At 38.7% G+C, this 72,089-nt stretch overlaps 2 protein-coding genes across 4 annotated transcripts in view; both read right to left on the bottom strand.

Annotated features, from left to right (window-relative positions):
• LOC138164917 (cytochrome P450 2J2-like) overlaps positions 1–5,833 on the bottom strand; it is a 40,718-nt gene extending 34,885 nt beyond the window's left edge. The window contains exons 1-2 of one of the 2 annotated variants that reach the window (XM_069092881.1): positions 5,193–5,833; positions 4,251–4,413 (exon numbers count right to left, since the gene is read on the bottom strand). In XM_069092881.1, coding sequence (XP_068948982.1) covers positions 4,251–4,413; positions 5,193–5,405 — 376 coding nt within the window. In that variant the 5' untranslated portion in view covers positions 5,406–5,833. The remainder of the gene's footprint in view (positions 1–4,250; positions 4,414–5,192) is intronic. The other variant, XM_069092882.1, reaches the window with a different exon arrangement.
• An 18,159-nt stretch (positions 5,834–23,992) lies between these two features.
• Positions 23,993–58,564, bottom strand: LOC138164918 (cytochrome P450 2J2-like). 2 transcript variants are annotated; one of them, XM_069092883.1, is made up of 9 exons: positions 57,993–58,564; positions 56,140–56,302; positions 50,320–50,469; positions 48,153–48,313; positions 45,148–45,324; positions 37,914–38,049; positions 33,311–33,498; positions 29,825–29,963; positions 23,993–25,429 (listed from the first exon to the last, which is right to left on the bottom strand). In XM_069092883.1, exons 1-9 carry the CDS (start codon positions 58,203–58,205, stop codon positions 25,248–25,250), a joined length of 1,509 nt encoding a protein of 502 aa, XP_068948984.1. In that variant the 5' UTR covers positions 58,206–58,564; the 3' UTR covers positions 23,993–25,247. The 2 variants fall into 2 exon arrangements, with proteins under 2 accessions (XP_068948984.1, XP_068948985.1); XM_069092884.1 differs by lacking the exon at positions 56,140–56,302 and having other exon boundaries at positions 57,993–58,124.
• Positions 58,565–72,089: the final 13,525 nt, after the last annotated feature.

Genomic DNA, 72,089 nt, shown 5'->3' with positions numbered 1-72,089 from the left:
TTCTCTCTCTCTCTCTCTCTCTCTCTCTCTCTCTCTCTCTCTCTCTCTCTCTCTCTCTCTCTTTCTCTCTTTCTGTCTCTCTGTTTCTCTCTCTGTCTCTCTCACTCTCTCTCTCTCTCTCATTTTTTTCTTTCTTGTGTTCCATGCTATTGGTTCTAATTATTTACAATATGACTAATGTTAAAAGGTTTAATATGAATGTATCTGTAGAGCCTATATCAGATTGCATGCCATCTTGGGGATGGGGGAGGAGAGGGAGTCAGAGAAAAATTCAAAAATCAAAAGCTTGTGGAACTGATTTTTTAAAACTAAAAATAAATAAATTAATTAAAAAAACCAAGAAAATTAAAAGAAAACAAACATATATTAAAAAGAACCTAGCCATCATATTTCAAGATATTACCAAGGGAAACTGCCCTGACATTCTAGAATGAGAGGGTAAAATAGAAATGGAAAGGATCAACTCACCACCTCTTGAAAGAGATCCCAAAAGGAAAACTACCAAGAATTTTATAGCCAATTCCAGAGTACTCAGGTCAAGGAGAAAAATATTACAAGCAGCCAGGAAGAAACAATTTATATATGGTGAAGCTGCAGTCAGGATAACACAAGATTAACAATTTCTACATTAAAAATTTGAAGGACCTAGGATACACTACTCCAGAGAGCAAAGGAGCTAGGATTACAATCAAGAATCACCTACCCAGAAAAACTGTGTATAATTCTTCAGAGGAAATATGAATAGTCAATGAGATAGAGGACTTTTCAGCATTCTAGATGAAAAGACCAGAGCTGAATAGAAAATTTGACTTCCCAATGCAAGACTCAAAAGAAGCACAAAAAGGTGAACAGAAAAGGGAAATCATGAAGGACTTAATAAAAATAAACTTTTTACATTCCTACATGGGAAGACGATACTTGAAACTCATAAGAACTTTCTTATTACCGAAGAAGTTAGAAGGAATACACACACACACAAACACACATATATAAATTGTCTATAAACACATTGTCTATGGCAATAAGAAAAAAATACTGTAACTCACTACTGATTGTAGAAATGCAAATTAAAACATTACTGATTATACATTGCAAATGCAAATTGAAATAATTAGATTGGCTAATGGGACAGAAAAAGTAAAGGACCAGTGTTGGAGGGAATTTAGGGAAAACAAGACATTAAGGTTGGTGTAGTTGTGAATAAATTCAATCATTCTGCAGAGTAATTTGGAACTATGCTCAAAGGGCTATGAAACTATGCATACCCGTTGACCTAGCAATGCTACTACTAAATCTGTATCCCCAAAAGCTAAAGAACAAAAAGGAAAAGAGCCTATATGTACAAAAATATTTATAGAAGCTCTTTCCGTGGGGCAAAGAATTAGAAATTGTGGGGAGGCTCCTCAATTGGGGAAAGGTTAACAAATTGTGGTATGTGATTATGATGCAAGGCTATTATCCTATAAGAAATGATGAGCAGGATGCTCTCAGAAAACCTGTCAAGACTTCCACGAGCTGATGCAAAGTCAAGTGTACCATGCACAAAGTAACAGCAAGATCGTAAAATGATCAGCTGTAAGTGCCTTACTATTCTCAGCAATACAATAATCTAAGACAACCCTGAAAGACTTCTGGTGAAAAATGCTTTGCATCTGTAATGTAATACCAAAAGAAGGCAACTTCCCAGGTTCAAAATACCAGCATAGGTGCTCTCTATTTTATTCAGTGACAAACCAAGAACAGAGAAGATCAAAACATGACATCATTCAAAATACAGCATTTACTAAGTGTGATTAAATAATCTCCAAGTACTACCCCACCCCAGGATCTTCCAATCATTCAATCAATTACAAAGTCCCTGTTCTAAATACTACTCCATCCCTAGGCTATACCTTAATTAAGTCCACCACAAAACCCCTCTTCTCAAATGGAGATTAGTTTCCAAACATAGGTAAAGTACCTTCATTTGTCAATCACAGAGCACAATAAGGTCAAAAGTTCCCCACCCCCAGGATCACAATTGAATCTACCCCAGAGTTACATCAAGTTTAAACACAGCACTTAATACCCAAATGGAGGTCTTTTCTTCATCTTGACAAGAGGCAAGTTCTCAGCAATCTTAGTTCCTGGAGAGACAAGGCTTAGCAAGGCCATAAGATACATTGCCAGTCCCTTCATGTATTTATCCTCTGTCTGTAGAACAGCCCTAGAACCCCTGAACACATTAGCAAAGCCCTCTCCCAGGATTTCTGTAAACATACAACAAGAAAATCCTTCTTCAGGGCTTCTGAACCAACAGAAAGGCTCCCAGACCCCTGCAACAACAGTACTGTCCCTCACCAGTGGACAGTATTCACTCTGTCTGCAGGACAGTCTCCAGACCCCTGCAACAACAGTACTGTCCCTCACCAGTGGACAGTATTCACTCTCTGTCTGCAGGACAGTCTCAGGCCTTCTTAGCGAACAGCCAGGCTCCAGGACTTCTTCAACAAAAGGACAGTCTTTCACCAGTGGACAAATCTGGCAAAATAACATCAAAACAGACAGACAAAGTACCAGCAAAACAGCCATGTCTCCTCAGTCCTTGGCAGCTCAGGGGGGCAGGTCTCAAAAGTCCAGGGCAATTCAAAGCGGCCACCAGCAATTCTCTTAGTCTCTCTCTCTCCACGAGGTGCTGCTACCAAAAAAAAAAATCTTCCGCCTCTCTCCAGTGTCTCTCCAAATCTACGTCACCAGCTCCTCCCAGTTCAGGACTTTCTTTTCACATCAACAAGCCCATCCCACAGGTGGGATTAACAAACTCTGGGTTTTAATACAATCAATTTGAAAACCAAGCCAATACAGGGGAATCTTTAATTGCCATTACTATCACAGCATCTCTGGAAGAAGACCTGGTGGAATCTAAATGTAGATTGAAGCATACTTTATTTTTACTTTATTTATCTTGAATTTTTCCCCCTATGTTTTCTTGCACAACATGACTATTGTGGAATTTTTTTTTTCGTGACTATACAGGTACAACATATGTCAAATTGTCTTCTCAATCAGGGGCTTTGGAGAGGGATGAAGGGAGAGAATTAGAAACTCAAAGTTTTAAAAATGAATGTTAAAAATTGTTTTTAAATGTAACTGGGAAATATAAAACGATAAATTTTTAAAGTATGCATAGAATAATTATATACATACACATATATATGCATATTCATATACATGCATATACACATGTACCTAAACATGTTCCTGCACATATACCTATATTTATACCTATGTATATTCCTATACTTATACCTATAGCTATACCTATATATACACAAGTATGTGGGTCTGTGTGTGTGTGTGTGCCTACCTGTGCCTTATGGTAACTATGTCTATGGAGGAAAAGGTAGAAAAAAGGGGAAAATTTGGCCATAGTAGATTTGCAGTTTTGTTTGTAATCATCTTTTTTATGGTACTGTGCCTTAGAAATGTTTGTTACATTCCATATATTAAAAATAAAATGAAATAGGAAGATTTAAAAACAAAACAGAAACTTGGAGCTGGCACTTTATTGAATTCCTTCAGATGCAGGTGGCTTTGCTGGAACCTGCACCATCATGATAGTCAAAGGGCCTAAAGGCAGAATCAAATAACCCATAGAGCTTCAGAGCCAGAAGACATCTCAGAGCTCATCCAGTCCAACTTATAAGAAGCAAATAACACCAATAAAATATACTGAACAGCTTTTGCTGGAAGGCCTCCTCTCAGGGGGAATCTGCCACCTCTCAAGTAAACCAGTTCACTTTTGGACAGCTCCCCTGGTTAGGAGGTTTTCCAGCATCAAGCCAAATCACACCCCTCTGCAACCTCCCTCTTTGCTGCTGGTTCTGTGGCCAAGAAGAACAAATTAGTGCTTTTTCTATTAATAGGCCTTGATACTCTTGAAAACAGTCATCATGCCTCTCTTTTCCCTCCAGCTTACTCTGCTTGTCTTTTAAGTTAAACATTCCAAGCTCCTTTAACTGATTCTCCCATGTGATGAATTTGAGTCCCTTCTCCATCCTCATTGCCCTCTTCCCCAACCCTATTCCTCTCTTTCTACTTTCAAACATGAAATAAGAAAATTTTGAAGGCCTATTTTTCTATCATGTTTTACTAGCCACAAGATCTCTAAAAAGAATCGGAACCTTCAGGAATGATGAAGAACAGAAGTCGAAGATATCTTTCAGAGTATACTGAAGATGAAAATATGTATCATAATTCAAAGAACTCACCAAATGTTTTAAAGACATGGAAGTGGACAGGAACTTTGGGGCGATCAATAAACACATGGCCTTGGTTGACCAGGACCTCCTTAATCAGGGGTAATCCAGTAACCATCATAAAAGTAAGATTGCCCACATGAGTACAGTAAATATTTCCATATTTCTTGGTAAACTGAAAAAGAATTAGTTTTGAGTTGCAAACTTCCATGGTCTATATTTGTCTGTACTGTCATTAGATGACATTCTAGTAATGTGTGAAGCACCAATTCCAGTGAAGTCCACCCAATTCAGTCTGATCCAATTCCACTGAATTCAATCCAGCTCAGCCCAGCAAACACTGAATGCTCAAACAATATCCCACGCCCTGTGGTAGGAGCTGAGAAGACAGTTCCAAAAACCAAACAGATCCTCCTTTTGAGGAATTACTATTGGAAGGAAATGATCTGTGCATATATGTGTAAATGCAGACTACATACAAAGGAAATTCTAAGTGATTGGAGGGGAGACCGGAACCTGGGAGGAATTTGGAAGGCTTCCTGTAGGAGACAGCCCCCTGAAGCTGAGCTTTGATGGAAATTGGGAATTCCAATAGCTTCAGGGGAAGAGACAGTATATCCCAGGCTCTGAGGTGGCTGCTACATTCAAGGCAGCATTTTGGGCTAGGAATATATGACAAAGAACAACTCACAATTTAATATGGGGGAAAGATCTAAAGGTTAAACTAACACTTGACCTCCCCAGGTCCCACAGGTCAAAAGGGAATGTGAACCCAGGCCCTCTAAGCCCCAAACTAGATGTTCTTTCCATTGCAAGAAGCTACTTCCCAAATAGGGCCAGAGCAGGAATGGACCCCAGAGGTGTGGCTACCCCATCCAGCACATTCCCCAGAGCCCCTGGGCCCATGCCCCGCTGACAGCCAGGGGATTCTCACCCTCCCATCTTACTCCTTACCTTTTGGGTGGTGTTTTGGGGATTTTTAAAGTCCATCTGGAAAAAGTTGCCCACTATGGGCAACCCAGGAGGGCCAGGGGGATAGTTGAGTTTCCTCTTCTTCCTATACAGATACTGTGCCAGGATCAGAAAGACAGCAGAGAAAAGAAACAGGGTCTGCAGGGGGGCTCTTTCCCGTAGAGAATGGAGCAATGTCCCCAGAGGGAACCACATCTTTCCCCCACTCTTGCAGCAAGACCAAACAAATCAAGTTCCTCTTCCCTCTTCTTTTTCCTGTTTCTGAAGCAACAGCAGCAGCTGTGGAGCTGCTGGGAGGAGGGTTAATGTGAGGGGCAAAGCTCAAGCTCTGTTTGTCCCCTTGGAGCTGCTGCCTTGGCTGGCTTTATAGGGCAGACAATGAGAGCTCCAGGGAGAGCCAGCCTCCGCTCTGTGCCCCAGCCCTCTGCCCTCTGCCAGGGTCTGCCTCCTGGGAGCAAACACGCCCCACCCCTACAATCTTCTGCCCAAAAAGGAGATTGGGCTTGAATCCTGGGAACCAGGGAGACAACTTGGGCAGAGCAATCTAGGAAGGCTCCCCACACTGACACACCCATCCCGTGGGGCCCAAACCACAGGGCTAGATTTGTGAGGCAGGTGGTGAGTCAGAACTTCATCACATGGTTTAGGAGAGCAGAAGGCTGAGGTCCAGAGAGGCCAAGAAGGTGGTAAGGTCCCACAGCTCTATGTAAGTTTCAGAGCCTTCACTGGAGTCCAACTCAACTGTCTTCAAGTCCACACTCTTCCCTGTATTAGAAACTTCCTCTTAATGGACTTGAGAGCTAATGCAGAGGGCTTCTAAATCTAGGTCTCAGGGACCCCTCGGGGTATGTAGATAGATATCAGTGGGTCTGTGGTCTTGCATGGGAGAAAAGAAATTTCACTTTTATTAGAATAATTAGAATAACATCTCCAAAGGAATTGAAATAAAATTCCAATATAATTGGAATAAAATTAACAAAATGCCAATGTAATCAGAAAACTATGTTTCTCAAAGATTTTAATCACCACAGACCCCCAGTCCAGGGCTTGAAACAGCCAAGGTTATACAGCTGGTCATTTGCAGGGTGGAATTCAAGGCCAGATCCTCTGACTGTATATTCTGTCACCACATTACCCTGCCTCCCTGTAAGTGATAAATATATTAGAAATAGTGAATAGGATGATAAAGTCTCTAAACAGTTCTCAGTCCAGCTGCATTTTTGCTGATTCCAGGCCACAGCTCAGAAGAATTGATTTGTAGACACACACATGTGTATGTATGTATGTATGCATGTATGTACATATGTATGTGTGTATATATCCATGCATACATATATATGTCTGGTGGTTAAATATATTGCATGAATTTAATTTAATTTAAAAATTTAATGTAGTTCAAGTAAGCCTACAGTTTTCATTTGGGTCCAAAAACTCAATTTCACCAATATAACATAGACAAGGTATGACTGGAGAGAGTTTGTTTGAAAAAAGAGCTGGGGATTAAGTTGATAGCAAGGTCAGTAAGCCTTTTGCTACAGCAGCCAAGAAGTCTGTGGCAGACCTAGGCTTTTAAAGAGAGTCACAGGGTACAGGACTAGTTAGGTGATGCTGTGCTATCTTCTAATATGCTCTGACCTCCTCTGGGGCATTGTCTTCAGGTCTAGGCACCATGTACTTAGAAAGGATGCTAGTAATCTATACAGGAGGTAAGGAAGGCCCATATACTTATAGCTTTAGAACTAGAAGGCGTTTTAGTGATTATCCAGTCGATACTTCTCATTTTACAGATGAAGAACAGAGGTCCAGAGAGAGGAATGAGTGGCCCAGGGTCATATGAGTCATGTCAGAGCAGATATTTGAACCCAGAGCCTCTGATTCCAAATCCATTGATCTTTTCTTTTCTTTTTTTAAGCAATAGGGGTTAAGTAACTTGCTCAAGGTTACACAGCCAGTTATTTCTGGGTGTGGTGCTAAGTATCTGAGCCGGGATTTGATCCCCAGGTCATCCTGACACTGGAGCCGGTGCTTTTACTCGCTGAGCCACCTGGCTGCCCCTCCATTGATCTTTTCACTGCACCACTGCACGTCCAGATAAAAACAACCTTTGAGATCATGCTGTAGGAGAAACAACTGAAAGACTTGCAGATGCCTAACCTGCAGGAGAGTATGTGTATTTATGAGGAGAGGAGTTGTCTTCAATTCTTTAAGGGTTGCTGGATCAACAATGCTGTATTCACAATGTCTGCAGTAACTATAAATATACTGATATGGGTATCAATCACAAAATGTAATAGGTTCTCTACATTGGGGACATAGCTAGAACAATTATTCAAATACCAGAAAACTGAGTCCCCACACCAGAAAGTCAAAGCCAAACAGTAGCTATGGAGTTGGCACATGTAGTTAATGCAGTAAACACCCACATTCTCAAACCTTCCAAACAGAATAGGGTTCCTCAGGGAAGGATCCTCCTCTCCTTACTCACAGTAACTGCTCAGCCTCCACGCAGCTCACTCCTAGTAGCTCAGGCCCCCTGCTGTTCCTGTGCCCGGAAGTCCTCAGCAGGAGTCCTTAGAAGAAATTCTGGCTGGCTTGGAAAAAAAAGGAGTTCACACCATTGCTGCCACTTCCAGGCACCAAGCTGGCTCCAGCCTGGCTACTATTCAGCTCCAGCTCCTTCCTGCCCCACCCCTTGCTGCTACATCAGCAAGTTCAAGGGCCATGGAAGATCTTCAAATCCCATTACCATTATATTGGCTCACTTTTGGAAGAGTTGTGTGATTAGGCCAGATGAGACTCTGGGCAGCCATTGAGGCCCCCAGCTTTGAATACCCAGATGTTGGTGCTTCCCTCTCTGGTAACTAACTAGGTATGGATGTAATGATCACACAGCTGTCTGCTGATCTGTTCCTCTCTCTGTATTTTTTTGTCTGCTTGTAACTTCTGTTTGTATTCTCTTAGATTCAGGGTGCTGACTTTCCCCCCTGAACTAGGTAAATTATACATGTTTGATTAAATTAATATTGTTAACCCATTTTGAAATGCTTTCCTTTAGAAAAGCCAATATAAGAAGCTGTGCTAGCAGCCATCCTGGGTATGCTAGGGTGCTTGCTGCTACAGTTGCCAAACGGAAGAAGGATTAGCTTTTTCCTCCTCAGCACCAAAGGTAGTATTAGAAAAAAAATAAGGAATTTAGGCTTGACACAATGTGGGGATACCCAAATTTACAGCTATAACTGTCAAAAAATGAAAGGGATTACTGATCTGAAATTCACACTTGCTCAGTAACCTTATCCTGGGGGTCCTCCTTCCTCTGATTGGAGAAAGTGGAGGGGAGATGGTTAGGAACTCCTCCTACATCCCCCATTTAAAGAGAGGACTCAGCCCAACCACCTCATCATTTCCCCCCTGACTTCAGGACTTCATCTTTACCCCTGTACCTTCTTTCTCATCCCCCCATTCAGCTCTTTTTAATGGGCTTTCTTTTCCTGTTAGGTAGTGAGTGTTTCTTGGTATCTGTATTTGTCGTACCTGGCACATAGTAGGCACTTAACAAAAGTTTATTCATTGAATGCTTTTGAAAGTAATGGGTTCCTGCTGATCTGAGTCCTTCAAGTAGATATGGGATTACCATTGGACAGGTATATTTTAGGGGGAATTTGTCAATCAATTACTAAACATTTATCATGTGACTTCTATGTGCCAAGTACTGTGTTAAGTGCTGGGGATAGAAAAAAAAATCCCAGCCCTCAGACAGCTTACAATACAATAGGGGAGAAAGCATGTGTGTGCGTTTGTGTGTGTGTGTGTGTGTGTGTTTGAGAGAGACAGACAGAGAGAGAGAGAGAGAGAGAGAGAGAGAGAGAGAGAGAGAGAGAGAGAGAGAATATATAATGAATAGAAAATCATTAACAGAGGGAAGGCACTAGAATTGGGAAGGGTTTAGAGAAGCTTTCCATAGAAGATGGGATTAAGTAAGGCCAACTACATCCCCTGAGGTCCCTTCCAACTTGGAGATTTTAGCATCCTGTGTCTCCATTTGCTTCATCAGTCCATCTGTTAATCTATCAATCCATGTACATCTATCAATTGCTAATGTTTGTCTGGTACTTTAATGTTTACAAAGCGCTTAAAATATATTTTCTCATTTCACCGTCACAGAGATCAATGAGGTAGGTGCTGTTAATTTTCTTACTTAACCAGTCAGGAGACTATGCTCTTACCCTGTCTCACCTGATGATGTGGCCTTACACCTTACCAAGGTTGACATCATCTACTTGTTCATGTGACCCTATTCCATCCCATCTCCTCCAGCAGGTTGCTGCCCACCCCATATTTCCACTTTCTCTCTCTTTATTTGCTCTTTTTTTTTTTTTTACTGTTTACAAGCATGCCATATCCTCCATCCTCAAACATCTTTTGTGATCCTTCAATGCCACTATGATCCCATATCTTTTCTTCCCTGAGTAGCTAAACCCCCCAAAACAGTATACAGTAGGAGCCACCAACTTGCCTCCTCTCACTCTCTTCATAATCCTTTATAATCCAGCTTCCAACTTCATCTTTTGCCCCAAATTGCTCTCTCCAAATTACTAATGATTTCCTAGTTGCAAAACCTGATTGCCTTTCTTTAATCGTCCTTCTCATTGACCTCTCGATCGCCCTCTCCTGGGTGATTCTCTCTTCTCTCTAGATTTCCAGAATATTCCCCTCTCCTGTATCTCCTCCAGCATCTCTGACCCCTCTTCTGTCTCCTTTTCTGGACGCTCTTCCAGATCACACTGCCTAACCACAGGTGTCCCTCAGGGTGGGGTCCTGGGCTCTCTTCTCCTTTTATCCTACTTCACTTGATCTCATCTGTTACCAAGAATTTAATGGCCATTCCTCAGCGAACAATTCTCAGAACTGGCTATCTTGCTCTGATCTCTCTGCTGACCTCCATCTCTAATCTTGCATCTCCAATCACTTTCAGAAATCTCAACCTGGATTTCCAGCAGACATTTTAAACTGAAATAATTATCTTTCTCCTTAAACCCTTCCCCACCTCCTGATTTCTCTATTACTGTCAAGGGTCATCACCTTGGAGCCATTCTGGCTTCCTCTCAATTTCTCACTCTCTACAACCAAAACAGTGCCAAGGATTGCTGATTTCATCCTTGTAACATCTCTCAAATGTGCCCTATTTTCTTTTCTGACCCTGCTACCACCCTGGTGTAGGCCTCTGTCATATCACATCTGGATTATTTCAATAACCCACTGGTGAGTCCGGCTGTCCCCAATATCCACATTACAATCTATCCTCACATTTAATGTGAATAGACAACAGTCTGAAACAGTAGGAACCACTCGTGAAGGTTATTGGGTATTTTGATTTTCCTTTTCTGAAAAGTGGATATCCTGCTTGGGAAGCAGGGGCAGTTAGCTACTGGTGTCTCTGTCTCTCCTCTAATATCCTACCGCAAAAGAAAGTCTCTAGGACCCATCAAGCTATTTAAACAGCCAGTGATAAACCATGGATGTTCTCTCACAGAATCATGAAGACAAAAGGCTTCCATAGAGGAGTTAGAAAGACTGCCGACATATGACACAGACTCTCTTGAAATATTCTTTTTTTTTTTACTTGGAATGTGTTGCTTTTTACTTTCCTGAAAAACCCACTTGTCATCTGCCTATCAATTAGAACATTCTTGCAAAGGAAAATTTTTACTAGAAAATTACTTATTTACAAAGCTATTGATGGGATCACACATGGAGAGTCAGAGGGGATCTTCATACCATTCAGTTCCACCACCTCTTTCCACAATTGAGGAAACTGATGCACAGAAATGTTGAATATCTAATTTTGAAGCGATACTTAAATCCAAATTTTCTTTTAAATTTAGCCTCTAACATTTAATAATACTTCTGCCTAGGTGGCACAGTGGCTAAAGTCCCAGGTCTGCAGTCAGGAAGAGTCATCTTCATGAGTTCAAATCTGGCCTCAGACACTCACCAGTTGTGTGACCCTGGGCAAATCACTTAACCCTGTTTACTTCAGTTTCCTCATATCTAAAAACAAGACCATATGTAGATGGCCTCTGAGTTGCCTTTAGTTCTAAATTTATGCTTTTCTGATTTATTATTGTTGACAAGGACACTTTAGTAGGCCTCATAGTTTCATGTATGTGACTTGCCCATTGACTCATGCCAAGCAATGTAACCTATTTTTACCTCCATATCTTCATCTATAAAGAGAAGGAGTTGGAAGAAATATCTTCAAGACATATTCCAGGTCAATGATCAATAATTCCATCAATCAAAGATTTATAAATCATTAGGGCTAGAAAACTAACTTCCAAAATCCACAAAGCAATATACAATGTACAACAAAATCTTGGCTACCTACCATCTAGTCTTCCAGAACTCTCTGGCTTCCAGAACCTAAAAGTAATTCTCCAAAAGTATTTGGCAGTGAAATAGCCCAACAATTCAGGAATAATGAATGTAGCTGAGAACTTACCAACCAAGGCTCATACCCAGCAATCTGCAGTTGGTTATAGTATGTATGGTATTGTAAACCTATGCCCACTTATCCTGGTCTCTATTGTTTCAGGCTATTTTGAGAATCCATCCCCTAGATTTTCCCATTTAAACACAGACTCAAAATTGAACCATTCAGATAGGACTCATTTGTCAAGGCTCTTTCCTCATTATACCCAAATTTTGGAATCACCTGGAAAGAGGGCACTAAAACATGATCAGCGTACAATCTCACAAAGAACTCCATGTTTGCCCCAACCTAATAATCTGCCCTCTCCATATATTCTACCTCAAAGTTCACTCTAGGGGTAAACAAACCAATCCTCTGGGGAGCAAAGTCTAGAGTCACCAATTTTCTGCCCACAAAATACTTGCAAACCTACTGCCCGAACTCAGCATCCACTCAATCACATTCACTATTACTGTCTTGTTCTCATATCAAAACTCCAGTTTTTCTACTACCACTCAGTAATGTATGCATACAAGTCCAGGGAATGTCCTGACTCTTTCTTAGTGGACTTGGGAGTAAAGTGGGGTGGGGATACAGAATTAAAACCTCCATTTCTAAACATAAAGGTCCTAAAGAATCTTCCACATGGTTGTAGACTTTTTAGACTGGATCTGTGATATCATTGCTGTAGGAAACACTGTATGTACCGCTTTTTTGGACATGATCAGCAGATTATAACCATAGAGAGCCAACAGAGACACTGAATGCTTATATGACCTGCCCAGGGATAAGCAGCCCCTCCTGTCCTGAGGCTTCTCTTTACTTCCCAGACTTCATTACTGCCTGCACTTCATCAAAATGAGATAGCCATAAACAGTTTAGCACATTGCCTGGCACTATATAAAAGTTAGCTGCTATTAACTTCCTAATGGGTTGGTCTGATCATATGTCCCCCTACTTAATGATCTTCAGTGGCTCCCTATTGCCTTGTCATGCGATTCCCTTCTTAACCTTAGCACCTCTTACCTTTGCTGTGTTCTTGTCATTCCTCTCCCATATATTATTTGATCCAGGGACACTGGTTCCCTGATGGTTTCACGAGGAAGACTCTCCACTGATGGGCTCTAGGTGATAAGGTATGGGCTGTGGGAACCCCCTTGAACTCTCCTTGAATATTTGGGTAAAGGCTCTGGGAACCCCCTTGAACTCTGATTTAATCGTCCTATTTGATGAGGTATTTGTATGAGGCCATAAGACTTACCTTGTGGCTGGGCCCAAACCTCTGTTACTAGACTTCCCACCCTTGAGCCTGTCAAAATATCAACCCACCCTTGAACTGGCCTAGCCTCCTGCAACTTCCCATCTTTAATCTAACTCACTGACCCTCCCCCAAACCGTCCTCTAGACCATCCCTAAATTTCTCCCACAACCTTCAGTATATAAGATCACACCTTCCCTCCGTGTGTGAGAACTCCATAGAATTGACCCAGCACATGCTTACTCTGTGTCCAATACAAACAAACTTTTAATAAACTTTACTTTTCTTTGGCTGAGAAGACTTGAGTGGAATTCATTTAGCAGGACCCCACGTGTTGGCATTTTGGGGTCTCCAGATCACCCTAACCCTCTTCATTTTTATGGTTTCCTGACAAGCAGGTTTCCCCACTGGTCCAAGGAGCTCTCCTCCAAAGTGCCCCCTGGAGGAAGCCCAGAGACTTGAGCAGTGTGAAAACCTGCTTTCCATGCCACAGGAAGGGTCACTGGTCCAAGGAGTACCCCTCCAGGGCACCCCCCCCAGAGGGAGCCCCAGAAACTAACATCTCTAGAACTGTGCCCATTTGACTAGGAGGGACATTGGAGGAAAGATTGTACCCAAGTTTGGTAAAGCCAAAAGTGGTAGAGCCACCTCTCACTACCCTGTCCTCCAGTCTTCTCAAGACTTGGGATTGAAGGGGAAGCATGGGGCTTGGCACTGCTCCCACTTTCTCCATCTCTCACTGTACTCTGGGCAAGCATCGAGGCTGAAGGTAAGGTTACCCACTATATTATGGCTAAATTCTCTGTTCTAATCAATTGGTTCTACCCTCTCCTTGACCAGTCAGGTCAGGGGCATGGAAGGGGAAACTAAGGGATGTCTCCGGAAATACCCAGTCCCTGGCCTGCTTGAGGATCTATTGTTTAAAAACTCCTTCTCTATGTTCTCCTCTTATCCTGTCCCCTTGTTGGGAAGGGACCTGCTGATGAAATTGGGAAGCCATTTTTCTCTAGCTAAGCCTGCTAGATCTCCCCATGTTCCCTCAGGATTGTGGGAGATAGTTGAGTCAATTGTTTGGGATCAGGAAATTCCTGGGTGAGCTACTTTTGCCACAACAGCATTTGTTTGACTCCTAGATCCTAAAGTGTCTCCCAGAGAGGTTTATATCCAATTAAAACCAATTCCTGGAAGGGACTGCAACCATTAATTGCTACTCCAGGCCCTGACTCATTCTGTCTAGAGTGGGGCTAAGACCACCAGGTGAAACCTTTTGGGACTTTGAAAACTAAATTGACCACCATTCCAACTTTGCCAAATCTAGGAAAAAAACCTTTTACTCACTATGATGATGGAAGGAGAGACCAGGCTTTGGGATTTATTGCCTGTTTTTGAAAACTATTAGATTCTGTGCTTGCTATTGCTTTCCATGTGCTAAATGTCCATGGAGCAATTTGGAAAGGAAAGGGATATATGACAGAGTTTTGGCCTTGCCACAGTCATCTTTAATTCCTACCGGGGAAATTGTCCTTTCTCTATACTTTTTTTTGTGCCTGTTTGGTTTTCGTTTGCTTAACCTCCTTGCTAGGTTTGTCTACTCCAGGGTTCAAGCTATCAACCTCTGGATGACCACTAAGGGTATGCAAATCTCCAACTGAATCCAAGTTATCCAGCCCACTGGACCTGGCATCATCCACATTCCAGAGTCTGACACTTTGAATGTGAAGTTTGACCCCCTTGAACAGGACCCAGAGAGGCAAGGATAGCTCTATCCTCCTTGCCAGCAGGAAATACTTTCAGAAGCTGAGACCTTCACTCTTTACCCCAAAAGAATTTGGGTCTCATTTGTTTGAGGGGTAATGATGAGGTTTGGACACTGGGAGCTCCATTGAGCTCTCCTTGAATCTTTGAGGTACAGGCTATGGGAACCCCCTTGAACTCTGATTAAATCGTCTCATGTGATGAGGCATTTGTATGAGGCCATAAGCCTTACGTTGTGGCCGGGCCTATATCTTGGCCATCTAGTAACTGTACTAGGGTCATTTAATTGCTAGAAGGTTAACTAAAAGATATTTAGGATTTTGTCACCAAAGGGTGAAGAATAATATAAAAAGATAATTCTACTTAATTTACTTATTCTGGGCTCAATGTAGAATCTGCATCCGGTGTTATCCTGATTGTGCTTCTACAATATTCTAATTGTTTTTTCTTGGTTGCTTGTAATATTTTCTCCTTGATCTGGGAACTCCAGAACCTGGCTAAAGTATTCCTAGGAGTTTTCTTTTTGGTATCTTTTTCAGGAGGTGATTGGTGGATTCTTTCCACCTCTATTTTGCCCTCTGGTTCTAAAACATCAGGGCATTTTTCCTTGAGAATTACTTGAAGGATGATGTCTAGGTTCTTTTTTTGATCATGGCTTTCAGGTAGTCCAATAATTTTTAAATTATATCTCTTGTATCTCTTTTCCAGGTTAGCAGTTTTTTCCAACAAGACATTTCACATTGCCTTCTATTTTTTCATTTGTTTGGATTGTTTAATATCTTGATTTCTCATAAAGTCATTAGCTTATATTTGCTCGAATCTAATTCTGAAGGAATTATTCTCTTCAGTGAGATTTTGAGATTCTTTTTCCATCTGGCAAATTTGTCTTTTTAAGGCATTCACCTTCTCATTGGATTTTTGAGCCTCTTTTGCTATTTAAGTTAGTGTATTTTTAAGGTGTTATTTTCTTCAGTCAGGTTGTTGACTTGCTTTTCACAATTTACTTGCATCATTCTCATTTCTCTTCCCAATTTTTTCTCTACTTATCTTATTTGTTTTTAAAAATCCTTTTAAAGCTCCTCTATAGCCTTTATCCAATATTTCCATATTTCATGGAAGCTTTTGGGGCAGGAGTTCCAAATTCATGTCTTTCTTCTCTTCCATGCTTTGATCTTTTTGTCCCCCAAAAAGGAATCCAAAGTCGGATTACAGTGCTTGCTTTTTTTCCTTTGCTTGCTCACGTTGCCACTCAATTATTTGACTTATGAACCATATATATATATATATATGTATACACATACATATATATATATATATATATATACTCTTTATTAATTTGTTTGTTTATTTTTGAGTACATAAGATTCAGTTCACCCGTTCTTTGAGTTTGGAATTTTCTTCACCCACCTCCCCTCCTCTCCCCCATAGTGGCATTACAATCAGGTATAGGATCTGCAGATACTTTGGTCAGGTTATAAAGAAGGATTGTATCAGATGGAATGAACAATGGGAAAGAGGAAACCAAGCTAAACAAGAAAAAGAAAGAGATCAGGTAATTTGCTTCAATCTGCATTCAAACTCTGTTCTTTCTAGTTCTTTCTCTGAATGTAGACCTCTCTTTCCATCATGAGTCTTTTGTAGTTCACTTATAACCCTGCATTTCTGAGAAGAGTCTGGTCTATCAAAGTTGGTCATCACATATACATTGTATCTTTAATTGTGTACTAATTTTTCCTGGATCTGCTCTTCTCACTTAGCATCAGTTCATATAAGCCTCTCCAGGTAGATATGAAGTCCATCTGCTCTTTGTTTCTTATGGAACAATAGTATTCCATTACATTCATATATCTTAACTAGTTTAGCCATTCCCCAACTGATGGGCATTCCCTTAATTTCCAATACTTTATCAACACAAAAAGAGCTGCTATAAATATTTCTGTACATATGGGTCTTCCTCCTATTTCTATGATCTCTTTGGGATACAACCCTAGAAGAGGTATTGCTGGGTCAAAGGATATGAAATTACTTGTAGCCCTTTGGGAATAGTTCTCTCCAGAATGGTTGGATCAGTTCACAACTACACCAGCAATGCAATTTTTCCACATCCTCTCCAGAATTTATCATTTTCCTGTTTTGTCATATTAGTCAAGGGTGAGATGTGGTACCTCAGAGTTGTTTTGATTTGTATTTCTCTAATCAATAGTGATTTGGAGCATTTTTTCACATACTTATAGATATCTTTAGTTTCTTCCTCTGAGAACTTCCTGTTCATATCCTTTGACCATTTATCAATTGGGAAGTGACTTATATTCTTATAGATTTGACTCAATTCCCTGTGTATTTTAGAAATGAGGCCTTTATCAAAGACATTGGTTGTAAAAATTCTTTCCCAATTTCCCATTTCCATCTTAATCTTGGTTACACTGGCTTTGTTTGTACAGAAGTTTTTCTAATAAATCTATCAGGTAAACTTTTCCTTGCTTTCCCAGATTGCTTACAGTCTCATCCTTTATACCTAGATCATGCACCCATTTAGATTTAATTTTGGTATATGGATTTAGATAATGATCTATGCCAAGTTTCTGCCATACTATATTCCAGTTTCCAAGCAGTTTTTGTCAAATGGTGAGTTCTTATCCCAAAACTAGGATCTTTGGGTTTATCAAAGTGTAGATTATTATAGACATTGACTGCTGAGTCTTGTGTACCCAATCTATTCCATTGATCCACTGCTCTATTCCTCAGCCAGTACCAAGTAGTTTTGATGACTGCTGCTTTATAATACAGATTAAAATCTGATATAGTTAGGCCACCTTATCTAGCATTTCTATTCTTTAATTCCCTTGATATTCTGGATCTTTTATTCTTCCAAATGAATTTTGTTACTATTTTTTCTAGTTCTATAAAGGAATTTTTTGGTAAATTGATTGGTATGTCACTAAATATGTAATTTAATTAAGGTAAAATTGTCATTTTTATTATATTAGTTTGACTCAGCCATGAGCAATTGATGTTTTTCCAATTAGTTAAATCTGGTTTTATTTGTGTGAAAAGTGTTTTGTAGTTTTGTTCATATAGGTTCTGGGTTTATTTGGGCAGGTAGATTCCCAAATATTTTATAAAGTGTATAATAACTTTAAGTGGGATTTATCTTTCTATCTCATGCTGTTGGATTTCATTAGAAATATATGGAATGCTGAGGATTTATGTGAGTTAATTTCATATCCTTCAATTTGCCAAATTTGTTGTCTAGAGTAGTTTTTTACTTTATTCTTTAGGATTCTCTATCATCACAACATTTGCAAAGAGTGATAACTTGATCTCTTCTTTGCCTAATTTGATTCCTTTGATTTCTTTTTCTTCTCTAATTGCTACTGCTGACATTTCTAGTACCAGATTGAATAAGAGGGGTGATAGTGGACACCCTTGTACACCCCTGATCTTATTGGAAATACTTCTAGCTTATACCCATTACATATAATACTTGCTGATGGGTTTAAATAGGTGCTACCTATTATTTTAAAGAAGGCTCCATTTATCCCTATACTTACTAGTGTTTTTCTTAGGAATTGATGTTGTACTTTGTCAAAAACTTTTTATGCATCTATTGAAATAATCATGTGGTTTCTGCTAGTTTTATTGTTGATATTACCAATTATACTGATGGTTTTCCTAATATTAAACCATCCTTGCATTCCTGGAATAAATCCTACCTGATCAAAGTGTATTATTCTTATGATAAGTTGCTGTAATCATTTTTGCCAATATTTTATTTAAAAATTTTGCATCTATATTCATGAAGGAATTTGGTCTTTAATTTTCTTTTTTTCCATTTTATCTCTCCCTTATTTCATTATCAATACCATGTTTGTGTCATAAAAAAATTGGTAGGACTCCTTCACTAATTTCTCCATATAATTTGTAGAGTATTGGAATCAATCATTCTTTAAATGTTTAATGAAATTGGCTAGTAAATCCATGTGGAGCTGGAGATTTTTCCTAGGGAGTTAACTGATAGCTTGCTCAATTGCTTTTTCTGAGATGGGATTATTTAAGTAGTTTATTCCTCTTCAGTTAATCTGGGCTGCTTATATTTTTTGTAAATATTCATCCATTTCACTAAGATTGTCAAATTTGTGTGCATATAATTTGGCAAAATAATTCCTAATTATTGTTTTAATTTCCTCTTCATTGGAGGTAGATAACCCTTTTCATTTTTTTATACTCATAATTTGGTTTTCTTCTTTCTTTTTTCATCATATTGGCTAATGGTCTATCAATTTTATTGGCTTTTTCATAAAACCAGCTCTTAGTTTTATTTGTTAATTCAATATTTTCTTAATTTCAATTTTCTTAATTTCTCCTTTGGTTTTTATTATTTCTAATTTACTATTTAATTTCAGATTTTCAATTTGTTCTTTTTCTAGATTTTTCAATTTCATACCCAATTCATTGACCTTCCTTTTCTCTAATTTATTCATGTATGCACTCAGGGATATAAAACTTCCCCTAAGAACTGCCTTTGCTGCATCCCACAAATTTGGGTATGTTGTCTCATTATTGTAATTTTCTCTAATGAAGCTATTGATAGTTTCTATAATGTTTTGTTTGACCCATTCATTCTTTAGGATTAAATTGTTTAGTTTCTAATTAGTTTTTAGTTTATCTTTCCGTGGACCTTTATTGCATATGATTTTTTATTGCATAATGATCTGAGAATAATGCATTTAATATTTCTGCCTTTCTGCACTGAATTGTGAGGTTTTTATATCCTAGTACATGGTCTATTTTTGTGTATGTGCCATGTACTACTGAGAAGAAGGTATATTCCTTTTTATCCTCATTCAGTTTTCTCCAGAGGTCTATCATACCTACCCTTTCTAAATGTCTCTTCACCTCCTTAACTTCTTTCTTGTTTACTTTGAGGTTGGATTTATCAAGTTCAAAGAGGGGAAGATTAAGGTTCCCCACTAGTATAGTTTTCCTATCTACTTCTTCCCCTAATTCCCTTCCCTTCTTCTCTAGGAATTTGGATGCTATACCACTTGATGCATATATGTTAAGTAATCATATTGCTTCATTCCTGATGGTGACTTTTAGCAGGATATAGTTTCTTTCCTTATCTCTTTTAACTAGATCAATGTTTGCTTTTGCATTATCTGAGATAAGGAGTGTTACCCCTTCTTTTTTTTTTTTACTTTAGCTGAAGCAAGATGTATTTTACTCCAGCCTTTTACATTTACCCTGTGTGTATCCCTCTGTTTCAGATGTGTTTCTTGTAAACAGCATATTGTAGGATTTGGGTTTTTAATCCATTCTGCTATCCACTTCCATTTTATGGGAGAGTTCATCCCATTCATGTTCTCAGTTATGATTGCTATCCGTCTCTTTCCCTCCATCCTATTCCCTCCCCTGTTTATGCTTTTTTTCCTCCCCTTCTTCCTTCTCCTCCTTAAAAGTTTTCCTTTTGACCACCTCCTGCCTCAATATTCCCTTCTTATCAGCCCCCCTCCATTTTCTTCCACTTCCCCCTTAATTTTTCCCTCCCTTCTAACCATCCCCCTTGTACCCCTTCCTCCCTCCTACTGCCTGTAGAATATGATAAATTTTTATACTTAATGTAGTATTTTATTTCTTCTTCTTCAATCCAAGCTTGACAGGAATAGACCCTATGCAAATCCTCTCCCTTACCTCTTTCCCTCTATTATGATATGTTTTGTTTCTCTTCTCGATAGAGTCATATGCTTAACTGTTTGTGTTATTCTCTCCTTGCACCAGAACCAATGAGGAAAATCTCATATAATGCTCATCTCCCTCCTTTCTTTCCCTCTTCTATATTGTTTTTATGGCCCTCTGTGTGGCATAATTTACCCTTTTCTGCTTCATTCTTTCCTCTTCTTCCATTGCAGTCCCTTTGTTTCCCTTAATAATGTTTTTTTTTTAAATCAGCATTTTGTGTAATTTATACCCATACCCTCTATTTGTCTATAAACAGTTTGCTCTCATTAAATAACAGTGTGTGTGTGTGTGTGTGTGTGTGTGTTTGTTTTCCTTGTTTACCTTTCTATGTCTCTCTTGTGTCTTTTAATTGGAGGTTGAATTTTCCATTGAGCTCTGGCTTTTTCATCAGGAAGGTGTGGAAATCCATTATATCATTGAATGCCCATCTCTTTGCTTGGAAGAATATGTTAAGTGTAGCTGGGTAGGGGATCCTTTATTGTAACCTGAGTTCTTTTTGGCTTGTGAAAAACTGTATTCCACTTCCTCCCAACTTTCAGTGTAGAGGCTGCCAGATCCTGTGTGATCTTCATTCAGGTTCCTTGATATTTGAATTGTTTCTTTCTGGACTCTTGTAGTGTTTTCTCCTTTACTTTGTAGTTCTGGAGTTTGGTCACAACATTTTATGGATTTTTCAATTTGGGATCTTTTTCAGGAGATGATTGGTGGATTCTCTCGATTTCTATTTTACCCTCTGGTTCTAGTATCTCAGGGCAGTTTTCCTTGATGAGCCCTTGGAAGATGTCTCATTTTTTCATCATGATTTTTCAGCATGCCTATGATTCTCAGATTATCTCTCCTGGATCTGTTTTCTAGGTCAGTTATTTTTTTCATTGAGATATTTTGCCTCTTTTTCGAATTTTTCATTCTTGATGTTTTGTTTGACTAATTCTTGGTTCTTCATAGAGTTATTCACTTCAATTTGGTTGATTCTAGTTATTAGTGAATTATTTTCCTTGGTTATTTTTTGGAGCTCCTTTTCCATACACATATTTTTCTTTTTAAGGAGCTGTTTTCTTCATTGTAATGTTTTCCTAATTTTGCAATTTTGATTTTAAAAGAATTATTCATTTAATCTTCTCTCTCTCTAATTTGGTTTTCAAAGTTCCTTTTTAGCTTATCTAAGAATACTTTCTGTGCTTGAGATCAGTTCCCTGTTGAAGCTTTAGCTGTGGGTGTGAAGTCAACACAGTCTCCCTCTTTATTTGGTTTCTCCCTCTCATGATAGTAGGACTCCAGAATCTTTGCCTTTGCAGTCTGCTTTTCACCCATTTTGAGTCAGGGTCCTAGCCACATCCTTCCTCTATGGGGTCCCAAGCCTTTACTGTTTAAGGTTTTGCCCTGGGGAAATAGTTACTATGTTTTCAGAGTCAGAGGAGGGGATTGGAGCAGCCAGGGTTCAGTCTGCCATCCTGGTCCCTGGAGGTCCAGATAGGAGCTTTTTAAATTTCTAGGCTATGGATTGGTAGTCCCAGGAGTAGCTGCTGCCCCTGGCAGGGGCCCGGAATTTGACTCTTACCCTGTTCTGCCCAGTCCCAGGCCTGCAATGATAGGCCTGGCAGTGACCCTTGTGGTTGGTGTGTCATCTTGCCATCATGTTGATCAGGCCTGTGTGAGCCAATATGTCCGGGCCTCTTCGTGCTGCAGCATCATCTTCTGGGCCTCTCTGAGCTTTTTGGCACAGTAGAACTCTGCTTCCAGAGAGGAGAGCTTGGTCCCAAATCGCTGGTGTTTTCTAGGCTGCAGGAGCTATTAATTGGGTTCCCTCTCAGAAGCTTCCACAGGCTCTGGCACACTGGTCATGCGCCACAGGACCTCCAGCCTAGACAGCAATCCAGATCCAAGCAAGTTAAAGTGAGAGCAATGCCCCTCAGACTGGTCACTTGGTCCCCCTACAATCCACAGGCCAGGAACTCTGAAGAAGCCACAAAGGGCAGCTGCCATGCCTCAGCTGCTTCTCCTTCTGGGAGCAGAGGCCAGACCACAATCCTGGACTCCCTATTACCAAAGTCAATACTGACCTCTCACTTTGTCTTTGGCATTTATGGGTTGATAATTCTGGTAATCACCACAGCTGCTGGTGATCTACTCTCCTGATGTCCCTCTAGCCACTACTGTTTTTGCTGTCCTGAGGCTAAAACTGTGGGCCCACATGGGGCTGGGCTCTGCTCCCAGTGCAAACTTTCTGGGCCTGCCGGGCTGTCTTCAGCAGGAGATTTGTTTTTCTCTGCCTCTTTGTGGGTTCTGTAAGTTGAGTCTATTTTAAGGTATTATTTTCTTCAGTATTTTGGGGTGACATCCTTTAGCAGATTGTTGACTCACTTTTTATTATTTTCTTGCATCATTCTCATTTCTCTTCCCAATTTTTCCTCCACTTTTCTTACTTGATTTTCAGAATCCTTCTTGAGCCCCTCCATGTCCTATAACCCATTCATATTTTTCTTCGAAACTTTTGATGCAGGTGTTCTGACTTTGTTGACTTCTTCTGGTTCCACGTTTTGATCCTGTTTGTCCCCAAAAAAGGATTCTATGATCTGACTGTGCTTCCTATGCTTCACATCTTGCTATCCAATTACTTAACTTTTGAGCTCTTTGGTAAGGTAGAACTCTGCTTCCAGAGTGGAGTGAGTTTTGTCCCAAATTGGTGGGGTTTTTGCAAATGTTGTCAGAGGTCTGAAGAGAGAGACCTCTCTACAGGCACCACAAGCTCTGGCACACTGGTGTTTCTCACCCCAGGACCACCTCCCAAGAATGGGACCCAGATTCAAACAGGTCAAAGGAAGAACAATTACCCTCTGAATAGTTGCTTGGTCCCCCTTTGATCTGCAGGCCGAGAGCTCCTGAGGCAACCATGTTGGCAGGAGCTGTAGCAGCTGGGCCTCTGCCTCCTATTGCCCTGGAGGCAGAGACCAGAACATGCTCTCCTGTCACCCTTTTGCAACAGGACACTGACATTTTACTCTATCTCTGGTGTTTATGTATAGAGAAGTCTGGAAACCACCATAGCTGCTGGTGATTCACTCACCTGAAGTCTATTCTGGTCAGCCTGGGCTGCTGGTTAGGGTTACCCTGAGTCTGGGACCATGCAGCTCACTTGGGACCATGCTCAGCTCCCAGTCTGGTGCCATAGACCCTTACTGTAGGCCTGCTGGGCTGCATTCAGCCAGAGATTTGTTTCTTTCTGTTACTTTGTGGGTTCTGTAGCTCTAAAATTTGTTTAGAGTCATATTTTAAAAGTATTGGAGGTATTTGGTGTGGGAGCTCATACAGGTTCCTGCTTCTACTCAGCCATTTTGACTTGGCCCCCCGTTGTCAATTTCTTTGATGAAAATATTGATTGTTTCTATAATTTGCTATTTTACCCACTTATTTTTTCTTATTAAATAATTTCATTTGCTATAACTTTTAATCTATTTTTCCATTGGCCATTACCAAATGTAAACTGAGTCTTCCTCTACTAACTGTAGAGGGTTGATGTGTTCATGATTAAAATCTGCATATAAAAAAAGCTGAAGGAAAATAGTTTCAAGTGTGATTACTTTATTAGCAATGGCTAGCAATTTGCTGGTCAACTGGGACCATGGCCACCTCATTTGGCATAAGGACCTCATTGTGAACTCACAGAGCACTTTTATGGGAATAATTGAGGAACATTAAAAATGAAAGGAAAAGCTAAAACATAAATGAGACATATTGATCACATTGATTCACATTGGCACTTACATTTTTTGATTCCCTGGGGTATTCCAAGAGTTTCCATTATCAGCATGGTAATGTATCTAGTATAAGCATTTCTGAAAAGCACAAGGAACCTTTGCAGGATTTACTTCTCTCCTTTTCCCCTTTGTAGGGATAGGAAACCTGATCAGATAAGAAGTTCTCAAGATCTGGCTATTCCTAGTCCCATGACACTGTAATTCATAGTGAACTGATTACGAACTATCATCTCTAACAAGTTTTTTAATAGGAATGAGAAACCCAGCTCATCAGCTGTTGGATTAATAGTCAAACTGAGAAAGTCAAGGGAAGTAATGAACGTGAAAGTGAGTGATTTAAAGATGCAAGTATAGATTGAGCTCCTTCTCCATTCTGGGCACTTGGATGGATGCTGTAGATCCAAAGACAAAAATAAAGCAGTCTCTTCCCACAAGGACTTTCCAATCTCCAAGGATCTCTAAAATTCTCATGAACCTTGGATGCCTTCTGTAACTCATACAACCTCTCTCAAGCCTCCCCTAAAATCATATGCAGTGTATGAGTTATAAGAGCAGGGGACCAAAAAGAAAACAAACAACAAAGACACCAAAACCCACCATCATCTGGCTAGAGTGTTTGAGGTAGGGGAGGAAAAGCACTGGTGCTCTGCTTATAGAATCACAAAATTTTAGATTTAAAGTTGTAGGGGACCTTAGAGATCCTCCTCCTCCTATAAGATAAGGAAACTGAGGCAGAGGTTTATCTTGTCCAAGGTTATGCAGCTTCTAAGTGGCAGGGTTGGGATTTGAGCCCAGGTCCTTGGAATCTAAGTCCAGTAAAGACTCTCTGTACTTCCCTTTTTGGTGGTGCTAATGCCTATCTTTTTTACTAGGTGGGAAGGTTTAAATTGGGTGACAGATGTCCTGTGTTTGTCTCTTTCTCCTCTTCTCCCTCACCTTGATTTCTCTCCCTTTCCCCAGCAAAACTCCAAAAGACAGTGTGGGTGACCCTTGGAGGATAAAGATGGTTCAAGGTCCTTCCTCTCCCCCCAGAGCAGTCCACCTTACAGGCCTAGCTTGGCCTACATTGCTCGAGGAAGGGCGCAGATTTTGTAGGAGACAGGAGAGGTGGTCACTCGAACATCAGAATCTAAGCTCAGCTGGGTGTTTGGGGGAGCTTGGAATGAGAATTTCTGGAGCAGGCAAGTGAAGAAAAGGAAGAGCTCAGCCCGAGCCAGCTGTTCCCCCAGGCAGACCCTCTTCCCTGAAAGGCAAAGAGATAAAAAAAAGCAGTGAATCCACTACTCATGGGCCCAGGCTGTGGTTTGGGATAAGATGTCCCCAAGGCCTGGGGCTGCATCATAGCATTGGGATAAACCTTAAGGCTATTCAGTGGCTTGTCTACAGTCACAACCCTGATAACAGTAGAGGTGGAATTTGAACTCAAGTCTTCCTTGTTCCGTGTCTGGCATCCTGTCTATCATGCTATGCTGCTGGTGACCCCAGGGAATTAGTATAGTTGAAATACTGTGTCTCTTAATGAAGGACCTGTTTTCAGCTATGTCAAGATATTAAGAGACCCCCTGTTTTCCAGAGCTAAGGCCCAGAAAGCACACTGTGCCCTGAGCTTGACATAACAGCAATCCTTTATGCTCTAGGTGATCTCACCCTCTGGCTCTATGTATTGCTTTGACAGGCACAAGTGTTCTCTGAGGCATTTATGATTTTCTTATTAATCAATAATTGTTTGGATTTGTTGGGGCTCCCCTTATTTCCCGAGATCCTGAAACCCAATGTGTTGCAGCCTAAAGTTATCTGTCCCATCTTTTGACATGCTCACAATCCCTGTTCTTCCAAGTGAACTGAACCAGGTACTGCCCTCTTATTACCACCACATTAACACTGGTTCTGAACCCCCACTAAACAATCACAAAGCTCAATGACCATTAAGATTTGAGACAATCGATTTAAAAACTGTTCGCACAGGAATGCCTCCATTGTCCACTCATGAGCCTGCTGTGTGATCTGCCGCTCAAGACCTAAGAGTGATTGTGCTGTGGTTCTGCCCATTTTTTATAACATATATAAGACCTGTTTTGTCCCAGAAATGTTAAGCCCTCCTTCTCAGGAAGGGGAATTCTACTTGCAACTATCTTCTTCACTTTGAAATTAATTAAGCTATTTGTGTCCTGACACTCTTGTTTCTAGCCACTCACAGGTTAGAGGCTGGCTCTGGTGCAGTTGACAGATCCCACCTTGGATGCTGCTCATCCATGTGGCATTAACAGTCATTTAACCTGAGCAGGCCAAAGTTTACTTATCTGGGAAACAATGGATTTGGACAATGTGGCTCCCAAGAGCCTTTCTGTCTCCAGAAATAAGATCCTACTTTTGTTAAGCAGTAGGAAAGACATGTGATTTTTCTGAATTCAAGCCAGTTGGGATTAGTGGAGAGAGTGTTAGAGTTGGAGTTAAAACTCTGATACTTAGAAGCTGTGTGACCCTGGTCAATTCACCTAACTTTTCAACTTCAGTCTCTTCATGTTTAAGACAGGGATAAGGACCTAGCTCACAGGGAAAGACGTAAAAGACTTTACAAGCCTTTATTAACCTTAAAGGACCATATGAATACTAGTTTTCATCTTCATCTTCATCATCATCATCATCACTACTATTACTATTGCTATTGTAGAAGTTGGCTATTACTATAACAATTAAAATTTTTATTTTCAATCAAGTGCAAACAACATGCCTCACTTGGGTGTTGTGAAGGCTGAATGGAATAAAGAATGTCAGGTCTTTGTTAGACTTAACATCAGCAGTATGCTCTCACCTGAATCAAGGGAAAAAAAACTGATCCTGGATGCAGAAAACCTAGCTTCCATGTTTCCTCTGACACTCATTAGCTTTGTGATATTTAGGAAGCCTCTTAGAGTTCGAAGTACCTCTCTAACATTTGAGGACACAGAGAAAGTGTTGACTGGCAGTTCTTCCTGAGAGGAAAGATTGTAATGGGCAGCAGATGTATTACTTCAGAGCAAACTTTACTTGAAACTATAGACCCTCCTGAAGGAGGAGGTTTAAGAAGGAGACAGAACTGAACAGACCCCATTAGCTGTGTAACCAGCCTTGATCATGTCTGGATGTTAAGTGCACCCCTGATCACCAGTTCCAAAGGCATAAAGGAGCTGTCCTCACTCCTTTGTCCTAGGACTTGCTCTCAGGAATCTTACATTATTTCTGATGAGATAAGGTGCCACTCCAGTTATCTAGAGACTAATACTGGGTGCCAAAACCTTCAGTGCCATGACAAGAGTTGGCCAAACCTGGTATTTGCTCTCAGGGATCAAGTGATGGTTTAACTTAATGATTCCATGATATCCATGGTGCCAACATTTATTCTGTTATTCTTTTTTATGAGAAATGTCAGGTAAGCAGCTCCCCTCCTTCTAACTTCCTTTTGACATATCAAAGAAAAGAGATGATGTAGACTTATATACAAATGGACAGAAGGCATGTCTTGGAGTAAGGAAGATCAGAGTTCAGGGACTGGGAGCTTAAGTAAAATTAGAAAACATTCTAGTTCAGCTTTCTTATTTTACAGGTTTGGAAACTGAGCTTCAGGGAAGTTAAGGGATATGATCATGTACTCACCTCACCCTTTTAATAACAGATACAAGACCTTTCAGAATAAGAAGAGATGAATTATCTCTAGTGATTTAAGGTTTGCAAAGTACTCTAGAACAAGCTTTATCACACCCAGGTGAGGCATTAATTCATTGAACAAACCCTTAATAATAGTAATAGCTAATATTTATAAAGCATGTTAAAAGCTCACTGGCCTTGTCGACATGCTTCATTGGAGACTTGAGCAAACAGGTGTCCTCCGAGAGCAAGAACACAATGTCCTTTAGTGTAGCTCCATGGAAATGCAAAACACCCCACTGGCCCCAGCTCCTGCCACACACCAGAAGTAGAACCCCAGCCCAGAACCAAGGTAAGGTAATAGATCCTGATGGCCTCCAGCAGTGCCAAACACTCCCACCCAAACTCCTCAGCACAGAACCAGAAATGAGTGTTCCCTGTGGGCTTTATGGCAACATCAGTGCAGTACCTGGTACATAGCTAGGAACTGCAGCTCCTGGCCTAAGAATCTTGAGAGAGTGCCCCTTACACCCTGGGAGCAGAGTTTAAAATTGAAAGAAAGGAAAAAGCCCAAAAAAGATCAGCAAAAACCAAAAACACAGAATATGACTACAGAAAGTTATTATGGTGACAGGGAAGACCAAGACACAAAAACAGAAGAGTACAACAATGTCAAAACACCTATGGGCAAAAGCCCACAAAAAATGGAGAGTGGTCTCAAGTGCAGAAGGCACTCATGGAAGAGTTCAAGAGGGAGCTTAGAAACAATGAAAGAGAAGTAAAATAATGCAAAAAATAAATGAGAGTGATGCAGGAAAATTATGAAAAAAAGTTAGTAAACAACATGGGAAAATATAATTGCTTAAAGGTGCAATTGGCCAAATGGAAAAGGTGATACAATAATCCTGTCAAGAAAACAAGACCCTAAAAGGGATGGAAAGTTCAAAAGGAAGTACAAAACCTAAACGACTCTTTAAAAGATAGAATTTGGGCATCTGGAAGCTAATGATTCTATGAGACATTATATATGTATTATATATTAGATTAGATATATTATATATGCATAATGATATATCATTATATATGTATTTTATATGTATTATATGTAATTAAATGTACATATTATTCATATACATGTATATGAATCCATCAAACAAATTCTAAAAAGCTATATAAAGTGCTGCTATTTTAAATTTTCTTTTGAAGGACTTTCCCAATCAATGAACGGGACTAGTATGTGGACTATGACTATCCTGTGATTATGGGTTGGAGGACTGTAATCTTAATAGAATCTGATGATCTTCCATGTCCCTTTGTATTGGGAAGTAATCAGGTCTTTAGCCCCTTGTTTCAAGATAACACCTTGTTTAAGCTCTTTAATTGATACAGAAGTAGTTAACGCCTTGGGAGGAAGTTGCTGATGTAATAGGAAGGGGCAGGACAGGGAGGAGATAATACATATATATATATAAGGAAAGCTGGACAGACAGATATTCCTGGGGTAAGCATCTTGGAGGCAGAGCAGCTGCTGCCAGAGACACAGAGAGATAATTTTTCTTTCTGAGCATCTGAAGGTTGGAGCTTCTGATGAGACCTTTCTTCTGGTGAGACCTTTCCTCTGGAAATTTCTGCTGAGAACTTCCAGGAACCAGGCTGAGGAGCTACTGTGAATGAGAGAGGAGGATCCCTGCTTGACGGACCCTGAAGGCTTAGGAATGTGGGTGTTTGTTGCATTGACCATGTACACCAAATCTGTGGTTACTGTAATGATTTTGACTTTCTGGTTCTGGGACTTGGTTTTCTGATATTTGAATAAAGGCTTTGGTACTATCCTCCATGTAGAGAGCCTGTTACATGTTGTGATTCACAATTATACCATCATATTCATAAACACTGTGGGTTCTGTGAGTATTTCATTATTGTTACAAGGAAGTAGACTCTGCAAAGTTTCTTAATGTTAACAATTTTGGGGGCCCTTGGGCTATGGATTTCCCTCCTGCAAAGTGTAGCTCACCTATTGAGAAAGGCAGAAAGGAATCTTTCTTCTTAAACTGTCCATTCTCCAGAAAATGTTCTGGGTTGAAAGTTTCTGGAGTAGCCCACTCCTTGGGATCCCTATGCAAGGCAGTCAAGTTGGTCATCACTACAGTCCCCTGGAAACAAGTGAAGAGAATAGAATCCAAGCAATTTTGATGTGGAAGAGACCCTGGTCCACCCTCTCATTTTACAGAAGAGGAAATTGAGGGCCTCGTATAATGGGGAAGAATTAGCTAAGACCACAGAGTTTTTTAGTAGCCAAGCCTGATATAGAGATCAAAACATCTTATAGCAAGGGCTCCCAACCTGTTTGGGGTCACAGAATCTTTGGAAGGCTGGAAAAGTCTTTACACCCCTTCTCAGAATTGTTTTAAAATGAATCAGATAAAACACATACAATTATAACAGAAACCAATTACATGGAAATGCGATGATCACAACCTCAATAAAACAAAATTAAAAATCAAGTTCATGTGTCCTAGTTAAGAACTCTGCCTTACAGAGTCATAAATTTAGGATTAGACGGGATTGTAGAGGTCACCTGGTTCATCCCTCTCATGTTACAGATGAGTAAGCTAAGAACTGGAAATGAGGACTCGCTGAAGGTCCCCCAGGGGGGCAGATGAACCCAAGGTGCCTCCTTCCAAACTGTAATGTTTGGGCAAGGTTGATGTTCAGCAGCACTGGGTGATCTGTCTTCCAAATGGCATCTGTCCCCTTTGGGACTACATTCTACCTAATACCTACTTATCAATCAGGCTATAAAATATCAAGCTTAGTAAATTACTTCATAATTCCTATAAGAAATGTGAGATACTGTGAGAGATTGTTGGGACTGGAGATAAGGGAGTCCAGTGCAAATCTTTGATACAAGATGATTAAAATAGAAGACAATAGATTTAGGGCTAGAAGCTTTCTCATTTTTACACATGGGGAAAATGAGGCTGACAAGTGAAGTGACTTGTCCAGGGTTACACAGTAACCATCTGAGAGTGGATTGGAACCCAGATCTTCCTGACTCCAGTTCCAGGTCAGCATCCATTGGGCCTTGTTGGGTTGGAACCTCCAGCTTCCAGTCTAACTATAAAGACACACCTGGGTATGTTTAGAAGGAGCTGTCCTCATGGGAGAAGCTCAGAGGATTATGCAAAGATTGGGGCAGAGAAGAAGGAGGTGAAGTATGTGTGCCCAGGCCCTCTTGTGTCCTGTTTGTGTAAGTGAGTAGGAGTGGCCCTGTCTCTGGCCTTAGAGATCCTGGAACAAACATAACCTTCAAACTATGTCTTGGGAGCGATCTCTGCTTCCCCAAATGGATGAAACCATGCAGTTAGACCTGGGGGGGACCCAGAGGCCTCCCCATCACTTTACACCACAAAGAGGTCACGTGACTTGCCCAGGTCACACAGCTCAGCATTTGAACCCAGGTTTTCCAGCTCCAAGTTCAATACTCTCCCCACTACTCCAGTTTGTGTCTCTGCCCCCAGATTTAAACTGAGTCTTCCTTAACACTTAAGTTAAGGAATTCCTGCTCCTTCTCTAAAATATTCCCTTTCTTCTCCTCTGGACTTCCTAGTTCCCACCCATCCTTCCTTCCAAGCCCACCTTGCTCACCTCCTCTTCTATAAAGTATCCTCATTGCCTTGTCCCATCATGGGCTTGTCCTCCTCCTGATTCCTTCCTGACTCACCAACTGGCTGTGTGACCCTGGGCAAGGCACTTCCCCTCTGCCTGCCTCAGTTTTCTTATCTGTAAAATGGCAGTGATAGCAGGGTTGTGAGCATCGACTGAGATGTTTCTAAAGTTTTTGTAAACCTTAAAAGGCAACGTGAATGGCACTTGTTTCTCAGTTCACTCTTGGACTCTGTATTCCTCACAGGGTCGTCCACAAGGTGATCAAACCAGTCGGGCAAAAAGCAATGAAACTTAGGCCATAAAACCTAAGTCTAGAGCTCAGCAGTGCTCAGCACAGTGCCTGACACATAGCAGGTACTTAGGGAATGTTTATTGATGTGAGGGAATCCTTTGGCGGTGATGGAGCCCTAGGAAACTGGGAGCTGTTAAAATGATTTGTTTCTCATGATTTCCCTTTAATCTTCAGGTCCTAAAGTAACTTCTTGGAAAGGTGCAGCTGGATTGGAGCCTGGACCTAGGAAAGGGAGTTGGGTGATCTGCCCTGGCCAGGTCCCCAAAGAGAAATCAGGGGGATGGGATATGGAAATAAATCCTTCAGAATTCTGTACTCAGTGTCTGTCTGGGACTATTTACCCCCAATGACTGAGAAACCGTTGCTCTTTGGGTTAATATGTTTTGTTTTGGCCATAAGAATTAGGGGAAAGTTCAGTCTAGATCCATCATGTTTAAATGACTACGGAGTCCAGAACACTTGGAAGGATATTGAATGATCATCTAGTCAGACCCACGGGGGTGTCACACATAGGGAGCCTAAGTGCACAAAAGTAATTTAAACACAGGAGTAAAATTAGGCTTTTAAACCCTTTCCCTCTGCCTCCAAATCCACTGCTTTTTTTCTTATCCAACTGTAAGAATCAATGATTTTAGCATTCTAGTCCAATGTTTCTTCCTCTTTTAATCATGGAGTACTTTGACAGTCACATGGTGAAGCTTATCCTCCTCTTTTCAGAATAATATTTTTTTAAAATGTAAAATAACCTACATAGGCTTACAAAAAACCCTCACTTATATGGAAAGAAATCATACATTTATACATACACACACACATATATATATACATATGTGCATATATATTTTAAAAACCAAATTCATGCACCTTAGACCAAGAACCTTTGTTCTGTAGTATATTTCTTTCACCTTTTTTAATATATTAATTTATTTTTAGATCTCAACATTCCCTTTTACAAGATTTTAAGTTCTAAATTTTTCTCCCTCTCTCTCCTTCCCCCATCTCACGATGGCATAAAATCTTGACATAGTTATATATATTAGTTACATATATATACATATATATATATATTCTTTCACCTTTTTTAGTATATTAATTTATTTTAGTTTTCAACATTCCCTTTTACAAGATTTTGAGTTCTAAATTTTTCTCTCTCACCTCCCCCCATCCCAGGATGGCATGCAATCTTGACATAGGTTATAAACATACCATTATATTAAACAAATTTCCACATTAAATATGTTGTGAAAGAAGAATAACAACAGAAGGGAAAACCCATGGGAAAGGAAAAAAAGATAAAATAATATACATTGCTCTGCATTCAGACTCCATAATTTTTTCTCTGGATGTGCATAGTATTTTCCATCATGAGTCTTTTGGAATTGTTTTAGATCATTGCCTTGCTGAGAAGAGCTCATTCTATAATTGGTAATTGCACAATGTTGCTATTACTGTGCACAATTAATTCACATTCTTCTAACCCTTCCTGAATAGATGGAAACCAGAGAGTCCCTTCAGGGTCATGGGAAAATAATAACTTACCTTTGGCACATGGTATCCAGCCACTGTGGTATCAACCGTGGCCACCCTGGGAACGTTGAAAGGAATAATATTACCCATTCTCTGAACTTCATGAATGGCTGCATTAGTGTAGGGCATATTCTCCTTATCATCCATGGTGGGCTGCCTCGATTGGCCAACCACCCTGTCAATCTCAGCTTGTATTCTTCCTGGAAAGAAAAGGTATAATTTTTTAGGACCCAAATAAAAGCTCCCTTATATAAAGGACTTTAAAGTTTCGAAAATATTTTACAAATATCATCTCATTTGATCCTCATAGCAATGCCAGGAGAACAGTGAGATATCATCCTAGTGTTTCAGATTAACATGAGGCAGACAGAATATAAGTGACTTGCTCATAGTCGAAAATCTAAGTCGATTTGAATTCAGGGATTTCCCCATTCATCCAGGTTTCTGTAATCATGTGGGAGAACAATAGTCACTCCTGGTGCAGGATGGAAGTTTGGATTGGCACCTCACCAAGGGTGCCAAGTCCCTGTAAACCAGGAGGGGGAGACTTGACTGATTATGATCAAACAAGGATGTTTGTGTTGTTGGGAAGACATCCAGGAATGTGGTACCAAGGAAAGCAAACTGGAGTTAGAGACAGAAGACCTGGATTCTAATTTAAGCTTTATCTCTCATTTTTGGAGGGTCCTTGCGCAGCTCATTGAAACCTATGGGACTTGCTTTCCCCATCTCTAAAATGATCAGTTCAGAATAGACTGTCTCTAAAGTCTTTAAATTTATTTATGTATATTGTGTTTGTTTATGTAGCTTTATATTTAGTGTCCAATGATCCCTGGTTCCAAGTCAACCAGATGTAGAAAGCAATTTCTGAAGAACAAGATGGTAATTTTAAAAGAAAGATAAGGTGGCTCCCCATGTGAGCTTATCCCTGACAAAGCATTTGTCATGAGCCATGTAGAGAGCAACATAGTTCGTTAGCATTTGCTAAGCAACTACTGTTTGCTTGGAACCAAACTAAATAGAGACAGATAAAGGCAAAAGACAGTCCCTGCCCTCAAAGTGCTCCCAACCTAATGATGGAGACACCACGCCAGTGAGACACCTGCAGGAAATTGAAGATAATCACAGAGGGAAGGCATTGAGCTTGATGGGGACTGGGAAAACCTTTCACAGAAGGTGGACTTTCATCTAGGAATTAAAAGATACCAGGAACATCAGGAGGCAAAGAAAAACTTCCAGGAGTAAGGGGGCAGGCAGAGAAAATGACCAGAGCTGAGGGAAAGAGGGTATTGTTTGTGGGACAGCCAAGAGGCCAGTGGTACTGAATCAAAAATAGGTTTCAGGGACTAAAGTATAAAGAGTTTAGGAATATAGGAAGGGGACAGCTCATCAATGATGTTGAATGAGAAACTGAGCATTTTGTATTTAATGGAGGAGGGGATAGAATAACTGTGGAGTTTATTGAGTGGGGGTAATTACTCAATGGTCATTGATGAAAGATGGATTGGAGTGGAGAGAGACTTGAGGCAGACAGACCCACCAGAGTCTGTAGCAACCATCCAGGTGTGAGGGAGTTGGGCCTGGACCAGTGTGGGAAGAGTGTCTGAGGAGAGGAGAAATTGAAAGATGTTTCAAAGAGGAAAGAAGCAGGTCTATTAAATGGGTGTGTGTGAGACGTCATGAGGAATTGAGGAGGCCTCTTAAATTTTGAGACTGAGGGACTGAGAATATTGTGTATAGTAATAGGAAAGGTAGGAGGGGAGGGGGGTCTAGGAGGAAAAGAATGAGCTTCACTTTGTACCCATTGAGATTAACATGTCTCTAGAACATGCATTTTAATGCAATAGGAAGTTAGAGATGAGAGACTGCAGGTCAGCAGAGAGCTTAGGGCTGGATAAAGAGACTTGAGAATTATTAGCATAGATAATTAAATCCACAGGGAGTGGATGAAATCTCCAAAAGAAATGGTATAGAGGGAGAAGAGAAGAAGGCCCAGGAAAAGAGCCCTATGTAATACCTGTGTGTGTGATCTGGATGCACATGTGATATGGACTGAGACCCAGCAAAAGAAGAACTGAGGAGTGGAAGACTCAGAAAGTGTATCATGAAAATCTTGAGAGAAAAGAATATCAAAGAGATGAAGGTGATTGGCCATGGGAAAGCAGTCAAAGTGGATGAAAACTGAGAAAAGATCACTCTATTTGGCAGTTAAGGGGTCAATAGTTAACTTTGAAAAGATTGGTTTCAATTCCATGATAAAATTGGAAGCCATACTAGAGGACTAAGAAGACTGAGATGACAGGAAGTCAATGCTCTCTTGTAGATGGCTTCATCAAGGAGTTTAGTCACAAAAGGACAACTAATATTGGATAATAGTTAGTGGGGATGGATCAAGTAAGTTTTTTTTTTCTTTTTCTTATGGATAGGGGAGAAATGGATATGTCGGTAGGCAGTAAGGAAGCAACCAGCTGACAGCTTGTGATTGGAAATAAATGAGAGAATAGAATAATAGAGATTAGTCTACTAAAGAAAATGGAATGGAATGGGATCATTCGTGCATCTAGCAGAGTTGTCCTTGACAAGGGTATGAGTCACTTCTTCATGTGAGATAGGATTGAAGGAGACATTAATGGTAAAAGACATCAGGGTGATGTGAGATGAGGAGGAGGCGAGAAGAGGAAGCTCAAGGTCAATGGCCTCAGCATTTGCCTTAAAATTAACTGATACAAATTGAAGTGACTCAAACCAGGAGAATGTTGTAGACAGTAACAGCAATATTGTATGATGAAGAACTGTGAATGACAGCTATCCTCAGCAATACAATCCCAAATGACTAATGATGAAATATACTACCTGCCTGCAGAGAAAGAACTGATATTGTCTGAATACAGATGGAAGCAGAATATTTTTCACTTCCTTCAATTCTTTCAATTTTTTACGTCTTCTTGCACAAAATGACTAATATGGAAATGGTTTACATGAGTCCACATGTCTAACCTGTGTCTGATTTCTTACCAACTCAGGAAGGAAGGAATAAAAGAAGGGATGGAATTTACAACTGAAAGCTTTAAAAATGTTAAATATTGTTTTACATGTGATTGAAGAAAAATAAAATATCATATATCTGTAGATATAAATTTACAGCAAAATATCAGGGAAGTTCCAAGGCTGAAATCATTTAGGGAGAGGGAGTCTCGTATGTGAAGGGATGAGAAGATTTGCAATATCTGCTGCAGTGAATAGGAAACTTCGTTAATTAGGGAAATGTAAAAGGCTTGCCTTGCAGCTATAATTATGAGATTATTTAATATAAATTTGTAGTGGACACAGTATGGTTTTCTTGTTTTCCTTGCACTCATTTAAGGCATGTGAGTGGAACTGAAGGTCAGTGACAGTGAAAGTGAAGTAAACCAGAAGCTTGACCAGGCAAGAGAGATGATACCATAGTCAGGGAAGTGTAGATTGAATTGGTTAATCAGGGGGTCAAAAGGGAAACAGGAGGAGTCAGTGGCTAATGAAATGGTGACGACCTGAGAGGGAACTTAGGAGTCTAGAGATTGGCACTCAAGGTACGCAGGGGGAGAATTTGATTATCAGTAGGTTGAGATCAAACAAGGTGATTTTAGAATTCATGAATTCATAAAGTTGTATATTTGTTGCCAATGGAAAAATCACTCTTTTACAGTAGCCTGTAACTTAGCTTAGGACCATGATATAGGTTAATACACATAATATACAATATAAGATATAGTAAAAATATGCAATATAAATATAGTATAGTTTATCTTATAATTAAATTACTGCTTGTTGATACTGTGATTCTTAGCACCAATGTAGTTCTTAGTCCATTTCCCATCATTCTAGTGTTTTTATTGAAGTAGCAGGGGGTTGAGGGTCATTTTGAATCATTCTTTGCCTTAAGAGATAGAGTGGACTTTATTGCCTCTAAAATACCTTTCAAATCTAAATCTAAAGACATTATATCTTTCTGTAGATTCAATTTTTAATGCATCTTTCACTGAAGTATTTCTGTTTTGAAATCTGTGGAGATTTATCATATGTAAGAGGATACAAATACATTTTTAAAAATTTTACTCTTTATTATCATATACCTTTTCAATCAAAAAGTTATAGTGCACAATAATAATAATAAAATAAAAATATCTGGTATTTATATGAAACTTTAAGGCTTGCAAAGCACTTCATGTTTGTTACCTTGTTTGATCCTCATTAAAACCTTTTGCAGTAACAGCTATCATTATCCCCATTTTACAGGTAAGGACACAAAGTTTGAAAGAAATTGTGTAATTTACTAAGTGTCACATGGTTAGTGAGTTCCTGAGGCAGAATTCAAACATACATCTTCCTTCCTCCAAATACTATACTTGCTCTACTGCCCAAATCTACAACCTCCATCACCTGGGGACCTAAATGAAATGTTGATGTTAAAAAAGGTTCTGCATGATTGTGAAAAATGATAATCACTGTTTTATTCCAATGAGAATTGAAAGAAGATGATGTATGCAAAGTACTTGGCAAACATTCAAGTTTTCTAAATAGGAACTCTTCTGGGCAGACTTCTACAGGGGTTCATAGACTGGCATCATTACTGTACCTTGGATCTCTGGATAAACGGCCATATACAGCAGTGCCCACCTCAGAGTGGTTGAAGTTGTTTCTGTTCCAGCAAAGAAGAGGTCCAGGGTGCAGAAGACTAGATTTTTTTCTTCAAAACTAGAATGGATGTTATCCTTAAATTGAAAGGGTAAGCATCAGTTGGTTAATAAAAAAATAATAATGACTGCCTCTAATTATGAGGTCCTACACCCTCAGTGGGGCCTTAGGAGGATCCAGGTCCAGATCCTAGGTTTCACATTAACACCCAAGGATGCAGTAACTGTTCCTTAGAATGAGAGCTTCTATTTCTTTTTTTATCTTTGAAAAAATATTTTTCCAACTACATGAAAAAGACAATTTTAGCATTCTTTTTAATAAATGTTGAGTTCCAAATTTTCTCCCTCCTTCTCAACACCCCCCCAAAGATGGTAAGCATTTTGATATAGGTTATATATGTGCTTTTTTCCTAAATTTACCCCATCCTCTACGGTCTTCATCCTTAGCCTTTTATTTCATATTAGCAAATCTATAGGTACCCTGAAGGTTTTTTTTTAATATGCATTACTCTAATAAATAGTGATTTAGAGAATTTTGGTACAATTACAGATAGATTTGTTTTCTTCATATGAAAATGCTTGTTCATGTCCTTTAACCATTTGTCAATTGGAAAATAATGTGTATTCTTGCCAATTTTTCAATAATGATTTAGATCATCTTTCATATTGCTATAAGTTGTTTTGATTTCTTCTCTGGAAAAGGTATCTTTTAAGTGCTTTGACAATATATTAACAGGAGAATGACCCATATTCTTTTAGTTTTGATAATGTTCTTTATATATTTATATGAGACCCATATCTAATAAATTGTCTATAGAATTCTCCCCACCCCCACTTTCTCCTTTTCTTCTGATCTTGGCTGCATTTGTTTTATTTGTAGAAACCCTTCTTAATTTAATGTAATTGAAATTATTCATTTTATACCTAACTTTGCTCTTCAATTCTTGTTTATTCATAAGTTTTTCTCCTATCCATAAGACTCATAAATTAAATGTTCAGTTTTCTTTCAATTTTCTTGCAAAATCTCTATTTTTATCTAGGTCATGAATCCATTTTGACTTTACCTTGGTAAATGATGTAAGATATTGGTCTATGACCAGTTTCTGCCATACTGCTTCCAGTTTTCCAGACAATTTTTATCAAATAATGGAGTCTTATCCCAGAATTTTAAGACTTTAAACTTCTCAAATATAAAATTATTTTATTTGTTGCTGTAAATTACAGGTTTACTATGCCATTCATCTGTCTTTCGATTGGTCAGCTACTATCAGATAGTTTTGATAATTAGTGTCTTAAATACATTTGAGGTCTGGTATTGCTAAAATTCCTTCCTGTATACTTTTAAAAAATGATTTCCTTTAATATTCTTGACATTTTGTTATTCCAAATGTATTGTGTTATTATTTTTACTAATTTACATTTTACTTTATAATAACTATTTGTCAATTTCCATCTTATTTTTACTTCCTATTTTCCTTCTCAGTCTCTTTACATCCTATCCCTGTTACTTATCTTCTCCTTTTACCCCCCTATTCTTATTTTAGCCAACCCTCTAAAAGCCCCTTATTTATCTACTCACCTGACCCTCCTAACCTTAATTTATATAATCTGCTAATGGCCTCTCCCTCTTCTCCATCACTTCTCAAGAAGTTCGTAAGGCTTTTAAACCTCTCTAGATGAATATGGTCTTTCCTCTTCAATCCAGACGAGATTAAAGGTTCAATATTAGCAGCCCTTTACCCCCACCTGCTTGCTCTGTATTAATTCTTCCTTTCATGCTCCATATTTATGAAACACTTTATCCTTTTATGGTTTTCCTATACAATTTTATTTTATAATTGCTTCATCATACTCAATTCAGCCCAAACCTTTCTTTCAAACTATTTCTGTAATGGTAACAGTTTAAAAAAATACTATTACTACTAAAAATTACTAATGTTAAGAACATTTTCATATATCATAAGCAAAGTTTGACTTTAATCATAGCATTATAATTACTCTTTAATGATTTCCTTATATTTCTTCCAGCTCTTTTGTATTGAATTTTCCTTTGAGGTCTGGTATTTTGGTTACAAACACTTGAAAGTTTTTCAGTCCATCAAATATCTATTTTTTCATTCAGGATTATACCCAACTTTACTGAATAAGTTATTCTTGGATGCAGTCCCAATTTGCTATTTGAAATATAATTTCCCAAGAACTAAGATCTTTTAGTACGGAAACTTCTAGGTCTTGTGAAATCCTGGTTGTTGTTTTTTTCTGCAGTATATAAATTGTTATTTTTTCCTTGTTTTATTTTTTTAATAATATTTCCTCTTGGGGTGGCCAGGTAGCACAGCGAGTAAGAGCACCAGCTCCAGTGTCGGGATGACCTGGGGATCAAATCCGGGCTCAGTTACTTAGCACCACACCCAGAAATGACTGGCCGTGTAACCTTGAGCAAGTTACTTAAACCCGATTGCTTAAAATAATAATAATAATAATAATAATAAATATTTCCTCTTTAACCTGGGATTTATGAAACTTGGCTATAACATTCCTGTAATTTTTCTTCTTGGAATTTCTTTCAGGTAGTAATCATTGAATTCTTTTTTAATTTTTACTTTACCTTCTTGTTCTAGAACTTCAGGGCAATTTTTAATTTAATAATTTTTAAAATAATTACTTATAATTTTTTATCCAATTTTATCTCCTTAATATTTTCTCTGAATCAGTATTTTTTCGAATGTTTCAGACTCTCTATTTTTTCTAGCTTTATTATATATTCTTGTCTTATAATTTCTTTTCATTCCACTTGCCCATTTCTAGTTTAAAAGGAATTCTTTTCTTCCATATGATTCTCTTTTTGTATTCAAGTAGCTCTCCATAATTTTCTTACATTTTTAATTTTCTTCTAAATTTTCCTCATTCTCTCTTATTTGATTTTTGAATTACTTTTTTATTTTCTTTTAAGTTTTCTTTTTTAATTTGTGACCATTTGACATTACTCTTTAGTGGTTCAGTGGCTTTTCTTTTACCTCACCTTTGAATATGAAGCCAGATCTTCTTTTGTAACAATGTAGCTATCAGTGGTAGGGTTCTTTTTCTTTTTCTTAATAATTTTTTGTTTTAAATGAGACATATTTCATTTTTACAGATTAATATTGTTATGTTCAATAATTTTAATTTTATTATGTTCAATAATTTTAATCTGAAATTGTGCCCTAGACCTCAGGTGCTTCTTACCCTTGTTTTCTTAATTCTGTCTGGTGGTTCAGCTTCAGGGATTCTTCCCTTCCTACCCAAAGTCTCAGCCCTGCTCTCTAGAAGATGTTATTGTTTGTGGTATTTCTCTAACCTCTCATGTACTCACTCCTCATTGACCACAGTCACAGTCAGGGATTGATCATGTCTTGCAATCAGTGCTGGGCCTGATTTCTGGAAAAGAATAGATCTTTCATGTTCTCTCACTCAGCCTTTGCCATTCTTTAGATTAAAATTTATAAGGTAAAAGTTCCCGAGGTAAAATTTCTTCAGACCATGAATTATATGAAAATTGAGGTGTGATTTCTTGAGACCCAGTCTGATTCTCTCAGGTTCTACAGTTTGTTGATTCAGAAGAGTTGACTTAGAGGTCTTTACACTTCCTTCAGACCAAACCTCAGCCCCTGGAGGCTTCTCTGAAGTTCTCTTAAAATGTATGAGAAGGACAACTCCTTTACTCATTTATTTTTTCTCCTTTACATTCATTTCATCGTGATTTTCTCTTTGTTAGTGGGGGAAATCATTAGAGCCTGGAAGTTCTTGACCTACTCCACCATCTTCCCAGAATGGCTTGTTCTTTCTCAATCTATTTTCCATGTTAATTGTTTTTTTTTTCCAGTGAAGTATTTTACATTGTCTTCTATTTTTTGTCCTTTTTATTTTGTTTGACAGTCTTGATATCTCATAGAGTCATTACCTTACACTTGCCCAATTCAAATTTTTAAGAAATTATTTTCTTCAGTTACCTTTTGTGCCTCCTTTTCCATTCAGGCAACTTCCCTTTTTAAGAAGTTGTTTTCTTCAATTAATTTTTGTAAGCTGTTGACTCTAATTTTCATGATTCTCTTCTATAGTATTGATTTCTTTGAATAATTTTTCTTACACTTCTCTTCTTTGGTTTTTAAAATACTTTATGAGCACATCCAGGAGGAGTTTTTAGGCTTGAGACCAATTCGTATTCCCCTCTGAGTCTTCACATGTCAGCATCTTGACATTTTTGTCCTCTTCTGAGATTGTGTTTTGACCTTCCCTATCATGCTTGTAGCTTTCTATGATTAGACTTTTAAAAAGTTTTTTTTTTTTTATAATTTTCCAGACTCCTTTGTTACTATCTAAAGTTGAGATCTATTCCTGGGGCACAGGGGGAGCTGTCTCAAGCTTCTTGTGCTGGAGGCCTGGAGCTTGGTGGCTGGCTTGCTGTTGAGGTTTGCTCTGGAGTTGTCAGCTGTTGCTCTGGAATAGTTTGATCTATTAGTACCTGTTGTACTAGACTTTGGTTGTTGGCAACTCACCTGTTACAACCTGGGTACAGGCCTCACAGATGATCTACTGTGCCATTAGCATGTTTAGCCAGGTTGCTGATGTGCTGGGATTTGCATCTCCCACTAACTTGCCCTTAGACTTCCTGTGCTGTTCTGTGCTTCCATTTTACCCAAGTAAGACAGGCCTGTTCTGCAGTCCCCCTAAGGGATTTTGACCTGGAAAGTTGTTGGAACCTTTCCTTTTGCTGATTCTGTCACTCTAGAATTCTTTTTTTCTCTTATTTTAAAGTTATTTCCAGGGAAACGGGAGATGTTAGGCAACTCCCTGCCTAATGTCCACTATCTTACCATCTTGGTTCCACCTCTGAGAGCTCCTATATTTTTTGGGTGAGAGGCTTCTTATGTGTACTTTTCTCATCAAATCCATGCAGGTATCTAGGATTTGTGTTTTACAGGTAAGAAAACTGAAACTCAGAGACAATTGGAAGAATTCTCTAGAATCACAGAGTTAAAAATGACAGAATTAGCAACTGAATCCTGGAGTCTGACCTAAATCAACTACTCTGCTCCATCAGGCCCTGGTGTGCCCTGTGTGCATGATCACCTTTCAACCATGCCTCCAGTGCCACATATACACAAAGAATGGGCACGGGAGTTAACTTTTTAGGAGGTGACTATGAAGCAAAGGGATTTTTCGATCATCTCACCAAGATATGGACTTGGTAAAAGAACCTAATGTGCCAGATCTAGAGAATTTTCTGTTGAATTTGCATCTTTATTTGTATTAAATTCTTTCTCCTCCTCCTTCTCCTCTTTCTCTTATTTCTTCTCCTTTTTCTCTCCTTCACTTTATCTCCTTCATTCTTTTCTTCATCCTTTCTTATCCACTCCTCCTCCACGTCCTGTCCCTTCTCTTTTTCTTCCTCATCCTCATTATCATTCTCATTACATTTACTTTCTCCCTGCTAAAGATCTATCCATTTACCTGTTAGCAGCTGCTGACATTTCTTCTGGCAAGAACAAAGCTTGCTGTAAAATTAAGAATAATAATAGCTAATCTTTTTGTATAGCTCCCACCATGTGCCTAACATAGTGAAAAGGGTTTCACAAATAAGTTTTCATTTGATCCTAAAACAACCCTGTGAAGCAGGAGATGTTATCATCCCCAATTCAAATTGAGGAAACTGAGGCAAACAGAGGTTTAGTCACTTTCCTTGGGTCACATAGCTAGTGTCAGAGGTCATATTTAAAATCAGTTCTTCCTGACTGGAAGTCCAGTGCTGTATTTATGTGCAATGTAGTTGGATGACCTTCCTTTAGTTCCAAGTTAATCCCTCACCTGTTTCATGCTTTTAAAAGAGAGAACTAAATCAAAAGAGCAGCATTCATATGTCCATGCTCCATGAGTGTGGGACAAATCTTTAGTCTCTTTTAGTTTCAGTTGCTTCATCTGTGAAATGGAGATAATACTGGTGGTAGCTATCTCATAACATTGGTCGGAGAGGATAAACAAAACCAAACATATTGCAAGCTGTGAAGTGCCACATGCATCTAAGTTGCAGTTGGTTTTTTTTTTGTTTTCATTACTTAGCATTAATATTTTTTCTAGGTAACAAAAGATATTTTACCCCATTTATTCATTCTTTCAATAACGGGAACCCTAATAGAATTGACATGCTTTACAATTTGTCAGTTACTTTTCCCATAATCCTATGAAGCAGGTAGTACTAATAATACTGTACCCATTTTTCAAATGAATAAACTGAAACTTAGAGAAATGGTTTCTTCCCATGTAAACTTGGCTGATGAGTTCAGGATGAGGAATTCAAATAGAGTTCCAGCATTCTTGAACTATACAGGATATAATTACAAAACATTGAAGTTGGAAAGAAACTCCAATGGTGTCAAACTCAAAAGAAATGGGACTGGTAAAACATATGTAATAATTCCTGGGGGCTACATATTGACTTATGTTATGTACTATCGGATACATTTTTCTTTATTTTGTTAAATATTTCTAAATAACATTTTAATCTGAGTTTATAATACTCAAGAGTGACATGGACTGCAATGCTGCCCACGTGTTCTACTATTGACACATTATCTAAGGAGGCAACATTTTAATTGCACACATAATACTGATAATTCAGCCTATTTTTAGAGTATTTGAGATTTGCAAACAATATACACATAATGATGCTGGACAGGATAGGGGGTAGATAGAAAATCTTAATGTTATGATGAGAAAAATGAAGTGCAGAGGGATGAATTGAAAGGGATGAAATACGAGAGGCAAGACTTAATCTCACTCTATAAAATAGAGACAGAAAGAGCTGGGCTTAAATCCAGACTCAGATTCCAAATAGCTATGTTATTGGAGCAAGTCAATTAACCTTTCTATGCCTCGGTTCCCATCACCCCCCCCCCCACATTAAATCAGGGTGTTGAACTCAACGAGCCCTCTGGTCCTTTCTGGGTCTATGTAAAAATTGTGGGCTTTCCACTGGCAAGCTCCATTACTTACACTCTTTACTTTCCAGGGTTGTAATTGAGAAAAGAGATTTAAATTATGAGGTAGATATAAAGTTTGGTATATTTTTTAGCATACTTAACCCCAAATATTCACCCTTCTTTTAGTTTTAAACACATAGTAACCACTTTCTGTTATTACCTTGGACAGCTCCTTCAGGTAAGCATCAATGAAGTCCAGGGTCTCCTCTGGGTTTAAATCTTCCTTATGTTGTTTGATGATACCTTCTACAAATATTTCTACCTTCCTCCATTCTTTAAAGAGCTTCTGGTGAGTTCCTGGCAGGAATTTCATTATCCAAGGAAATATATTGAAAAGCTGAATAATATAAAAGGGGGTAAGGAGAGGAGTGATTAATGTCATTTCTTGTTAGGTTGCCCTGACTCTTCATTTAACTCATCTTAAGTCAGTCCAGGATTCTTGGCTATTTTTATGTCATGGAATTTACAACAATTCCATGTCTAATCACTCCTGGAATCTCCTTTCTTGTGATTGCTGTCTATCCTTCCATACTATTTCTTTCCTGACACCCAAGCTAGGATCCAGCTATACCTTATCTCACATACCAGCCCCTTGGCAACATCCTGATGCACCTAAACAACTCTTCCAAGATATCACCAATCTAGGCAGCATCATGACATGAAGAGAAGGAGGGGAGAGATTATTTATAGAGTATTTGCTACCATGTGGCACATGTTTCAATTTTAATCCCACGGAGTTCCCTTCTCTTGAATTACAATTTTGTTCCTCTTAGAGAAATGAGAATTACTGTTATTCCCCACTTTCCATCAATTTCTTCCATAGCCAGACTCCTGAAGGCTTAAGTGAAATCATGAGTCAATGCCTCTTTTGGTGAACCTCGCTCACTGACCAACTAGGAGGCAGAATGGATGGTGTGATAGAGAAAGATTCAGGAAGACCTGAGTTAGAATTCTGATTCAGATGTTAATTGGCTGGAGGTGAGACATAAACTTCTCTTAGCCTCTTATTTCTTAAATATAAAATCTGGATAATAATAGTAACTACCTCAAGGGGTAGTGGTGAGGGTATAAAAAATCAGTTAATCAAAAATATTTAATAAGCACGTAGTATTTGCTAGGTACTGTGCTAAGTGCTGGGCCTGCAATGGATGGGGGAAAATGCCAGTCCTTGTCTTCAAGAGGTTTACATTGTAGTGAGAGTTACTCCATGGAAGTAACAAGGTATGTGCAAGACATATGCAGAGTATTGAAAGGTAATCTCAGAGGGAAAATCATTAGCAGCTGCAGCAACTGGGAAAGATATCTTGCAAGAAAAGGTGAAACTTCATTTGATTTTTGAAGGAAGCCAAGGGAGAGAAGGCAGGAGGGAGAACATCCAGGCATGAGAGATAGCCAATGCAAAGGCACTGAGGTGGGAACATATATTTGAAGCAGTTTGCAAACCAAAAATGTAAGCCCTTAAATCATCCATATCACTCTGATTGTGTTTATTCTCTCTGCCTCTTTCATTACTTTTCTCTAGCAGTCTATGTCAGTCTCTGAACTTCCCTCCTTCTTCCCTCCCTTCTGTCTTCACTCCTTCTCCTCCATCTGTCTCTATCTCTCTTTCTCTCTCTTCTCTCATTGTCTCTCGCTGTACCTGTCTCTCCATCTCTGTCTGTCTGTCTCTCTGTTTCTGTCTCTCTTTCTTTCCTCCTCCTCCTCCTTCTTCTTCTTCTTCATCATCATCATCATTTTCTTCTTCTGCTTCTGCTTCTTCTGATGCTTTATTCTTCTTCTCCTCTTCTCTTTCTCCCACGCAGAAGTAAAGATAAAATTTCTGGTTTCCATCAAATTCTGCTCAAGAGACAGTTTCTCCATGAAGCCTTTCCTGGCTCTCCTGGCATCTAATGCTGCTCCTACCAAAACTTTTCCCTTTATTTATTTGCATATACATTTATTTGAATGCATGCTGTCCCCTCCAATACAATGTAAACTATTCAAGTTCAGCCACCTTTCCATTTTTGTCATTGTATCTCCCTATCCTAGCATAGGGTCCCCTAATTTTTTTCAATTCATGACCCCTTTTTTCCTGAGAAATTTTTATGCAACCCAGGGTATATAGGTATATAAAATAGCCATATAAATAAAAGATTTCATGATAATAAATCATGAAGAATTATATTTTAAAACAATTCTTTGATACAATATAATTTTACCATGTATTAAAGATGAAGGCAAATTTGCATAATAGTGATATGAATGTGCTTCTTTATTTTTTCCTAAAAAAAATCTTGGCAGAATATTTGATAGTGCGTGATTTAGAGCTCCTTCAACATTTTTTTCAAAATTGATCGATATTTTGATCATTATTATAACACCAAAAATTCCACTTCACATAAATGCATAGTACAAAATGGCAGACATATGTTTAGGCTATTTCAAAAATTGTCAGAAATTCTTTCCTAATCCCAATCCAAAAGTCATTTAATGATTTAATAAAGAGAGTAAATACACTGAAATTCATTAGATGCAATAGTCTTGAATATGATTTGAGATGCTTCTGTGGTGTTTCCTGGAGTGATGGCATGCACAGTGCAAAGTGCACTTGCTGAGTGTTCTGAATCAAGGCTGCAGTGAAAGTTGCATGATGCAACATGGGCAACCACTTCAAGAAACACCTCAGATTCATTACAAGTTTATTTTGAATTAATTTTGTTCAGTGTATGTTCAGAAACTTTTAACTGTTACCATTTTTTAGGAACCCCCACATTCAGTCACACAACCCCATATGGTGTTGGGCCCCACAGTTTAAGAAGTACTGTACATAGCACACAAATTGGCACACAGTAGATCCCTACTAAATTCTTGTAAATTGATAATCTTAGTAAAGATCTTAGAAAAAATGAAAACTGTATAGAAATTTGCCTCTCATTATTTGGAGATCACAGTGTTCTGGGAAAGCATTGCTTACTCCAGGCATGTTCTTTCATGTCACTTTTTATAAAAATCTTGCTTCTTTCCTCTTCCCTTTTGAATTCCTTTCACTGCTTAGAGGAATTCATGCACATGCTGACTCAGCACCTGCCAACCTCTCACAGACATGCTAGTTTCTTTTCCCATGGAGGAAGCTCATGGACAAAGTGAGGCTGAGCCCTCCCTGCATCGGAAGGGATGGCCTCTTACCTGACATTCCCACCTGGTTTCAAGGTGCAAGATATCATCCAAACTCTTCAGTAGCTCCCGAAACTGAGCATCATGGTAGTCAAAGCGATACCCAAAAGTTATGGAGCAGATGATATTGGAAACAGCATTGTTGATCTGAAAGTGGGGGTCAAAGGGCTGTCCTGTGAACCAGAAGAGAAAGGGGGCAGATCACTCTTCATTTAACTCATGCTCTTTAAAAAACCCAGCAGAACTTTCTATCTTTTTCTCCTAAACATTTATTTCCTCATCTCTCTCCTCCCCACCAGCACAATCTGCTTTTTATTATTTTTCTATAACCAGCTACTGTTTAAATAGATGTGAGAAAAAGAAAAGAACGTATGCATTTTCTAATATGTTAGTGAAGAATTATTAATTAATTGAAATATTTTGTTTCAGCATAGCTGACTTACAGGACTTTGGGCAAATTCTTTTATCTTTCTTTGCCTCCATGAACACATCTGTAAAATGAGGGGGATGGACTATATGAACTCTGAAGGCCTTTCTAACCTTTGTCTATGATTCTGAATCTGACATATCACGTCAATATGTTCACAAAGATGTGCCCTTCTGTGTAATGGGCATGGGCACACGTGTGCATAAGAAGTATGTGTGCATATAGCCATACCCATATTTATACCTGTAAGCTACTTGCATGCATGTGAGCAGTAGAGCTGAAGTTACATCTGGAGATAGAGGAATGAAAATAAAAGATATGAGAAGATGAATAAAGAAGGGAGGCAGTGTAAGGAACTGCATGACACGCTGGACCTGAATCCAGGAAGCCCTGGCTTCCCTCAGACATTTACTAAATCCAACCTCAGACTAGCCTGTTGACCTTAGATGTACTGTCTTCCCACCATTGATTAATTCCAGCTTCTCCTGTTCATAGAGTTTGTACATAGTTGTTGTAATGTTGTATCCCCCCTTAGATTAGGAGCTACTTGAGGGCAGGGATTATCTTTTTCCTTTCTTTACATTCCCAGGATTTAGCACAGTGCCTGCAATATAATAGGCATTTGATTAATAATTATTGACTGAATGACCTTACGTGTCACTTAACTGCTTCACTCAGTTTTCTTGTCTGCAAAATGGGAGGGATGATTGAATATATGGGCTGCAGGGTTCATTCTTACCTTTAATCTCTAATAATAAGAGAAAATAGAAGAAGAGGAAGACAAAGGGGAAGTGGATGAGGATTGGATGTTGGAGAAGGAAAAAGAAGAAGCATAAAAAGAGGAGGAAGTGTAGAAGGATGCATGTTTATAACAACATTGTGAAGATAAAGATATGTTGGACATACTTAAGAACATTGATCAATGCAACACCAACTACAATCCCAGGGAACCAAAGATGCCACCTGCCACCCACCACCTGAAAGACAGGTTACATACAGACTTAGGTTACATAAAACAGACTTAGGTTACATAATGAAATATATGTTTCTGGTCATGGCTAGTGGAAAAATGTCTTTTGCTTGACTCTGTATATTTGTTACTAGGATTTTCCAGTGAGAGGAGGAAGATGAAGGAAAGAAAATAAATGATTAATTGAAAAAGTAATTAAAATTTTTGAAAAATTAAGAGAGGAATATGTATACACCTGTGTATGTATGTATTTATAGATGTTTGTGTGTCCGTGTGTATATGAAGAAAAAGAAAAATGAGAAGCAAGACACTGACATAAGCAAATCAGTGATTCAGTAAATAGAAAGGATGACTACTAGAAAGAAAGAGTTAGAGAAGGATAGCAGGAGAGAAAAGAAGCAGGGGTATGTGTGTGTGTGTGTGTGTAGGGACTTCCTGGAGTGGACAGCCAAGGCAGTGTCATGACTGTGACACTTTAAGGAGGGAAACATGAAGGATTTATCTTTTCATAGAAGAACACAATTATAATGGCATTTATGAGAACAGATCATAAAGGCTTCCTTTCTTTGTTTACTGTCTCATTTCTTCCTAGAGAGTAAGCTCGATCTTTGAAAACCTTCCCAGGTTTACAGGGGCTGTGACATTTTGCCTGTCTCTAGTGCAGAGATGACTCCTCTTTCCCTGCTCCTGCCACCCACAGTTACAGATTCTATGCATTTGATCATTTGTCCAAAAGGAAAAGAAGAAGCAACTGAAAATATTTCTGCCTGACGAGTGCTCACCTCGTTCTTCCCTGATAGCCTCAATGAGATACCTGGCCTCTTCCTGGATCCGGGCTTCCAAGCTCTTCTTTCCCAAGCCAAAGTTCCTTAGGGTCATTAAGGCAAATCTTCTTTGCTGTTTCCATGCTTGGCCATTAGACATTACCAAGCCTAAGTAATAGTAATAATAATCATGAAATAAAAATGATGATGATGATAAAGTAACATATATCAATATTTCAAAAGATCTGTAATTTTACTGGTTTGGTTTTTCTCTCTATGAGAAATGAAATTCAACTGAACAAGCACTTAAAACCCTACTGTGTGCCAAACACTGTGCTAGATATAAAAATAATAAGGACTACACAGTTGTAGCTCCCAAGGGACTTACACACTTATTGGAGAAATACCACTAAAACTTCAACTATATGGCATATGAAAAGATGTGGAAAAGACAAAACAGAGGGAGAGCTTAAGGCTCAGTGGTGTGCAGGGTCTATAAGCAGGCCATGTGTGGTGGGTTGCATAAATATGTGCTTCTGATTTCCTCAGTCAGAAATAACTGGCATCTGGACAAGTTTGTACTTTGAAGATGACAGTTATGGATGGGGGAGGAGCCCAAGTCTTAATATGGATGGCCAAGTGCACTTTGAATAGTCTAAGCCCTCTCATGTGGCCCTTGCTGATTTCATCAGTGCCTTGATCCAGGCAGTGCAGTTATGCCTTGGCCTATGGGTGCTTTAAATGCCACCAACAAGCTCATGGTTCCCCCTTTGCTTGATGTCATCTTGAATTAATAAAGCCACCCCACCTTGCTGATATTACAATATTAAACAGTCAACCTTGTTTCTCTCTACCAAGGAATGGGAGGGGGTAGATAGAATAGGGACCCTGGGATACTCCTTTCCAGGCATGGATCTTTGCTATGCAGAGCTTGGGGCCCAGGCATATTATTTTTGTAAAGTACCAAAGAATGGAATTGTCTAGGGATATGTTGCTTTTTATGACAAGGGAGAGCTCCCACTGTTTCTATATCACTACTTAGATCACAGAAAAAAATAGAGTAGTCCTTCCACAGTGGCCTCCAACTGGGAAAAGAAAACAGGAGGGAAGGGAATAAGCATTTATTAAGCACAAATTGTGTGCTAGGCACAATGCAAGGCATTTTATAAATACTGTCTCCTTTTATCCTCACAGTAGCACTGGGAGGCAGCACTGTTATTATTCCCATTTTACAGCTGAGAAACAAGTTAGGTGACTTAGCAAGAATCTCATAAGTAAAAAGTATCTGAGGCTAGAGCTGAACTAAGGTCTTCCTGCCCCAGCCCTCTATGCAATATATCACCTGGCTGCCTCCTTCCCCTGATGTGGCTCCTAGGCAGGAGATCTCAACTTGGGAGACAGTTTCTGGCAACTGCCCTAGGGTCATTTAAGTTCTAGAAGGTTAACAGAAGGTTTTGTCACTAAAGAGTGAAGAGTAATATAATAATGATAATTCCATCTAAATTAATTTACTTATTCAGGGCCATACCAACCAAATTATCAAAAACTATTTCATAGAGCTAGGAAAAATATTAACAAAATTCATCTGGAAGAACAAGTTCAGAATATCAACAGAATTCATGAAAAGAAATTCTGCAGACTGTGACCTATCCATACAAAATATTAAATTGTAGTATGAAGCAGCAATCATTATAACTTCTTTGTGCTGCATAAAATCTAGAGGGGTTATTGGAATTGGTTAAGTATACAAAACCCAGTAATCAATAACTATAATATTCTCTTGTTTGATAAACCCAAAGACCTCGGCTTCTGAGATAAGAAAATGTTATTTTGCAAAAATTGCTGAGTAAACCGTAAAATAGTATGGTAGAAATTCGGCATGGACTTATATCTCACACCTTATGCCAAAATAAGGTAAATATGGGTACACACTTTAGACATAAAGCCTGATACTATAAGAAAATGGGGGGAAGGGGAAGGAATAGTTTATGTCTCAGATTTGTGGAGAATGGAAGAATTTATGACAAAAGAGGAAAGAACATTATGAAATGAAAAATGGATACTTTTGATTATGTTAAATTGGAAAACTTTTTCACAAACAATGCCAATGAAAATAAGATTAGAATAGAATCAGAACATTGGTAAAAATAATTTACAAACAGTATCTATGAGAAAGGCTTCATTTATAAAATATATAGAACACTGTTTCAAATTTTAAGAATACAAGTCATTCCTCATATGATAAATCTTCAAATAATATGAAAAGGTGGTTTATAGCTGAATAAATTAAAGCTATCTATCTGTAGTCACATGTTAAAATGAAAAAAAAATTCTCTAAATCACTAATGATTAGAAAGAGGCAAAGCAAAACAACTCTTGAGTACCACACCAAAATTCTAAGATAGGCTAACATGACAAAACAGGAAAATTATAAATGCTGGAGGAGTGGGAAAATTGGAACACAAATACATTGTGGATGGAGCTGTGAATTTTTCCAACAATTTTGGGGAGCAGTTTGAAACTATGCCCAAAGGACTTCAAAAATGGATATCCTGCTTGTCCCAGTAATGCCATTTCCATGGCTGTACCCCAAAGAGATCATAAAAATAATAAAGGGAACCACTTGTACAAAAAAAATGTTCAAAGCAGCTCTTTTTGTTGTGGCAAAGAATTGGCCATTGAGGGAATGGCCATCAATTGCGGAATGGTTGAACAAGCTGTGTTATATAAATGTAATAAAATATTATTGTGCTATAAGAAATGATGAACAGACAGACATCATAAGAACCTGGAAAAACTTATATTAACTGATGCTAAGTGAGGTGACCAGAACTAGAAGTATATCTTACACAATTACACTCAACTGTGCAATGACTGACTTTGATATACAGCTTTTCTCAGCAATGCAAGGTTCTAAGACAACTCCAAAAGGCTTAAGGTGGAAAATTCTATCCACATGCAGAGAAAGAACGATGGAGTCTGAATTCAGATCATAGTATTTGTTCTCTCTCTCCCTCCCCCCCCTCTCTCTCTCATTCTTCTTTACAATATGACTAATGTTACAATATGTTTAATATAAATGTGTCTGTAGATCCTATATCAGATTGCATGCCATCTTCAGGAGGGGGAAGTAGAGGGAGGCAGAGAAAAATTCAAAACTCAAAAGCTTGTGGAACTGAATGTTTAAAACTAAAAATAAATAAATTGATTAAAAAACAGGAAAATAAAAAAAATACATTAAAATACTTAGACACTGTATTTCAAGGAATTAACAAGGGAAACTGCCTTGATATTCTAGAATGAGAGGGTAAAATAGAAATGGAAAAAATCAACTCATCACTTCTTGAAAGACATCCCAAAAGGAAAACTACCAGGAAGAGCCAATTCCAGAGTTCTCAGGTCAAGGAGAAAATATTATAAGCAGCCAAGAAGAAACAATTCATAAATCATGAAGCCACAGTCAGGATAACACAAGAATAATGTAATTTCTACATTAAAAGGTTGGTGGTCCTAGGATACAGTACCCCTGAAAGTGAAGGAGCTAGAATTGTAATCAAGGATCACCTACATAGAAAAACTGAGTATAATTCTTCAGAGAAAAAATGGACAGTCAATGAGATAGAGGACTTTTGAGCATTCTAGATGAAAAGACCAGACCTGAATAGAAAATTTGACTTTCGAATACAAAACTCAAAAAAAAAAAACACAAAAAGGTGAACAGGAAAGGTAAATCATAAGGGACTTAATAAAAATAAACTTTTTACATTCCTACATGGGAAGATGATACTTGAAACTCATAAGAACTTTCTTATCATCAAAGAAGTTAGAAGGAATACACACACATATTGTCTATATACACATTGTCTATGGCAATGTGAAAAAAACAGTCTAACTCGATTGGAGAAATTAAAATTCAGACATTACTGATTATACATTGCAAATGCAAATTGAAATAATTAGATTGGCTAAAGGGACAGAAAAGGTAAAGGACCAATGTTGGAGGGAATGTAGGGAAAACAAGACATTAAGGTTGGTGTAGTTGTGAGTAAATCCAATCATTCTGCAGAGTAATTTGGAACTATGCTCAAAGGGCTATGAAACTATGCATACCCTTTGACCTAGCAATGCTACTACTAAATCTGTATCCCCAAAAGCTAAAGAACAAAAAGGAAAAGAGCCTATATGTACAAAAATATTTATAGAAGCTCTTTCCGTGGGGCAAAGAATTAGAAATTGTGGGGAGGCTCCTCAATTGGGGAAAGGTTAACAAATTGTGGTATGTGATTATGATGCAAGGCTATTATCCTATAAGAAATGATGAGCAGGATGCTCTCAGAAAACCTGTCAAGACTTCCATGAGCTGATGCAAAGTCAAGTGTACCATGCACAAAGTAACAGCAAGATCGTAAAATGATCAGCTGTAAGTGCCTTAGTATTCTCAGCAATACAATAATCTAAGACAACCCTGCCAAGACTTCTGGTGAAAAATGCTTTCCATCTCTGGAAAAAGAACTGGTGTAGTCTAAATGTAGATTGAAGTGTACTTTATTTTTACTTTATTTTTCTTGAGATTTTGCCCCAATGTTTTCTTGCATAACATGAGTATTGTGGAAATGTTTTTTTTTTTTTTTAATGACTATACATATACAACGTGTGTCAAATTGCTTGTCTTCTCAATCAGGGGCTTTGGGGAGGGATGAAGGGAGAGAATTTGAAACACAAAGTTTTAAAAATTAATTTTAAAAAATTGTTTTTAAATGTAACTGGGAAATATAAAACACTAAATTTTTAAAGTATGTATAGAATAATGCACACACACACACATATATATACATATTCCTATTCATTTACATGTATAGACGCATGTACCTAAACATATTCCTGCACATATACCTATGCCTATGCCTATACATATATATGTGTGTGTGCCTACCTGTGCCTTATGGTAACTATCTCAATGGAGGAAAAGGTAGAAAAAAGGGGAAAATTTGGCCATAGTAGATTTGCAGTTTAGTTTGTCATCATCTTTTTTTATGGTACTGTGCTTTAGAAATGTTTGTTACATTCCATATATTAAAAATAAAATGAAATAGGAAGATTCAAAAACAAAACAGAAACTTGGAGCTGGCACTTTTTTGAATTCCTTCAGATGCAGGTGGCTTTGCTGGAACCTGCACCATCATGATAGTCAAAGGGCCTAAAGGCAGAATCATAAACCCGTAGAGCTTCAGAGCCAGAAGGCATCTCAGAGCTCATCCAGTCCAACTTATACGAAGCAAATAACACCAATAAAATATACTGAACAGCTTTTGCTGGAAGACCTCCTCTCAGGGGGAATCTACCACTTCTGAAGTAAAACCATTTCACATATGGACAGCTCCCCTGGTGAGGAGGTTTTCCAGCATCAAGCCAAATCACACCCCTCTGCAACCTCCCTCTTTGCTGCTGGTTCTGTGGCCAAGAAGAACAAACTAGTACCTTTTCTACTAATAGGCTTTGAAACACTTGAAGACAGTCATCATGCCTCTCTTTTCCCTCCAACTTACTGTACTTGTCCTTAAGTTAAACACTCCAAGCTCCTTTAACTGATCCTCCTATGTGATGAATTTGAGCCCCTTATCCATCCTCATTGCCCTCTTCCCCAATCTTATTCCTCTCCCCCTAATTTCAAACATGAAGTAAGAAAACTTTGAAGTCCTATTTTTCTATCATGTTTTACTAGCCACAAGATCTCTAAAAAGCACTGGAAACTTTCAGGAATGATGAAGAACAGAAGTCAAAGGTATCTTTCAAAGAATCCTAAAGATGAAAATATTTATCATAATTCAAAGAACTCACCGAATGTTTTAATGACATGGAAGTGGACAGGAACTTTGGGGCGATCAATAAACACATGGCCTTGGTTGACCAGGACCTCCTTGATCAGTGGTAATCCACTAACCATCATAAAAGTAAGATTGCCCACATGAGTGCAGTAAATATTTCCATATTTCTTGGTAAACTGAAAAAGAATTGTTTTGAGTTGCAAACTTCTATTTCCTTTCAGGCTATTTTTTGTCTGTACTGTCATTAGATAGCATTCTAGTAATGTGTGAAACATGGATTCCAGTGAAGTCCACTCAATTCATTCTGATCCAATTCCACTGAATTCAGTCCAGCTCAGCCCAGCAAACACTGAATGCTCCAACTATATCCGATGCCCTGTGGTAGGAGCTGAGCAGACACTCCCAAACACCAAACAGTTCCTCCTTTTGAGGAATTACCATTGGAAGGAAATGATCTGTGCATATATGTGTAAATGCAGAATGCATTAAAAGGAAATTCTAAGTGATTTGAGGGGAGACCAGAACCTGGGAGGAATTTGGAAGGCTTCCTGTAGGAGACCGCCCCCTGAAGCTGAGCTTTGATGGAAATTGGGAATTCCAATAGCTTCAGGGGAAGAGGCAGTATATGCCAGGCTCTGAAGTGGCTGCTACATTCAAGGCATCACACTAGGTTAGGAATATATGACAAAGAACAATTCAGAATTTAATATGGGGGAAAGATCTAGAGGTTAACATTTGGAACATCGCAAGTTCATTGGAGTGGGTAGAATGTTAGCCCCCAGAGGGCAGGGGCAACTTTATTTTTGTTTTCTTAATCTTTAGTACCTAACACAGTACCTAGTACATAGCAGGTGTTTATGAAAAGTTTGTTAATTGATTTGGTGACTTGTGTCTTTTCCCCACTGACACCCATCAAGTCACTGTCAAAACTCAGTCAGCAGAGTGATATAGTAGGCAAAAAAAAGTCATTGTTAGTGTTTGATGAACTTAACTGAAAGTAACACTGCCGGGATGTTGGCCACATTATATTAACATCCAGCAAGGCAAGTGAAGATCAGAGACTTGTCATGGCTTGGCCAAAGTCATAATATTGGAGTCAGGGTCCATGGGTCCCTAACCTTTAGTGTGTGTGTGTGTGTGTGTGTGTGTTTTTCCTTTTGTTAGTCTGGTGAACCCTCTGGGTCACTTCTTAGAAGAAAATTTTTGATTGTGTAGAATAAAATTAAAAAACAAAAGGAAAACCAAGTGTATTGAGATTCAGTGATCATTTTTTTTAGCTAAAATTCAGTGGCCAAGTTAAGTACCTCTGACTCTAGTATATTAAGTGACTGCAGAGGTTGCTTATGCAAATTGTCAGTCATTGTATTAATGAACATTTAAGTGCTTACTGGGTGCCAGGAAGTGTGCTCAACAAAAGACAGTCTCTCAAGGAGCTCCCCTATCACTTTCTAGATGTAATAATGATAGTAATAATCATAATAAAAGTTGACATTTCTATAATGCTTAATGGGGGTCACTCACTGTGTGAAGCACTTTACAATTATTATATCATTGGATCAGAATCACAGAAATTGGGGCAGAAGGGACCTCAGTGGCCATCCAGTCCTGACCACATACAATGTCAACAATAACACACCCCACGAGTGATGACCGTGTGCTTCTCTCCAGGTCCCACAGGTCAGAAGGGAATGTGAACCCAGTCCCTCTAAGCCCCAAACCAGACGTTCTTTCCACTGCAAGAAGCTGCTTCCCAAATAGGGCCAGAGCAGGGATAGATGCCAGGCTTGTGGCTGCACATTCCCCAGGGCACATGGCCCCTGCCCCCTCACAGCCAAGGTATTCTCACCCTCCCATCTCACTCCTTACCTTTTGGGTGGTTTTTTGGGGATTTTTCAAGTCCATCTGGAAGAAGTTGCCCACTATGGGCAGCCCAGTAGGGCCAGGGGGGTAGTTAAGATGACTCCTCCTTTTCTGCAGATATTTTGCCAGGATCAGGAGGATGGCAGAGAGGAGAAACAGGGTCTGCAGGGGGGCTCCTTCCCAAAGAGAATGGAGCACAGATCCCAGAGGGAACCACATCTTTCCCCACTCTGGCAGCAAGGCCAGACAAGCCAACTTCCTCTTCCCTCTTCTTATTCCTTTTTCTGAAGTAACAGCAGCAGCTGTGGAGCTGCTGGGAGGAGGGTTAATGTGAGGGACAAAGCTCAAGCTCTGTTTGTCCCCTTGGAGCTGTGGCCTGGGCTGGCTTTATAGGGCAGACAGGGAGAGCCCCAGGGAATGCCAGCCTCCTCTCTGTGCCCCAGCCCTCTGCCCTCTGCCAGGGTCTGCCTCCTGGGAGCAAACACGCCCCACCCCTACAATCTTCTGCCCATAAAGGTGACTGGGAAATCAGAGAGAAAACATGGCCAGAGCATCATAGGAAGGCACCACACACAGACAGACCCAGCCAGTGGGGCCCAAATCACAGGGCCAGATCTTCAAGGCAGGAAGTGACTCAGAATTTCATCCTGTTGTTTAGGAGAGTACCAGGCTGAGGGCCAGGGAGGCCAGGAAACTGAAAAGGTCCAAAAACTGTTTGTAAGTTTCAGAGCCTTCACTGGAATCCAACTCAGCTGTTTAAGTCAACACACTTCTCCCTATTAAAAACTGCCTCTTGGGGTGACTAGGTGGCACAATGAATAGAGCCCCGGCCATAGAATCAGAAGGATCTAAGTTCAAATCAGGCCTTAGACACTTAATATTATATATATATATACATATATATACATATATATACATACATATATATATATACATATATATATATATTATCTGTGTGATCTTGGGAAAGTCACTTAATCCCAACTGCCCTCCATAAAAAGCAAAAAATAAAAATAAAAACGACCTCCTAATGGGCTTGAGAGCTAATGTAGAGGGCTTCTAAACCTAGGATTCAGTGACCCCATGGGTATGTACATAGATATCAGTGGGTCTGTGGACTTGCATGGGAGAAAAGAAATTTCATTGTATTGTAATAAGTAGAATAAAATCTCCAATGGAATTGAAATAAAATTCCAATATAATTGGAATAAAATTAATAAAATGCCAATGTTCATCACCACAGACCCCAGTCCAGGGCTTGGAACAGCCAAGGTTACACAGCTGGTGATTTGCAGGGTGGAATTCAAGGCCAGATCCTCTGACTGTACATTCTGTCACCACATCACCCTGCCTCCCTGAAAGTGAGAAATGTATTAGAAATAGTGAATAGGATGATAAAGTGTCTAAACAGTTCTCAGTCCAGCTGCATTTCTGCTGATTCCAGGCCACAGATCAGAAGTATCTATCTGCAAATACACACACGTGTGTATGTATGTATTATGTATGTATGCCTGTGTGTACATACATCTATACACACATACACACACATATATGTGTTATGTTTAAATATGTTGGATGAATTTAATTTAATTTAAAAATTTAATGTGGGGTGGCTAGGTAGTGCAATAAATAGAGCACTGTCCCTGGAGTCATTAGGACCTGAGTTCAAATCCAGTCTCAGACACTTAACACAAAAACTAGACTTGAGACCTTGGGCAAATCATTTAACCCCAATTGCCCTGCCTTCCCCCTTGCAAAAAAAATAATGTAATTCAAGTAAAACTAAAGTTTTCATTTGGGACCAAAAAACTCAATTTTAAAAATACAACATAGACAAGTTATGACTGGAGAGAGTTTGTTTGAGAAAAGAGCTGGGGACCAAATTGACAGTGAGGTCAATATTAGTAAGCCTTTTGCCAAGGCAGCCAAGAAAGCTGTGTCACACCTAGGTTTTTTTTAAGAGAATCACAGGGTACAGGACTAGATAGGTTATGCTGTGCTATCCTCTAATCTGACCTCCTCTGGAGCATTGTCTTCAGGCCTGGGCACCATGGACTTAGAAAGGATGCTAGTAATCTATAGAGAAGGTTAGAAAGCCCCATATACTTAGAGCTTTAGAACTAGAAAGGGTATTAGTAATTATCCACTCCAAACTCTTCATTTTACACAAGAAGAACTGAGGTTCACAGAGCGGAATGAGTGGCCCAGGGTCATATGAGTAGTTGCAGAGTGTCTGACTCCAAATCCAAAGGTCTTTCCACTGCACCACCCTACCTCGAGATAAAAACAACCTTTGAGATCATGCTGTAGGAAAAAGAATCAAAGGACTTGGGGATGCTTAGCCTACAGGAGGGTGTGTGTATTTATAGGGAAAGGGTTGGGCATGAAGCTGTCTTCAGTTCTTTAAAGGGTTGCCAAGTGGAAGAGGGATCATCTTTGTTGTCCTTGGTGCCAAAGGCAGAATTAGAAAAAAAAAATAGGGTATTTAGACTTGACACAATGGGGGGAAACCCAAATTTACAATTAGATCTGTTCAAAAGTGAAAGGGATTACTTCTCTGAAAGTCACACTTGCTCAATAACCTTACCCTGAAGGTCCTCCCTTCCTCTGATTGGAGAAAGTGGAGGGGGGATGGTAAAAAAAAAAAAAAAAAACTCCTCCTACATCCTCCATTTAAAGAAAGGACCCAGGGCAAACACCTCATCATTTCCCACCTGACTTCAAGACTTCAGCTTTGCCCCTCTCCCTTGACTTTCATCCCCCCATTAAGCTCTTTTTAATGGGCTTTCTTTTCCTGTTAGATAGTGAGTCTTTCTTGGTATTTATGGTATCTGGCACATAGTAGGCACTTAAAAAAAGTTTATTCACTGAATGCTTATGAAAGTAATGGGTTCCTGCTGATTTGAGTCCTTCAAGTAGAGACTGTATTACCATTGGATAGGTATATTTTAGGGGGGATTCATTAATCAATTAATAAACATTTATCATGTGACTTCTATGTGCCAAGTACTGTGCTAAGTGCTGGGGATAGAAAAAGAGGCAAAGAACCATCCCAGCCCTCAGACAGTGTAATGGAAATGCAGATTTAAAGATCTTCCCTGCCCCTAGGCTAACGTGCACCTGGAGCCTGGGGTGGGAGGCTTGTTTTTCAGTAGATACTCCTTGATTGGCCAGTGAGTCCATGAGGTTGTTACATTCTCTGAGCCAGGAGAAGGCTATATAAGCCCTGATGTGTAGCTTTGTTTTGGGACTCACTTTGAGAAGTGTTCTGTGGTTTGATCTGAATTCTGGGAAGCCGTTGTTGAGAGTCCCCCAGCTTTGAAAAACCCAGAATGTGGAAACCCAGATGTTGACTGGGTATGGATGTAATGGTTGGACAATTTGGAAATCTGTCTACTTGATGTTTCTGTCTTGATAATTATGCCTGTATACTTTGAGGTTCAGGGTGCTGACCTTTTCTCCTGAACAAGGTAAACGATATATGTCTGATTAAAGTAAGCTTGTTAACCCATTTTGAGTTGCTTTCCTTTAACAAAGCAGATCCAAGAACCTGTATGGGCAGACACCCTGGGGAAGCCGGGGTGCTTGCTGCTACAGACAGCTTATAATATAATAGGGGAGAAAGCATACAAATATATATATATATATATGTGTGTGTGTGTGTGTGTGTAATATATATTATATACAATCATATATATATAATATACACAACATAATCATATATATGATTTTCTATTCATTTTATATATATATATGTATATATATATATATAATGAATACAAAATCATTAACAGAGGGAAGGCACTAGAATTGGGAAGAGTTGAGGGAAACTTTCCATAGAAGATGGGATTAAGTAAGCCAACTAGATCCCCTGAGGTCCCTTCCAACTTGGAGATTTTAGCATCCTGTGACTCCATTGGCTTCATCAGTCCATCTGTTAACCCACAAATCCATGTGCATTTATCAATTGCTAATGTTTGTCTGGTACTTTAATGTTTGCAAAGTGCTTAAAATATATTTTCTCATTTCACCCTCACAGAAATCAATGAGGTAGATACTATTAGTATTCTTATTTTACCAACGAGAAGACTATGCTCTTACCCTGTCTTACATGATGATGTGTCCTTACACCTTAGCAAGGCTGACCTCATCTACTTGTTCATGTGACCATCTTCCATCCTATCTCCTGCAGATTCCCCTCCCCTGTCTCACTTATTTCCACTTTTTCTCTCTTTATTTGCTCTTTTTTTTTTTACTGTTCACAAACATGTCATATCCTCCATCCTCAAACAACTTCCATGATCCTTCTATTCCATTATCCCATATCTCTTCTTCCCTGAGTAGCTAAATATTCAAAAATCTGTCTACAATAGGAGCCACCAACTTGCCTCCTCTCACTCTCTTCATAATCCTTTATAATCCAGCTTCCAACTTCATCTTTTGCCCAAAATTGCTCTCTCCAAATTACTAATGATTTCCTAGTTGCAAAGATTGCCTTTCCTTAATCCTCCTTCTCATTGATCTCTCGATCACCCTCTCCTGGGTGATTCTCTCTTCTCTCTAGATTTTCAGAACATTCTCCTCTCCTGTATCTCCTCCAGCATCTCTGACCCCTCTTCTGTCTCCTTTTCTGGATGCTCCTCCAGATCACACTGCCTAACCACAGATGTCCCTCAGGGTTCTGTCCTGGGCTGTCTTCTCCTTCTATACTACTTCACTTGATCTCATCTGTTACCATGGATTTAATGACCATCTCTCAGCAAAAAGTTCTCAAATCTGCCTATCCTGCCCTACTCTCTCTGCTGACCTCCATCTCTAATCTTGCATCTCCAATCACTTTTAGAAATCTGAAACTGGATATTCAGTAGACATCTTAAACTGAAATACTTATCTTTCTCCTTAAACCCTGTCCCACCTCCTAATTTCTCCATTACTGTCAAGGCTAATTACCTTGAAGCCATTCTGGCTTCCTCTCTATTTCTCACTCTCTACATCCAAAATGGTGCCAAGGATTGTTGATTTCATCCTTGTAACTTCTTTTGAATGTACCATCTTCTTTTTTCTGACCCTGCTACCACCCTGGTGTAGGCCTTTGTCATATCACACCTGGATTATTGCAGTAGCCCACTAGTGAGTCTTACTGCTTCCAATATCTCCACACTACAATCTGTCCTCACATTCAACACTTTCAAAGAATTTAACGTGAATAGACCACAGTCTGAAACAATAGGAACCACTAGCAAAGGTTATTGGGTATTTTGATTGTCCTTTTCCGAAAAGTGTATATCCTGGTTGGGAAGCAGTGACAGTTTGCTTTTGGTGTCTCTGTCTCTCCTCTAATGATCCTATGCTGAAGGAAAGTTCCTGGGACATGTCAGGCTATGAAAACAGCCAGCAGTGAACCATGGATATTCTCTCACAGAATCATGATGACTGTGGTCTTCCATAGAGGAGTTAGAAAGAGTGCCAACATAGGACACAGACTCTCTTGAAATGCACATTTTTTTCACTTGGAATGTGTTGATTTTTAATTTTCTGAAAAACTCACTTTTTATCTGCTTGTCAATTCCCACATTCTTGCAAAGGCAAATTTATAACTAAAAAATTACTTATTTACAAAACTGTCTTGGGATTACATATGAAGAGTCAGAACAGATTGTCAGGGCATTCAGTTCCATCACTTCTTTTCACAAATGAGAAAATTGAGGCACAGAAATGCTGAATACCTAATTTTGACTCTCTTTTCATGATTTTCTTGCATCATTCTCTTCCCCACCACCACTGATTTTTTCCTCCATTTCTCTTATTTGGTTTTTAAAATCCTTCTTAAGCTCCTCTATGGACTGTATAAGAAGTTCATATTTTTCTTGGAAGCTTTTGGTGCAGGAGTTCTGACTTCATTGTCTTCCTGTTATTCCATGCTTTGATCCTTTTTATGTCCCCCAAAAAGGAATCTAAAGCCGTGCTTGCTTTGCTTCCTTTGCTTGCTCATGTTGCCACTCAATTATTTGACTTTTGAGCTTTTTGCCACAGTAGAATTCTGCTTCCAGAGAGGAGAGCTTTGTCCCAAATCACTGGGGTTTTCTCAGCTGCCAGAGCTATTAGTTGGGTGCCCTCTCTGAAGATTCCACAAACCCTAGCACCTTGTCACATCTCCCAGGACCTCAACCCAAGACAGCGATCCATATTCAAGCAGTTTAAAATAAGAGTGATCAGCCCTCAGTATATTTGCTTTGTTCCCCTACTATATGCAAGAGCTCTGATGGCCACCACACCTCAGCTGCTTCTTCCCCAGGGTGCAGGGGCCAGACCACACTCTTTTTCCCCTTGTTCCCAAAGTCCACACTCACCTCTCACTCTGTCTTTGGCATTTATGGGTTTATAATTCTAGAAATAACTACAGCTGCTGGTGATCCACTCTCTGAAGTCCCTCCAGCTGTGGCTGGTATGGGCCATCATGAGGCTAAAACTGTGGCTCATGCAGGGCTGGACTCTACTCCCAGTGTGCTGCAATTGTACCCTCCCTGCTGGCCTGTTGGGCTCCCTTCAGTGGGAGGTTTGTTTCTCTCTGTCACTTTGTGGGTTCTGTAGCTCTAAAGTTTGAGTAAAGTAATTTTTATAGTTATTTGACATAGTTATGGGGAGACCTCATGGAGTTTTCCTGCATCTATGCCATCATATTGGGTCTGCCCCTGAAGCAATGTTTATTTATTTATTGTAATTTTAATTTATTTTTTAAAATTTATTTTATACTCAAATGCCAGATCACAAATAGAGAAGAGAAACAAAAACATATCATGAACTTAAATATTGGAATTTAAATACAAAATTAGAAAGAAAAAAAAAGCATGTTGTGTGTATAGCAGAGCATAAGATTCAAAATATGTTACAATAAATTTTCATTTCAAGAAAACCTGTATGATAAATAATACTCATTTGTGTTGAGAATTTTCCATCTTTTCTTTGCTTCCTTGTGACATATCAAATTTTAAAGCTGAAAAGGACCTCAAAGGCCTTTTGGTTCAATCTTTACCTGAAAAAATGACTCTTTTGAATGTACTCTTTTTTTAAAAAATAGTGTTAGTATTCAATTTTAAAAAATTTACATGTAAAGATAGTTCTCAACATTCCTTTTTGTAAAATTTTGAGTTCCAAATTTTTGTCCTTCCCCTCTTCCTCTCCCCCCCCTCACAAGAGAGCAAGCAATCTGATATAGATTATACATGTACATCATGTTGAACATTCAATGTTTCCATCTTTCCTGTCTCTTCTAGAAGATTGATCTCATTATCAATGTTATCCACATGCCAAATCTTCAATCTCTCTCTACCGTGTTTCCCTGATAATAAGACACTGTCTTATTAATATTTTTGGACAGAAAAACACCAGAGGGCTTATTTTCAGGGGAGGGCTTATTTTAATGAATATTGACAGCAATTTTAATAAACAGGTAAATGTGAAGAAAAAAATGTACCTTTATTCAATAATAAATTCAATAAAGAACAGGATGACGCTCTCACTGCTGCAGCTCTGATTGGATGCAGCTCAGAGCGCGGTATGCGTTTCACGGGGGCGGGGAGCGGTGCATACAGACGGTACCGTAATGTAGCATGTAGCACAGGGGATCACCTTCACTACAGTAGCAATCTCATTAGGGCTTATTTTCGGGGGAGGGCTTATTTTAGAGGAATCTTACACAGTAAGGGGAGGGCTTATTTTCGGGATAGGTCTAATTATTGGGGAAACACGGTATCTACTGATTCCTTTTCCACTGCTTACAAACAAACCCATTATCATCCCCATCCCTGAAAAACCTTCACTATGATACTAACCCTATGATACTGAAGCAATAGTCCTATGTCTATTAAATTTCTTGAAAAACTTGTGTACACTTGGTACTTTTACTTCCTCTCATTCTTTTTTCACTTCTTTTGTCTTTATTAATTTGTTCATTTACTTTGAGTTTACAAGATTCAGTTCCCCATTTCTTTGAGTTTCAAATTTTCTTCACCCACCTCTACAATCAGGTATAGTATGTGCAGATACTTTCACATTAGACATTTGTCAGGTTATAAAGGATTGTATCACATGGAAAGAACAATGGGAAAGAGGAAACAAAACCAAACAAAAAAAGAAAGAGCACGTAATTTGCTTCAATCTGCATTGAAACTCTCTTCTTTCTATTTCTTTCTCTGAATGTAGACATCTCTCCCCATCGTGAGACTTTTGGGGTTTACTTATAGCACTGCATTTCTGAGAAGAGTCTGGTCTAACAAAGTTGGTCATCACACATACATTGTATCTGTAATTGTGTACAAATTTTTCTGGGTTCTGCTCTTCTCACTCAGCATCAGTTTATATAATCCTCTCCAGGTAAATATGTAGTCCATCTGATCTTGGTTTCTTATGGCACAGTAGTATTCCATTATATCCATATACCACAACTTGTTTAGCCATCCCCCAATTGATGGGAATCCCCTTAATTTCCAATTTTTGCCACCACAAAAAGAGCTGCTATAAATATTTTTATGCATATGGGTCTTCTCCCACTTCTATGATCTCTTTGGGATATAACCCTAGAAGTGGTATTGCTGCGTCAAAGATATGAAATTACATATAGCCCTTTGGGAATAGTTCCAGAATTGCTCTCCAGAATGGTTGGATCAGTTCATAATGCCACCAGCAATATATTAGTTTTCCAATTTTTCCACATCCTCTCCAGCATTTATCATTTTCCTGCTTTGTCATCTTAGCCAATCTGCATGGTGAGATGTGGTATCTCAGAGTTGTTTTGATTTGCATTTCTCTAATCAACAGTGATTTAGATCATTTTATCATATGCTTATAGATAGCTTTAATTTCTTCCTCTGAGAACTTTCTGTCTATATCCTCTGATCATTTATCAATTAGGGAATGACTTGTATTCTTATAGATTTCACTCAGTTCTCTGTATATTTTAGAAATGAGGCCTTTATCAAAGACATTGGTTGTAAAAATCCTTTCCCAATTTCCCACTTCCCTGTTAATCTTGTTTACATTGGCTTTGTTTGTACAGAAACCTTTTAGTTTCATGTAATCAAAGTTATCCATTTTGCACTTTATAATGCTCTCTAATTCTTGTTTGGTCATGAAGTCTTTCCCTCTCCATAAATCTGACAGGTAAACTATTCTTTGCTTTCCAAGATTGCTTATAATATCATCCTTTATACCTACATCATGCACCCATTTAGACTTAATTTTAGTATATGGTGTTACATAATGGTCTATACCCAGTTTCTGCCATATTATATTCCAGTTTTTCCAGCAGTTTTTGTCAAATAGTGAGTTCTTATCCAAAAAACTGGGGTCTTTGGGTTTATCAAAGAATAGATCATTATAGTCATTGACTGCTGAGTCTTGTGTACCCAATCTATTCCATTCATGCCCTGCTCTATTCCTCAGCCAGTACCAAGTAGTTTTGATGACTGAAGCTTTATAATACAAATTAAAATCTGGTGTGGCTAAGCCACCTTCCCTAATATTTCCTTTCATTAATTCCCTTGGTATTCTGGACCTTTTCTTTTTCCAAATAAGTTTTGTTACTATTTTTTCTAGTTCTATAAAGTAATTTTTTTGGTAAATTGATTGATATGGCACTAAATATGTAATTTAATTTAGGTAAAATTGTCATTTTTATTATATTAGTTCAACCCACCAGTGAGCAATTGACATTTTTCAAAGTAGTTAGATCTGACTTTATTTGTGTGGAAAGTATTTTCATATAGATCCTGGGTTTGTTTTGGCAGGTAGATTCCCAAATATTTTATAATGTCTACAGTAACTTTAAATGGGATTTCCCTTTCTATCTCTTGCTGATGGATTTCATTAGAAATATAGAGGAATGTCAAGGATTTATGTGGGTTCATTTTATATCCTTCAATTTTGCTGAATTTATTTATTGGCTCAAGTAGTTTTTTTTTCCCCTTGATTCTTTAGGATTCTCTAAGTATATCATCAAATCATCTGCAAGGAGTGAAAACTTGGTCTCTTCTTTGCCTAATTTGATCCCTTTGATTTCTATTTCTTTTCTAATTGCTACTGCTAACATTTCTAGCACCAGACTGAATAAGAGGGGTGATTGTGGACATCCTTGTTTCACTCCTTATCTTATTGGAAATACTTCTAGCTTATACCCATTATATATAATACTTGCTGATGGCTTTAAGTAGTTGCTACTTATTATTTTAAGGAAGGCTCCATTTATCCCTATACTTTCTAGTGTTTTTAATAGGAATGGATGTTATACTTTGTCAAAAGCCTTTTCTATATCTATTGAGATAGTCATGTGGTTTCTGCTAGTTTTATTGTTCATATAATCAATTATACTGATGGTTTTCCTAATATTAAACCATCCTTAAATTCATGGAATAAATCCAAATTGATCAAGTTGTATTATTCTTGTGATAAGTTGCTGTAGTCTGTTTGCTAATATGTTATTTAAATTTTGTGCATCTATATTCATGAGGGAAATTGGTTTATAATTTTCTTTTTCCATTTTATCTCTTCCTGATTTAGGTGTCAGTACCATATTTGTGTCATAAAAAAAGAATTTGGTAGGACTCCTCCTTCTCTAATTTTCCCAAGTAGTTTGTAGAGTATTGGAATCAATTGTTCTTTAAATGTTTGATAGAATTCACTAGTAAATCCATCTGGCCCTGGAGATTTTTTCCTAGGGAGTTGACTGATGGCTTGTTCAATTTCTTTTTTCTGAGATGGGGTTATTTAAGTAATTTACTTCCTCTTCAGTTAATCTGGGCATCTTATATTTTTGTAAATATTCATCCATTTCATCAAGATTGTCAAATTTATGTCCATATACTTCAGCAAAATAGTTTCTAATTATTGTTTTAATTTCTTCTTCATTGGTGGTAGATTCACCCTTTTCATTTTTGATTCTCATAATTTGTTTTTCTTCTTTCTTTTTTATCATATTGGCTAGGGTCTATCAATTTTATTGGTTTTTCCATAAAACCAGGTCTTAGTTTTATTTATTAATTCAATGGTTTTCTTAATTTCAATTTTATTAATCTCTCCTTTGGTTTTCATTATTTCTAATTTAGTATTTAATTGAGTATTTTCAATTTGTTCTTTTTCTAGCTTTTACAATTGCATGTTCTTTTCTCTAATTTATTTCTGTATGCACTCAAGGATATAAAACTTCCCCTAAGAACCACTTTTGCTGCATCCCACAAGTTTTGTTATGTTTCTCATTATTGTCATTTTCTTGAATGAAGTTACTGATAGTTTCTATAATTTCTTATTTGATCCACTCATTATTTAGGATTAAATTGTTTAGTTTCCAATTAGTTTTTAGTCTAACTTTCCATGGCCCTTTATTGCATATCATTTTTATTGCATTATGTTCTGAGAATTATGCATTTAATATTTCTGCCTTTTTGCACTGAATTGTGAGGTTTTCTGTCCTAGTACAGGGTCGATTTTTGTGTATGTGCCATGTACCACTGAGAAGGATGTATATTCCTTTTTATGCCCATTCAGTTTTCTCCAGAGATCAATTGTACCTACCCTTTCTAAAATTTTATTCACCTCCTTACATTCTTTCTTGTTTACTTTGAGTTTGGATTCATTAAGTTCAGAGAAAGGGAGATTAATGTACCCCACTAGTATAGTTTTGCTATCTATTTCTTCCTCTAATTCCCTTACCTTCTCCTCTAGGAATTTGGATGCTATACCACTTGGTGCATATATGTAAAGTAACAATATTGCTTCATTATTGATGGTGCCTTTTAAAAGGATATAGTTTCCTTCCTTTTCTCTTTTAATTAGATCAATTTTTTCCTTTGCTTTATCTAAGATAACGTTTGCTACCCCTGCTTTTTTTTTTACTTTAGCTGAAGCATGATATATTTTACTCCAGCCTTTTACATTTACCCTGTGTGTATCCCTCAGTTTCAGATGTGTTTCTTGTAAACAGCATATTGTAGGATTCTGGTTTTTAATCCATTCTGCTATCCACCTCCATTTTATGGGAGAGTTCATCCCATTCATGTTCACAGTTATGATTACTATCTGTTTCTTTCCCTCCCTCCTATTCTCTCCCCTGTTTATGCTTTTATTTTTCTCCCCTTGTCCCTTCCTTTCCTTAAGAGTTTTCCTTTTGACCACCGTCTTTCTCACTATTCCTTTCTTATCAGTCCCCCTCCCTCTTCCTCTCCTTCCCCTTTACTTCTTACCTCCCTTCTAACCACCCTCACCTTTCTTTGCCCTTCCCCATCCTACTGCCTGTAGGATATGATAGATTTTTATACTTAATGAAGTATACTATTTCTTCTTCAGACCAAGAGTGACAGGAACATATCTCATGCAAAGCTCCTCTCCCTCCCCTTTTCCCCTCTATTATGAAACATTTTGTGTCTCTTCTCAATAGAGTCCTATGCTTAACTGGTTGTGTTATTCCCTCCTTGCACCAGAACCAATGAGAGAAAAGCTCATAAAATGCTCATCTTCCTCCCTTCTTTCCTTCTCGTATATTGATTTTATGCTTTTGTGTGGCATAATTAACCTTTTCTGCTTCATTCTTTCCTCTTCTTCCATTGCAGTCCCTTTGTTGCCCTTAATAAGATTTTTTTAATCGTCATTTTGTGTAATTTGTAATCCCACCTCCCACCCGCTCTACGATCCACTTTGATACCCTATATTTTCAAAAGTGAGTGCTTCCAACCTCTCTCCCCCCCTGCCTACCCTCCCTTCTATCATCCCCCCTCTCATCCCCTTCCACCCCTATTCTCCTGGAGGGCGAGACACCCTATTTAGTGTGTATTTCACTCCATCTTCAAGCCAAATTCAATGGGAATAAGGTTGACCCATTCCCTTTTGCCTTCTTATTCTTCCCCTCCATTGTAACCATTTTCCCTTGCCTCTTCTGTATGAGATAGTTTACACCAATCTGTCTCTCCCCATCTCCTCTCATTATATTCATCTCACCTCTTAATTTCACCTTTTAAGTATCATCCCTTCCTGTTAAATTGGGCCTGTGCCCTCTATCTATGTATACCTGTAAACATATATACAGACATTCACATATGTATTCAAATGCCCATATATCCTCATATATAGACAAATATATATATTTCTAATCCCTTCAACTACTGAGAAAGGTTTCATCAGTTACAATTATCATTTTTCCATGTAGGAATGTTAATAGTTCAACTTTGATAAGTTCCTTATGATTCCTTTTCCCTGTTTACCTTCTCATGCTTCTCTTGCTTCTTGTATCTGAATGTCAAATTTTCTATTCAACTCTGTGTTTTTCAGCAAGAATGCTTGAAAGTCCTCTGTTCTACTGAATGATCATATTTTCCCCTGAAACATGATACTCAGTTTTGCTGGGTAGGCGACTCTTGGTTTTAATCCCAGTTCCTTTGCCCTCTGGAATATCATATTCCAAGCCCTTCGAACCCTCAGTGTAGAAGCTGCCAGATCCTGGGTTATCCTGATTGTGTTTCCACAGTATTCAAATTGTTTCTTCCTGGCTGCTTGTAATGTTCTCTCCTTAATCTGGGAATTCCAGAACCTGGCAATAATATTCCTAGGAGTTTTATTTTTAGGATCTTTTTCAGGAGGTGATTGGTGGATTCTTTCAACCTCTATTTTGCCCTCTGGTACTAAAACATCAAGGCAGTTTTCTTTGAGAACTTCCTGGAGGATGATTTCTAGATTCTTACTTTGGTCATGGCTTTCAGGCAGCTTTCAGGCTATTCATTCCAATAATTTTAAAATTATCTCTCCTGGATCTATTTTCCAGGTCAGTGGTTTTTCCCATGAGATATTTCACATTGCCTTCTATTTTTCATTTGTTTGGATCTGTTTAACAGCATCTTGATTTCTCCTAAAGTCATTAGCTTCCATTTGCTCCAATCTAATTCTGAAGCAATGATTCTCCTCAGTGAGTTTTTGAGATTCTTTTTCCATCTGGCAAATTCGACTTTTTAAGGCATTCTTCTCCTCATTGCCTTTTTGGGCCTCCTTTGCATTTGAGTCAGTCTGTTTATTAAGGTATTATTTTCCTCAGTCAGACTGTTGACTCTCATTTCATAATTTTCT

The sequence above is a fragment of the Petaurus breviceps genome, unplaced genomic scaffold, assembly GCF_028583685.1.
Source record: "Petaurus breviceps papuanus isolate PSGF00001 unplaced genomic scaffold, PetGlider_PUasm1.0 207, whole genome shotgun sequence".
Lineage (NCBI taxonomy): Eukaryota > Metazoa > Chordata > Mammalia > Diprotodontia > Petauridae > Petaurus > Petaurus breviceps.
Note: the sequence above shows the minus strand (reverse complement) of the source record. Positions and strands in the feature narration are given on the sequence as shown.

Excerpts from the sequence above, each read along its gene's own strand:
- LOC138164918 (XM_069092883.1), bottom strand. The coding sequence starts at position 58,205 with ATGTGGTTCCCTCTGGGATCTGTGCTCCATTCTCTTTGGGAAGGAGCC. Across the intron at positions 38,050-45,147 it reads ACCTGAAGGAGCTGTCCAAG|GATAACATCCATTCTAGTTT; the intron begins GTAATAACAGAA and ends TTTCAATTTAAG. Across the intron at positions 33,499-37,913 it reads CGTTTATCCAGAGATCCAAG|GAAGAATACAAGCTGAGATT; the intron begins GTACAGTAATGA and ends TTTTCTTTCCAG.